This window comes from Arachis ipaensis, chromosome B7 (genome assembly GCF_059453495.1).
Source record: "Arachis ipaensis isolate K30076 ecotype BB chromosome B7, ASM5945349v1, whole genome shotgun sequence".
NCBI lineage: Eukaryota > Viridiplantae > Streptophyta > Magnoliopsida > Fabales > Fabaceae > Arachis > Arachis ipaensis.
The window spans coordinates 64,916,159-64,988,247 of record NC_142442.1 but is presented as its reverse complement, the minus strand read 5'-3'; the positions used below and the strand labels follow the sequence as shown (position 1 = coordinate 64,988,247).

General features: G+C 34.9%; 6 protein-coding genes and 1 non-coding gene across 17 annotated transcripts in view; 4 read left to right on the top strand and 3 right to left on the bottom strand.

Annotated features, from left to right (window-relative positions):
* Positions 1–821: 821 nt before the first annotated feature.
* On the top strand, positions 822–929 carry LOC148552837 (small nucleolar RNA R71). Its single transcript, XR_015892981.1, has one exon. It is a non-coding gene; the product is annotated as a small nucleolar RNA R71 (small nucleolar RNA).
* Positions 930–26,088: 25,159 nt separating this feature from the next.
* LOC148552836 (putative F-box protein At5g55150) lies at positions 26,089–26,904 on the top strand. The gene has a single exon (XM_088494733.1). The coding sequence runs from the start codon at positions 26,089–26,091 to the stop codon at positions 26,902–26,904; it is 816 nt and encodes a 271-aa protein (XP_088350859.1).
* Positions 26,905–32,697: 5,793 nt separating this feature from the next.
* Positions 32,698–41,218, bottom strand: LOC107609348 (uncharacterized). Of its 10 annotated transcripts, none has more exons than XM_016311277.3 (10): positions 41,091–41,218; positions 40,230–40,329; positions 39,858–39,952; positions 35,159–35,858; positions 34,785–35,023; positions 34,494–34,697; positions 34,312–34,404; positions 34,118–34,222; positions 33,621–34,022; positions 32,698–32,917 (listed from the first exon to the last, which is right to left on the bottom strand). In XM_016311277.3, the coding sequence occupies exons 4-10, from the start codon at positions 35,589–35,591 to the stop codon at positions 32,900–32,902; spliced, it is 1,494 nt and encodes a 497-aa protein (XP_016166763.1). In that variant the 5' UTR covers positions 35,592–35,858; positions 39,858–39,952; positions 40,230–40,329; positions 41,091–41,218; the 3' UTR covers positions 32,698–32,899. The 10 variants fall into 10 exon arrangements, with proteins under 10 accessions (XP_016166763.1, XP_016166766.1, XP_088350013.1 ...); XM_016311280.3 differs by having other exon boundaries at positions 32,698–32,914; XM_088493887.1 differs by having other exon boundaries at positions 32,698–32,914; positions 39,858–39,934.
* Positions 36,272–43,591, bottom strand: LOC107607310 (uncharacterized). Its single transcript, XM_088494732.1, has 5 exons — positions 43,433–43,591; positions 43,298–43,350; positions 43,066–43,182; positions 37,615–39,715; positions 36,272–37,127 (listed from the first exon to the last, which is right to left on the bottom strand). Exons 1-5 carry the CDS (start codon positions 43,589–43,591, stop codon positions 36,417–36,419), a joined length of 3,141 nt encoding a protein of 1,046 aa, XP_088350858.1. The 3' UTR covers positions 36,272–36,416.
* A 96-nt stretch (positions 43,592–43,687) lies between these two features.
* Positions 43,688–44,992, bottom strand: LOC107607311 (uncharacterized). The gene is made up of 3 exons (XM_016309278.1): positions 44,424–44,992; positions 43,979–44,276; positions 43,688–43,915 (listed from the first exon to the last, which is right to left on the bottom strand). The coding sequence occupies exons 1-3, from the start codon at positions 44,990–44,992 to the stop codon at positions 43,688–43,690; spliced, it is 1,095 nt and encodes a 364-aa protein (XP_016164764.1).
* Positions 44,993–57,691: 12,699 nt separating this feature from the next.
* On the top strand, positions 57,692–58,314 carry LOC107607312 (uncharacterized). The gene is made up of 2 exons (XM_016309279.1): positions 57,692–57,785; positions 57,920–58,314. Exons 1-2 carry the CDS (start codon positions 57,692–57,694, stop codon positions 58,312–58,314), a joined length of 489 nt encoding a protein of 162 aa, XP_016164765.1.
* Positions 58,315–69,822: 11,508 nt separating this feature from the next.
* Positions 69,823–72,089, top strand: part of LOC107609344 (filament-like plant protein) — a 6,178-nt gene continuing 3,911 nt past the window's right edge. Inside the window, exons 1-2 of one of the 2 annotated variants that reach the window (XM_016311271.3) lie at positions 69,823–70,551; positions 70,881–71,030. In XM_016311271.3, coding sequence (XP_016166757.1) covers positions 70,938–71,030 — 93 coding nt within the window. In that variant the 5' untranslated portion in view covers positions 69,823–70,551; positions 70,881–70,937. The remainder of the gene's footprint in view (positions 70,552–70,880; positions 71,031–72,089) is intronic. The other variant, XM_088494131.1, reaches the window with a different exon arrangement.

Below are 72,089 nucleotides of genomic sequence, written 5' to 3'. Positions count from 1 at the left end.
CAGGAGGTCTTCCTCACTAGGATTCACATCCTCCTCCTCCTCCTCTTTGGGTTCGGCCACACCAAGCAAGGTAATGGCCTTACACTCTCTTTTGGGATTCTCTTCTTTATTGCTTGGGAGAGTACTAGGAGGGGTTTCAGTGACTCTTTTACTCAGCTGGCCCACTTGTGCCTCCAAATTTCTAATGGAAGACCTTGTTTCATTCATGAAACTTAAAGTGGCCTTAGATAGATCAGAGACTATATTTGCTAAGCTAGATGAATTCTGCTCAAAATTCTCTGTCTGTTGCTGAGTGGATGATGGAAAAGATTTGCTATTGCTAAACCTGTTTCTTCCACCATTATTAAAGCCTTGTTGAGGCTTTTGTTGATCCTTCCATGAGAAATTTGGATGATTTTTCCATGAGGGATTATAGGTGTTCCCATAAAGTTCCCCCATGTAATTCACCTCTGCTATTGCAGGGTTCTCAGGATCATAAGCTTCTTCTTCAGAAGATGCCTCTTGAGTATTGTTGGAAGCAGCTTGCAATCCATTCAGACTCTGAGAAATCATATTGACTTGCTGAGTCAATATTTTATTCTAAGCCAATATGGCATTCAGAGTATCAATTCAAGAACTCCCTTCCTCTGAGGTGTCCCATTACTCACAGAATTCCTTTCAGAAGTGTACATGAACTGGTTGTTTGCAACCATGTCAATGAGTTCCTAAGCTTCTGCAGGCATTTTCTTTAGGTGAATGGATCCACCTGCAGAATGATCCAATGACATCTTTGATAATTCAGACAGACCATCATACAATATATCCAAGATGGTCCATTCTGAAAGCATGTCAGAAGGACACTTTTTGGTCAGTTGCTTGTATCTCTCCCAAGCTTCATAGAGGAATTCACCTTCTTTCTGTTTGAAGGTTTGAACATCCACTCTAAGCTTGCTAAGCTTTTGAGGAGGAAAGAACTTGGCTAAAAAAGGCGTGACCAGCTTATCCCAAGTGTTCAGGCTATCTTTAGGTTGAGAGTCCAACCATATTCTAGCTCTGTCCCTTACAGCAAACGGGAAAAGCATAAGCCTGTAGACCTCGGGATCAACCCCATTGGTCTTAACAGTCTCACAGATTTGCAGAATTCAGTTAAAAACTGAAAAGGATCTTCTGATAGAAGTCCATGAAACTTGCAATTCTGTTGCATCAGAGAAACTAATTGAGGCTTTAGCTTAAAATTGTTTGCTCCAATGGCAGGGATTGAGATGCTTCTTCCATGTAAATTGGAATTTGGTGCAGTAAAGTCACCAAGCATCTTCCTTGCATTGTTATTATTTTTGGCCATATCTCCTTCTTTTTCGAAAATTTCTGTCAGATTTTCTCTAGAGAATTAGCTTCCCTTAGCTTCCTCTTCAGAGTCCTCTCAGGTTCAGGATCGGCTTCAACAAGAATGTTCTTATCTTTGTTCCTACTCATATGAAAAAGAAGAAAACAGAAAAGAAAAGGAATCCTCTATGTCATAGACTCACAGTATAGAGATTCCTTTATGTGAGTAGAAGAAGAAAAGAAATTCGAACGCAGAAAGAGGGAGAGGGTTCGAATTTTTAAGAAGAAGAGAAGTGCTAGTAGATAAATAAATAATTAGGAGGAGGTGAGAGAGAAGAATTTTCGAAAATAATTGAAAAGAAAAGAAAAATATTTTTGTTTTTATTTTGAATTTTGGTTAGAATTCGAAAATTTTAAAAAGAAAATTGAAGTTAAATTAAATTAAAATTTAAAACAATTAGTTAATTAAAAAGGAATTTTGAAAAAGAGGAAGGTGATTTTCGAAAATTAGAGAGAGAAAATTAGTTAGGTGGTTTTGAAAAAATATAAGAATCAAACAAAAAGATAGGATTAGTTTGAAAAAGATTTGAAAATCAATTTTAAAAGGATAAGCGGTTAGAAAAGATTTTGAAATTGATTTTAAAAAAGATGTGATTGACATTTATTTTAAAAAAAAAAGATTTGAAAAAGAAATTTAAAAAGATTTGATTTTGAAAATTAAAGTTGATTACTTGACTAACAAGAAACAAAAAGATATGATTTTAAAATTTCAAGATTGGACCTTTCTTACTAGGCAAGTAACAAACTTAAAATTTTTGAATCAATCACATTAATTGTTAGCATTAATTTTGAAAATATGAAATAGAAATAAGAAAAAGATTTTGAAAATAAATTTTGAAATTTTCGAAATTATGAAAGAAAAAAAATAAAAAAAATTTGATTTTTGAAAAAGATTTGAAAAAGATAGAATTTTTAAATTGAAAATTTGATTTGACTCATAAGAAACAACTAGATTTTTAAAAATTTTTGAAAAAGTCAACTCAAATATTCGAATTTTATGAGAAGAAAAAGGGAAAGATTTTTTTTTTTGAATTTTTAATGAAGAAAGAGAAAAATAACCAAAAGACTCAAAACATGAAAATTATGAATCAAAACACATGATGCATGCAAGAACACTTTGAATGTCAAGATGAACACCAAGAAATTATTTTTGAAAATTTTTAAGAAAAGAAAAACATGCAAGACACCAAACTTAGAAATTTTCAAACTTTAGACACTAACAAATTGAAAATGCATATGAAAAACAAGATAAGACATAAAACATAAAAATGCAAAGATCAAACAAAGAAAATCATCAAGAACAACTTGAAGATTATGAGAACACCATGCATGAGTTTTCAAAAATTTTAATGAAATTAAAAAGATGCAATTGACACCAAACTTAAAAATTGACACAAGACTCAAACAAGAAACATCAAATATTTTTGGTTTTATGATTTTATTATTTTTTTTGGATTTTTCAAAAATTAATTGGAAAAAGAAAATTAAGGATTTCAAAATTTTTAATGAGAATTCCAGGAATCATTCAATGTTAGTCTAAAGCTCCGGTCCAGGAATTAGACATGGCTCACTAGCCAGCCAAGCTTTCAGTGAAATCTCCGGTCCAAAACACTAGACATGGCCAATGGCCAGCCAAGCTTTAGCATACAAATCAGGCATACAACAGCTGATACGATGGGAGTCCAAGGACTCTTGCCATGATAAGTGGAAGCCTCAGTCCAAAAATTTAGACATGGCTTGACAGCCAGCCAGGCTTCAACAGATCATAAAGAAACTCTAGAATTCATTCTTAAAAATTTTGAAGACCATAGAATAATTTATTTTTATTAAATATGAGCAACAAGATAAACTGTCAGTTGTCCAAACTCGAACAATCCCCAGCAACGGCGCCAAAAACTTGGTATGCAAAATCGTGATCATTCATTCCTTGGTAACGGCGCTGAAAACTTAATACGCACGTTCATACTCTTAGTTCTTTGTCACAACTTCGCACAACTAACCAGCAAGTGCACTGGATCGTCCAAGTAATAAACCTTACGTGAGTAAGGGTCGATCCCACGGAGATTGTCGGCTTGAAGCAAGCTATGGTCACCTTGTAAGTCTCAGTCAGGCGGATTCAAATGGTTATAGAGTTTTAATAATTAAAATATAATTAAAACATAAAATAAAGATAGAGATACTTATGTAATTCATTGGTGAGAATTTCAGATAAGCGTATGGAGACGCTTTTGTTCCTTCTGAACCTCTGCTTTCCTACTGTCTTCATCCAATCCTTCATATTCCTTTCCATGGCAAGCTTTATGTAGGACATCACCGTTGTCAATGGCTACTTCCCGTCCTCTCAGTGAAAATGGTCCAAAATGCACTGTCACCGCACGGCAAATCATCTATCGGTTCTCGATCATACTGGAATAGGATTCAGTAATCCTTTTGCGTCTATCACTACGCCCAGCACTCACGAGTTTGAAGCTCATCACAGCCATCCCTTTCCAGATCCTACTCAGAATACCACAGACAAGGTTTAGACTTTCCGGATCTCAAGAATGGCCGCCAATAATTCTAGCCTATACCACGAAGACTCTGATCGTAGATTAGGAGGCTAAGAGATACACATTCAAGCTTGTTTACATGTAGAACAGAAGTGTTTGTCAGGCACGCATTCATAAGTGAGATTGATGATGAGTGTCACATAATCATCACATTTATCATGTTCTTGTGTGCGAATGAATATCTTAGAGAAAAAATAGGCTTGAATTGAATAGAAAAACAATAGTACTTTGCATTAATTCATGAGGAACAGCAGAACTCCACACCTTAATCTATGGTGTGTAAAAACTCTACCGTTGAAAATACATAAGTGATGAAGGTTCAGGCATGGTCGAATGGCCAGCCTCCATAAAGGTCTAAGATAGCATAAGACTGATCAAAGATATAAATACAATAGTTAAAAGTCCTATTTATACTAAACTAATTACTAGGGTTTACAGAAATGAGTAAATGATGCAGAGATCCACTTCCGGGCCCACTTGGAGTGTGCTTAGGCTGAGCATTGAAGCTTTCACGTGTAGAGGTCTTCCTTGGAGTTAAACGCCAATTTGTAACCTGTTTCTGGCGTTTAACTCTGCTTTTGCAACCTGTTTCTGGCGTTTAACTCCAGAATAGGGCAGAAAGCTGGCGTTGAACGCCAGTTTGCATCGTCTAAACTCGGGCAAAGTATGGACTATTATATATTGCTGAAACGCCCTGGATGTCTACTTTCCAATGCAATTGAGAGCGCGCCATTTGGACTCTTGTAGCTCTAGAAAATCCACTTTGAGTACAGGGAGGTCAGAATCCAACAGCATCTGCAGTCCTTCTTCAGCCTCTGAATCATATTTTTGCTCATGTCCCTCAATTTCAGCCCGAAAATACCTGAAATCACAGAAAAACACACAAACTCATAGTAAAGTCCAGAAATATAATTTTTATTTAAAAACTAATAAAAATATATTAAAAACTAACTCAATCATGCTAAAAACTATGTAAAAATAATGCCAAAAATTGTATAAATTATCTGCTCATCACATCATCAGTGCGGGTAGGAATCGCTTCCACCCATTTAGAAATGTAATCTACAGCTAACAATATATAAAAATAACCATTAGAATTTAGAAATGGACCCATGAAGTCAATGCCCCAAATATAAAAAATTTCACAGAAAAGTGATAAACCACTATTTCATGGTTTATCTTGTGCTCAATTGAGTAGATTTTATCAACTCTTTACCCACTTATTCATACTATTTGCATGGTTTTATATTTGCTTTCCTAATTATGTGCTTTGATTAAAAACATGGTTCTTTGGCCTTAAGTTCCCTATGTTTAAACCTCTCTTATTACCATTAGATGCCTTGATATGTGTGTTAAGTTTTTTCAGAGATTATAGGGCAGGAATGGCTCAGAGGATGGAAAGGAAGCATGCAAAAGTGGAAGGAATACAAGAAGTTGGAGAAATTGCTAAGATGTCCAGCCTGACCTCTTCGCACTCAAACAGCTATAACTTTAGCTATAGAAGTCCAAACGACGCGGTTCCAGTGTTTAATGTGTTATATGCTTGCATATGATTGAGGCCATTGTTTGATTTTAGCTCACTTATCCCAAATAAGCCTACTCTTTAAATCACCCTTGTCAGCCACTTTGAGCCTATTAATCCCATTTGTTCTGTTTTATAACCACATTACTAGTCTTAAGCAGAAAAACAAATTAAAAATCCCAAGTTGAATCCTTGGTTAGCTTAAGATAGATATTGTGTATAATTTAAGTATGGAGAATTTTATGGGAACATAGGATGATAAAATAAATAAAAAAAGGGGGGGAATTAAATTGAATAAGTTATTTGAAAATTTAGGAAGCATGCTCATGTGAAATCAAAATAATTAAATTACCATGTGCATTGAAAAAAAAATATTAAGTAATTAAATAAGGGGATACAAAAAAAAGGGAAAAAAAGAAAAGAGAAAGAAAAATAATATTACCCCAAATGCAAAATAAAAAGAATCAATGCACATGGGACAAAATTCAAAAAAATAAGTTTGATACATGAGCATGTAATATAAAAGTGGGAAAATTTTGGGTAGCTAGGTAAAGTATTTTAAATTTATATAAAGTATGTATATGTTAGGTGAGATCTTAGACTAATCAAGGATTCACGTTATAAAGCTCACTTGGCCATACATATACCCTCACCCTTACCTTAGCCCCATTACAACCTTGAAAAGACCTCATGATGTTTGTATTGGTACATTAAATTTTTGTTGATTGGTTAGATGAAGAACAAAGTTTAGAAAGCATGACTAGAGAAGAGTAGAGTGAATAACCCTATACACTTGAGAGATTAGAGTGATATACACTATCAATAAGGGTTCAGTGCTTAATTCTATCTTCCCTGCTTTCATGAGCTATCTTCTTACAAGTTTACTTGCTTTTTACTGTATGATTTGAATTAGTGAAATTTGAATTACTTTTGTCTTGAAGAACTTATTTACTCTTAACCAAGTAAGTAAAATCATTTAGCATGTAGTTGCATTCATAGGTTGCATTTCATGCATTTCACCATTCCTCTTCACCTTTATAGCTTCTCTTGAGCTTAGCATGAGGACATGCTAATATTTAAGTGTGGGGAGATTGATAAACCACTATTTTATGGTTTATCTTGTGCTCAATTGAGTAGATTTTATCAACTCTTTACCCACTTATTCATACTATTTGCATGGTTTTACATTTGCCTTCCTAATTATGTGCTTTGATTAAAAACATGCTTCTTTAGCCTTAAGTTCCCTATGTTTAAACCTCTCTTATTACCATTAGATGCCTTGATATGTGTGTTAAGTGTTTTCAGAGATTATAGGGCAGGAATGGCTCAGAGGATGGAAAGGAAGCATGCAAAAGTGGAAGGAATACAAGAAGTTAGAGAAATTGCTAAGCTGTCCAACCTGACCTCTTCGTACTCAAATGGCTATAACTTTACCTACAAAGGTCCAAACGACGCGGTTCTAGTTGCGTTGAAAAGCTAACGTCCGGGGCTTCGATTTTATATATAATATGTCATAGTTTCTCTGACGCTAGGTGACGCGATCGCGTGCTCCATGTGGACACGTCGCAGTGACGGAAATTCAGCATGTTTGAATTCGCAACCAGTGAATTCTGGGTTGTTTCTGACCCAGTTTTCGGCCCAGAAAACACAGATTAGAGGTTATAAAGTGGGAGAATGCATCCATTCAAAAACAAGCTTTCACATTCACAATTTTAGGAGTAGATGTAGTTTTTAGAGAGAGAGGTTCTCTCCTCTCTCTTAGGATTAGGATTTAGGACTTCTCTTAGTTTTAGGAGTGACTCTCAATCCCAGGTTCAATGTTTCTTTTATCTCTTTTCTCAATTTTAATGTATGAATGTCTATGTCAGATTTAAGTTCTTTTGTGAATGCAATTCGAGGTATTTTCAGATTTAATTTTGCTTTGCTTCATTTATAAATACTTTTAATTTAATTTAGATATTTTCTTCCTTTTGGCTTGGGTCAAGTGGTTGGTAACACTTGAGTTATCAAACTCAGCAAGTGATTGAAATTGGCAGATTCTGATTGAACTAGGATTGCTCTAAAGCTAGTCTCTCCACAGGAGTTGAGTAGGACTTGAGAATCAAGCTAATCAGTCCACTTGATTTACCTTCATAGTTAGAGGTTAACAAAGTAGGATTAATACCCAATTCTCTTCACACCTGATAAGGATAACTAGGATAGGAATTCCACTTTCTCATACCTTGCCAAAAGTTTATTTTACAGTTATTTATTTATTTTACTTGTCATTCAACTAACTTTTTACCTTAATCCAAAACCCCAAATTTATAACTCATAACCAATAATAAGAACACCTCCCTGCAATTCCTTGAGAAGACGACCCGAGGTTTGAATACTTTGGGTATCAATTTATTTAGGGGTTTGTTACTTGTGACAACCACAACGTTTGTAAGAAAGGTTGATTGCTTGGTTTAGTAACCATACTTACAACGAGAGTTTATTATAACTTCTAAAACCATCAATCTTCAGTTCTTCAAAAAGCATAATCTGTTGAGATATCTCATCCCTCTTGGATATATTACCAAACCTTTGCCATGGGGAACAAGATTTACAAAATTTAGCAGCATCTTTAAAAAGAGTAGGCCACCAGAATCCACAGTCTAAAATTTTTCTAGCTGTTCTTTGAGAGCCAAAATGTCCTCCACTCTCAGATGAGTGGCATGCCTCTAAAATGGACTGAAATTCTGATTGAGGCACATACCGTCTAATTACCTTATCAGTGCCACATCTCCATAAATATGGGCCATCCCATATATAATATTTGGACTCGCTTTTCAGCTTGTCTCTTTGATGCTTAGTAAAGTTTGGAGAAAAAGTGCGGCTAACTAGATAATTAGCTACAGGCGCATACCAAGGGACTACTTCAGATACTGCTTGCAGGTTATTAAATGGGAAATTATCATTTATAGTAGTGGAGGTATCCTTAATGTGCTCAAGGCGACTCAAGTGGTCTGCCACTAGATTCTGGTTACCACTCCTGTCCTTAATTTCTAAATCAAATTCTTGTAGTAGCAGTATCCAACGTATAAGCCTTGGTTTGGACTCCTTTTTAGCTAATAAATACTTTAGAGCTGCGTGGTCTGAGTACACTACTACTTTAGCACCAAGTAAATAGGCTCGAAATTTATCCAGAGCAAAAACAATAGCTAGAAGTTCTTTCTCAGTAGTAGTGTAATTAGACTGAGCAGTGTCTAAAGTCTTAGACGCATAAGCAATTACAAAAGGATCCTTACCTTCACGCTGAGCCAGCGCTGCTCCTACTGCATGGTTGGAAGCATTGCACATGATTTCAAATGGCTGGCTCCAGTATGGTCCTCTCACAATTGGAGCTTGAGTCAGTGCAGTCTTTAGCTTATCAAACGCTTGTTTGCAATCCTTACTGAACTCAAACTCAATATCTTTCTGCAGTAGTCTGGATAAGGGTAGTGCTACCTTACTGAAGTCCTGAATGAATCTCCGGTAAAAACCTGCATGGCCAAGGAATGAACGGACTTCCCTCACAGAGGAGGGATAAGGTAAACTAGAAATAACATCCACCTTTGCTGGATCTACAGAAATGCCGGTGTTAGACACAACATGTCCTAGTACAATCCCTTGTTTTACCATAAAGTGACATTTTTCAAAATTCAATACAAGGTTTGTACTGACACATCTATCTAATACTCTAGATAAACTATCCAAGCAAAGGCTAAATAAATCACCATAAACACTAAAATCATCCATAAAAACCTCCATACAGTCCTCAATAAGGTCAGAGAAAAGACTCATTATGCACTTTTAGAAAGTAGCTGGTGCATTGCACAAGCCAAAGGACATTCTCTTTTAAGCATAAGTGCCAAAAGGACATGTAAAAGTAGTCTTTTCCTGATCTTCAGGAGCTATATGGATTTGAAAATAGCCTGTATAACCATCTAAAAAACAATAATGGGATTTACCTGACAGGCGATCAAGCATCTGATCAATGAATGGCAAGGGGTAATGATCCTTGCGAGTGGCTTGGTTGAGACGCCTATAGTCAATGCAAACTCTCCATGAATTCTGCACTCTAGTTGTCAGAATCTCTCCATGCTCATTTCTTACTGTTGTGATTCCAGACTTCTTGGGCACCACTTGTACTGGACTGACCCATTCGCTATCTGAGATGGGGTAAATGATATCTGCTTCAAGTAGCCTGGTCACTTCTTTCTTGACAACTTTTAAGATGGTGGGATTCAATCTTCTCTGAGGTTGACGGACGGGCTTTTCTCCTTCTTCTAGGAATATTCTGTGCTCACAAACTTGAGGGATGGAGCCTACTATGCCTACTATATCCGCCAGGCTCCATCCAATTGCTTTCTTGTGTTTCCTTAGCACAATGAGTACCTGTTCTTCTTGTTGGGAAGTGAGTTCCCTTGCAATGATAACTGAAAACTTCTGCTTGTCCTCAAGGTAAGCATACTTGAGGTGTGGAGGGAGGGGCTTTAATTCCAATTTCTGCTCATGGCCAGGCTCTGGATCATCCGAAGCTGGTGATAATGGTAAACTGCCCTCATTGTCCTCTGAAAATGTCCTCACACTTGGACCTTGTTCTGTGTACTTCTCTTCTAATTCTTCCTGGTGGACTTCAGCTACGATTTCATCTATGATGTCACACTGGGAGATAGAATAATCATCCGGAGGGTGCTTCATAGCTTCATTTAAACTGAATTTCACCATTCTGCCATCTATTTCAAAAGAATAAGTTCCTGAAAATGCGTCCAGCTTGAACTTTGAAGTCTTCAGGAATGGTCTTCCAAGCAGGATTGATGATGGCCTTCCTGAGTCATTAGGGGGCATCTCCAGAATGTAGAAGTCAATGGAAAATGTGAGCCCCTTAATGCTCACTAATACATCTTCGGCAATTCCAACCACTGTAATAATGCTTTTATCTGCTAACACAAAACGAGATGCCGACCTTTTTAAGGGAGGGAGCCTCAAAATATCATATATAGACAAAGGCATTATACTAACACATGCTCCTAAATCACACATGCAGTCAGAAAATATCACACCACCAATAGTATAATTAACCATACATGGACCTGGATCACTACACTTTTCAGGTATACCCCCATTAAAGTAGATATAGAACTACCTAAAGGAATAGTTTCTAATTCATTAATTTTGTCTTTATGTACGCACAAGTCTTTTAGAAACTTTGCGTATTTAGGTACCTGCTAAATAACATCAAAAAGGAGAACAGTTACCTCAACCTTTTTGAATATTTCTACCATTTTGGGATGAAGTTCCATCTGCTTCCTGGGCTTCCTTGCAATTTGTGGAAACGGAATAGAGAGGGCGTTTTCTGCAGGGTCTGCATCCTTTGGCGCTTCCTTCTGTGGTTGAGCTTCTTCTTCTTCACCCATATCTTGTACGTCCTCTTCTTCTTCAGCATTCTCTACTTCCACCACCTCTTCAGTTGAGGCGTATTCTGATGGGATTGGCTCCTCATGATTCCTCTCTTGCAGTGTGGTTCCGGACCTTAGTGTGATGGCATTGATGCCACCCTTTGGATTGGGTAAGGGTTGAGATGGAATCCCACTGGAGCTTGCATGTTGAGTGTTTGAAGTATTGGGTGATGCCAGCTGAGAGATGAGAGCTTGTATAGCGAATGCTAGGCCATTAAGCGAACTTTCCATGTTCCTTTGTCCTTGTGCAATGGATTGAAGCGCTTCGTCACTCAAAGAGAAATTAGATTGAGTGATCTGCAGAACTTATTGTTGGTTGTGCTGTGCTCCTTGGGATTGCCTCAGGTGAGGTGCTCTGTAAGGCTGGTTCTGGTTCTGCTGCCTGTTGTTGTTATTATTCTACTTTTGATATCCTTGATTGTCTCTACCTCCTCTGTTATTGTTGTCCCTCCAACTCTGGTTAGAATTATCTCTCCAACCTTGGTTGAAATTGTCTTGCCATCCATGGTTGTAGCTGCCACCTTGATTGTATCCTTGGTTGGGGCGGTCATAGAAGTTATGAGTGGCTGCCACGGTGTTGTCTTCCTGCTGGAGCTGTGGACATTCATCAGTGTAATGGCTATAATCAGCACAAATCCCGCACACTCTCTGTGGGACTAACTGTTGGCTTTGCTACGCTTGTTGTTGATTCAACTGCATCTGCTTCAGTAAGTTGGTCATTTCACATATACTCTGAGTCAGAGTAGTAGTTTCCTTGCTAGAAGATTCCTCTGCAATAGCTTTTGACTGGCCTTGTTTCTGCCTGTGATTCCTAGTATATTTAGCTAAGCGCTGATCAATTGCCATGCCTCATCAGTGGTCTTGTACTTTTTCATAGACCCATTGCTAGCACTTTCCAAAGTGGTCTTATCTTGGAGCCTCATGCCCTGTGTGACGTAGCCGAGCAACACTATCTTGTCAATCATATGGTGGGGACATGCTTCTAGAAGGTTGTTGAAACGCTCCCAGTATTCGTAGAGAGTCTCGGACTCGTCCTGGACAATCATGGAAATGTCTTTCCTCAGTTTATCAGTAACTTCAGCTGGAAAGAATTTTTCCAAAAATTCTCTTCTAAGCGTATCCCAGTCAGAAACAGTTGCTGCGGGTTGAGTGTAGTACCACTCTCTGGCCTTTCCCTCAAGAGAGAACGGGAAAGCTTTTAACAAATAGAATTTTCATCTGCACCATCACGCCTGACAGTAGAACAGGCTGCTTGGAAGTCCCTAAGGTGCTTGATAGGCTCTTGAGCAGGTAAGCCATGAAACTTAGGCATCAAGTTGAGCAGTGCAGTCTTTATTTCAAAATCTGTAGCCACTGCTGGGTGATGCGCTTGAAACGGTTGCATTGTAAAATCAGGGGCTCCAGCCTCCTGGATAGTAACTCTTCTAGGTGCTGCCATATCACCTGCACGTAAATCAACTGAATCAGTAGAAAGGGAGCTTGTTTCTTCCTTACGTGACGTTTCAGATTCGCCCTCGGGGAGGACTAACCTACGCCGAGCTTGCCTTATACGTGAAATAGTTCTTTCGATCTCAGGATCAAATACTAGCAAGCTTGGATCAGGAAGTGAACGCGTCATTTAACGAAAGAAACATGCAGCTCATTGTAGAAAAATAAAATAAAATGCAAATAAATAAATTCCAATCAATAACTTAGCACTCTATTGCAACTCTCCGGCAACGGTGCCAAAAATTGACGTGGCGGAAATTGGTGAGTTAAGAAATTATTATAAGAGATGCGTTGCAAGTATAACTCTTAACCAACCAAAAATCCGCTTATCAATTTAGAAGGGTTGTCACAAAATTTGAATTAAAATACTGGGAGTATGAATCCCAGGTCGTCTCCCAACGAGTTGCAGAAAGGTGTGTTATTTTATTAATCAGATGTTTTCCAAAAGAGTTAGAGTTTGATAGACAGGAAATTAAATCAGAGAATTTATGTAATTTAAATAAAAACCTTGACTGGGAGTAGATTAGTTGGAAGCCCTATCCTTGATGGAGTTCTCTCAAGATAAAAGTGATAATTGAAGGTTGTTCTACTTAGTTATCCTTTACTAGGTAGAGGAAAGTCAAGCGAGTTGGAAGGCAATTTCTATTCACAAGTCCTAATCCTCTCCCTTGGGAAGGACTAGTGTCAGTGACTAGAGGGCGATCCAACAATAAACCTAATTACAATTTTTCTCTTGAGCATTCCAACTCAAGGTTCTCCCTTCAATCATCTCCCAATCAAGTTATGAAACTACTCGCTCATTATGAATGTAAATTTCACAAAATAAGAAAGAGAAATAAAGAGAGACATGATAAATAATAATCCAAAAGGTCAATTGAAAATAAAAATAGTTCTTGTATTAATAAATTCTAAAAATAATCCAATAGTAATTCTGAACAGAGTAAGGATATGAAAGAGTAAGTGACAAGTAAGGAAAAACAAACTAGAATGATGAAGTCTTGGTGGAGGTAATAACTCTTCTCAATATCCCAATCCAAAAGCAATAAAAACAAAATCCTAAGAACTATGAATGTGTAGAGAGGAAACCTAGAGGAGGAGTAAAATCAGATCTAAAACTAAAATTATGCGGAATGAAATGTTGTTCTTGGTCTCTGCATGTTTCCTGGCTCTAATCTGCTTTTCTGGGCCGAAAACTGGGTCAAAACAGGGCCCAAAATTGCCCCCAGTAAATTCTGCAGATCGCGCACATCACGCGATCGCGTCATCCAGGCATTCGCGTCATCCAGTGTTTTGCCTTGCCACGCGTGCGCGTCGTCCACGCATTCGCGTCACTTGTGCAGTTTCCAATCCATGCGTTCACGTCAGGCATGCTAGCGCATCACTGCAATTTCCTCTATTACGCGCAGTCGCGTGAGCCATGCATCCGCGTCACTTCTCGCTGGTCATCTCCTCCATTTCTTGTGTTCCTTCCATTTTTGCAAGCCCCCTTTCCAATCTCCAAGTCATTCATGCCCTATAAAGCCTGAAACACTTAACACACAGATCACGGCATCGAATGGAATAAAAGAGAATTAAAATACATAATTAAAAGTCTCTAGGAAGCAGTTTTCAACCATGGAGTAATTTTGGGAAGGAATTGTAAATACATGCTAAATTAATGAATAAGTGGGTAAAGATTCAATAAAACCACACAATTAAACACAATATAAACCATAAAATAATGGTTTATCAGTGTACAATGGCATAAAAGATTAAAATCTAAAAACTCTTAAAATAAATCTCTAAAAGTAGTTTTTATACTAAACTAGTAGCCTAGGGATAAAGAAAATGAGTAACTAAGTGCAGATAGTGCAGAAATCCACTTTCGGGACCCACTTGGTGTGTGCTTGGGCTGAGCATTGAATCTTTTTCATGCTTAAGCTTTTTCTGGAGTTAAACGCCAGCTTTGGTGCCAGTTTGGGAGTTTAACTCCAATTCTGGTGCCAGTTTGGGCGTTTTACGCCAAGATGTTTTAGGTTATCTTTGAACGTCAGTTTGGGCCATCAAATATCGGGCAAAGTATGAACTATTATATATTTCTGGAAAGCTCAGGATGTCTACTTTCCAACGCAATTGAGAGCGCACCAATTGAGCTTCTGTAGCTCCAGAAAATCCACTTCGAATGTAGGGAGGTCAGAATCCAATAGCATCTGCAGTCCTTTTTCAGCCTCTGAATCAGATTTTTGCTCAGGTCCCTTAATTTCAGTCAAAAAATACCTGAAATCACAGAAAAACACACAAACTCATAGTAAAGTCCAGAAATGTGATTTTTGAACAAAAACTAATAAAAATATAATAAAAAGTAACTAAAACATACTAAAAATTATGTAAAAACAATACCAAAAAGGATATAAATTATCCGCTCATCACCTATCTACATATTGGCCGCTTCTCGAAGAAGATAACTCTTCTTCCTCCGGATCTTCCTCCTCAGACTCCTCCGGAACCACAGCCCCACCAAACGAACTGCTGCTTCCATTCTTGCCAACCAAAAGAGGTCCATTGGCATAAAAAAAACTTTTAATTAATTATACTTTAGTCCCTCAACTTTTATTTAATTACACTTTTATCCTTACAGTTTTACCTAATTATTTTTTTATCCCTATGTATTTTTTAAATTTTATTTTATCCTTGCATATTTTCATAAATCTCATTTACCCTGAAAATCGGCTGGACCATTTTATCCCTAAACTTTTTTGTTAATTTTCAAAATACCCTAAGCTTTAAATTACCGTTAACCCTAATTTTTTACTAAACTATCATTATATTCTTGATGTTAAATTATCATACTACCTCTGTATGGAAAAACCGAAACCATGCTTGTGTTTTAACATGGATTCTTCCTTGATTTTTAACTTATTTTCAAGCTTTTCGGTAATCACTTTTTATCATCTTTTAACTCTAATTTTCAATCATTATAATCACATCAAAAATGTAATAAACAAGTTTAAAATCAAGCCTCTTGGAAGCTCCAAAACCAGCAGCCATGATACTTCTGAGAATACTTGATTTTCAAGCTTGTTTTCAACATAAGAATATCATCAAACAATCATTGATTCACTCAATTTCAATTACCAAACATCCATTCAACATTCAAGCATCAAGAACACAATTAATTCATAATTAATTATCCAAATCTTACCTCTTTTCGTTAGCTCAAAATCAGTCCTCTCTTCAATGTTTCCTAGCTCACTTTTTTGCCTAGTTTAATCAAAGTTAACTTTTAATCCAACAAAACTCAAGAAGGCCTAACCTTCATCATGGAATAAAGGACTTTCTCACCTTTCTCAAGCTGAAAATGACGGTTTCTTACTCCTTAAAGCTTTTAGATAAGAGTTCCTAAGCAAGAACATCAAAAATATCAAATTTCTCCATTGCTAGCCATTTCCAAAACTTCAAGGAAGGTAAACAACTAAAATACTTCATCTTACTTTATAAACTCTGGTATAAAAGTGAAAAAGAGGAAGAGAAAATACTTTATTGGTTCAGAATTTTGATTGTAGTTTGAAAGTGAAAGGCCGGACTTGGAAGCTTGGAAGCTGTGGAAGTTTGCTTGCTTTTCTCTCTCAAAACTCGAACAAACAAGAAGAGAATGGAAGGTGGAGGTGGCTAGTTCTTGGCTGTCTGTGGGAGTTATAAGGTAATTCATAAAAAATTAAATGTTAAAGTTTCGTTAGAAAGATAATGACTAAATCTAGATATATTAGATCACAAGTAATTACACTAGTAGAGTAAATATATGAGCTACTAGTATAAATGATAGTAGTAACTTGATTATCACAACTATAAAAGATCTATGATATATTAGCATCGCTAAATTCAACGGAGAATGTCAGCATTAGTCCAGCCGATTTTAGGCCTGGTTATTATATTATTAAACTTATCTCAAATTTAACTAAAGCTGGTAAAATAATAATACAATAACATTATTATATTATTATTTTTCTCTCGAAATTCGGGTCTAGCTCGTCGAAACGAGCTTAATTGTGATTCTCGGAATTTTGAAATTTCTAACCGAAGTGGCCCGAAAACTCAATTTTTCGCTGCATTGGGTGCTGTTGACGTAGCGAGGTGATTTCTTGTGCAGTAAAGGTGCCTGATTCATTGAACTTTTGAAAAAATTATGTTTCTTCAGAAAAAAGTTTTGTTTCACCGAAAACTAGACTATTACAAGATGTACATGTAAAACTGGTTTACTCTAACAGTGCATCAAAATTAAAATATGTTGTGTCCATGATGTATCTGCATGTCTCGTGTCTGGTCAGTGTCCATGTTTCATAGGTCTAAAGTTTTCGTTAAATACAATCACTTTTTCTCCCAAAATAAAAATATTTATTATATAACATAAAAAATCATGATACCGCTAAAGCATTTTATCATGTGTTTCATAACAATACCTACTAACTATACGAGCATCTTCGCAAATTATAAATTTAGTTTTCACTAACAATATTGCTTGAGGGGAATTGGGTTAGATCTTAAATAGTGGAATCATCAATTACATTTAGTGTATTTTGAATCTTAATGTACCTCATTCTTCTATTATGAAAAAGTAAAAATGCAATGTTATTTGAAATGTTATTGAATCATAAACAAAACCAAAACCTATTTTTATGATACAAAATTGTTATAACTTTATCAAATATATATTTTTTCCGCTTAGATATATTGTAAAGGCCAACATGTTTGAGACTATTTGTTTTAACTTATCACTCTCAAAGTTTAGTTCTCCCTTAACAATTCTTTTAGCCATCAAAAAACTATCAACTTCAATTGCTAAGGGTATAAGAGAATATACTCTTTTAGTATTTTATTATAGGATTATAAGATTTCATCCATATCAAATAAAATACAATTACTTAATCTCATCATCCGACATATTTAACTCTGCACATAATACATAATAGTGTTAAAATTCAATCAACTTAAAATGATCAATAATTAAGAAATTTTTATTATTTATAGTTAGTAAAACTCATCTTTTATGTTTGATATTATTTTTCAGATACAAAATATTATTTGAGAGCTCATACCAATAGCCATTCCAGGTATTTTAATTTTGAGATATTGAAAGTTAGTAGAATGACAACCTTTTAACATATGATCTTGTGGCCTTATGAGCATACTTCACTAATCGCATCTATGAATTTTTTATCATTTTGTAACAATCTAAGAGTGAAACATGTATCCTTATAAATATAAACATGGATTATAACTCTTATTGTCTTTATGACTCCAATATTCAATATTTTCTTTGACTATTCAAGAAAAACTGTTGGTGATCTTTATCATTTCTTAAAAAAATATTAGTTAAAAATCCCATTTTTAAGACACTATTGTAACACGGATTTGGATCCTCTAAAGTTTGAATTTCACTTTAGAGAATAAAGTGTCATCTCTCACCATTGATTTCATAGGTGGGACCAATAATAAACAAGGTTCTGAAAATCGAACCGGTCATCGAACCGCTCTAGCTACTGGTTCACTGGTTCATAGGTTCAACCGATTTGACCGTGGTTGAACCGAAAAAACCGTTTTATAATAAAATAATAAATAAAATATAAATAAACACATGAAAATATAATTATAGTCTAATGTAAACTTTAAAATATCATTCAAATTAAAAGAACTACATAAACCAGAATGTTATAATCTCATTCAAATACAAATTCAAAAGTCAAAAAACAAAACAACCAATCAAACATAACATAGCAACATCAAAATGATCCAAGTTTGTCATCAATAATCAAAATCCTCCATAACTTGCTGCAGATTTGTGAAGATTCACATATTCGTTTTTCTTGTTAAATTCCAGTAACATAATTAATGACTCACCTTAAGATATCGCTTCCGTGCTTCATCCACTCCATACAGTTGAGCTTCACAGAGAAAGCAGCATATGGACTCTTCGGTATCATTCGAATTTTGTGCAACATCTAGCCGAAACTGCTCAGCTCCTTCTTCAAATCTATGACAAAATGGGAATCCAATTCAGTCCCCCTTTTTACAGATTCATAAGCAATACATTATAAATATGCAATTCCATGTGAATAGTAATTAAACTCAAATAAATAACAGAAGAGTGTAGAGTGAGTACCTATCAAGGTAGTAAAGGGAGAGGCCCCTTTGCCAAAGATCTGGTAACAAACACAATGAGCACAACCAAATTTCATTTAACTTGAACTCAATTTACAATCATTCCAATCCAAAGTGTTGATATAACGCTTTTTTTTTTCAAAATGCTTATAAACATACACGCCTTTTGACGAGGGTCCAACTCAATTGCCCTGTCAAACTCCACCAGAGACCCTGAAACATCACCCTTCGCAATTTCACAGGCATCAAGTCATATATTCCTTCAACAAAGTGTTCAACTTCACTTACCAATATGCCAAAAGTGTTTATGAATGCTAGCATGAAAACAGAGTTATCCTAATTTTCAATCCAAAACCATAACTTGAGGTTGATAGTAAACAAAGCAAAATCAAAGAGCTACTCAATCAAAGAGTTCACAGTCACAGTTTAGCAGTTCATCATGCAACAATTATTCAATGATTCAATCAAACAATCATAAGTTCATAACTAAAACATATCAGTTCATAACAGTTTCATATCAGTTCATACTTTCATCAGATTTCAGTTTCACAGTTTCATCAGAGTTCACAGAGTTCACAACTTCACATATCAGTTCATAACAGTTTCAAAGACTCAGAGTTCAGTTCATCAGAATCAGTATCAGATTTCATCACAAAATCATGTTCATAACTAAATTAAAAATCACCTGGAAATGAGGAAATCTATTGCTTTCTCTCAGAGCTCGAAGGACTTCACCGCTTCAACGCTTCAACCGAACTCTATTGCTTTCTCCCAGAGGCAGAGCTCGACGGACGGACGGAGGTGACTGGTCGAAGTGGCTGAGGGCGCGACGGAGCTGAGTGCGCGACGGAGCTGAGGGCGCGACGGAGCTGAGGGCGCGACGGTGCTGACTGCGCGAGGTATCTGACGGCGCGACGGACCCAACGGCGCCATGGAGCTGACGGCGCGATGGTGCTGACGGCGTGACGGTGCTGAAGGCGCGACGGAGGTGAGTGCGTTCAGGGCTTCAGGCGTTCTCTATGTGGTGGCCTGGTGGGTGTTGTTCTGCTTCTGTGGGACGCTGGAGTGCTGGAGCCTGGACGAAAGTGCAAACTGCGAAGGGGAAAAGGGAATTAGGTTTTCCAAAACGCGCAAAACGGCAGCGTTTGCTGCAAGGCTAAAAAACCGGCCGGGTCCCGGTTCGGTTCGACCCACTGGTAACCGGCCGGTTCGTCGATTCAACTCAGGTTTTCAAATTCTGCGGTTTTCCTTATTATCCGAACCGCTTCAGCTTCCGAGTCACGGTTTGACCGGTTCGACCGGCCAGTTCGAACCGGTTTTCAAAACATTGATAATAAATATGAAAGAAACTATTTAAGGATAGAAAATCACACTTTACTCTCTAAAGTGAAATTCAAACTTTAGAGGATCTAAATCCATTGTAACACCCTAACTATCAAAAGTCACACTTCCGGCTGTGCCACTCTAATAGTTCGGGTATTACAACGACTTTTAAAATATTTAGTGCTAAAATATGAGCTTGTTTAAAATAGAAAAACCGAATATTCAAAACATACATCCATACGTTACAATACAGATTACAATACTTACAAAAGATAAACTTTACATATCAAAACTCCTATCCCTCTTGGAAAAATTGCTAGAAATAAAGGCGAAGGAAAAACAAAAACTAAGATATTACAAAATAATGTCGAATAAACAGAAAATGAATATAACTCTTCTGAAGCTTCGTCGCTCATATCTTGAAAAGGGAAAAACCTGTAGGGGAGTGAGAACATCGTCCTCGAAAGGGTTCTCACTATAGGGTTACAGAATTGCTATAATAAGATACGAAAATAAAACCATTTTTAAAGTACAGTAATTAATAACCACCTTATGCTTCTTTTCAAAACCAAAGATTTAATATTCGAAATCCGAAATCCTTTTTAAAAGGGAAAGCTATTAATTTCTCAGAAATCCAAAAGCTTTTTTTTTAAAAAAAGTTTTTCCTAGATAGCATGAATGACCAAACTGTTCCAAGCATAGGTTCATTAAGTCTATGCTAAACCAATTTAGTTTTTCATACTTTCTAAACCAAAAACACAAATCATTCACAGCCTTCGGCCCATCAAGTAATCAATCACGGCCATAGCTCAAACAACTCAATCAACAATCAATCTACCACAAATCAACCAATTTTCAGTCACAAACATAAATAGGAATGTTCAAGCACAATCAAGCAGTTACATCAAGTAGAGCAATTAGCAATTAAACATAATTATTCACACAAGCAAACCAAGTACAATATGCCCACCCAAACAATGCCACATAGATGCATATGATAAATGTTTGTCCTATGGCTGATGAGTCTCATCTGTCGGTTATCAAGCCAACCCGACAAGTCCGGTTTGCTAAACCCTTAGACTGTCCCCCGACGCGCATCCCATGAGTCTATGCATAGCTTTTTCTCATATATGTATCAAATTGCTCAATGGGGGTTCCATTCCCGAGAATTTATAAGTGCCCGGTCACCCTTACGTCGTAGGGTCAACAAAGTATCGAGTCTCAACCTGGAACACGTGGTGACAAGCCACGGTACTTTACCCAGAAAAACTCGTATCTCAGATAAAAGAAGTGCAAAAGCCACATATTCATTTATTCATCATCATTTCCGCACTTCATTAACAATTCATATCAAATCAATCATTCTTCAAGCCATAAGTCACTTTTTTTTTTCTTTAAAACCATAAAAAAAATCATCTCTATTTCAAAATTCAGAATCCTCATATCTCGATTGTTCCATGTTCATAATCCACTTTTCTTTAAAATCGATTCTCTTTGAAAAGACACAAATCTTTCGCTTTTTAAATTATCCGTTAAACTATTTTAAAACAGAGTTGTCAATTAATAACCTTGGCAAAGACTCAAGACTCTAGGGAAGAATAGCCTACATTATTTCTTAAATTCTTTAGAAATCCACAAAAATCATAGTTACTTAATTTGAAGTCAATAGAGATAGAGACTTAAAACAAAACCAAAACATGTTTAAAATACTAAGTTCCAAATCAATTCCATTTCATTCTTAAATCGGTAACCTTCTCAAATGCCCGGAATTGTTTAATCTTGCTAAATCAAAATTTAAAGAGTATTTTAAAAGCAAAACTAACTTAATTAATCAAAGTTCAATTTCTTTTAAAATCCACTAAAAACTCTTCCAAAAGTACTCCTTTAATCAAACTTCAAAACATAGATTCTTTCATATTTAAATCAATCTTAACATAAACCTCTCGTAAACAGATTAAACTCGAAACATCTATTTCTTAATAAATTAGAAACCAAGCAGTGAAACATCTCAAATTCATTCTTTTTCTAAATCACATTTTAAAATAGAATCTAAATTTTCATGAAAATTCAGCAGCATCTCTCCTAAAACTTGGACTTTGCCACCCTTTCGAGTCCCAACCAAACCATTCCTCATCCCCTTTCCAATGGGTTCAATGACCAAATCAGTTTCCAATAAAACCAAATTCAAACTTTCAAATATTAAAAATCATTTCAAATCAAAACAATCAGAAACCTCCATCTAATTAACAAAATCAGTTATTATTTTAATTCAGCAGACAACCATATTCATCCAAGACAAATCAGACAATGCAGAAGACTTACATAATCACTAGAAATACATTTAGCAAGTCATATCTATTTATAACAATTCCAATTTAAAACAAATTAGTTTTTATAAAAAGTCCCTACCTCGACTCATCGAAGCCATAACCCAAAACGCGTTAACGAAACCTTTTAGCTCAACCCGAAACCAACAGCAACCGCAAACTCAGTCCCTAATCACGTTCGCAGCACTCACAGCAATTTAAAAGCGATATGCAACGCTCAGAACACGACCCTGCGTTACCGGAACCTCAGAATTTATAACCAAACATAACAGAATACTAACGTAAGGATTTTTCGAAACATAAACACTTACTGTAAAAGAAACCAGAGCAGTAGCGATCTCTGAACTGTTTTGGCGGCAGCCCCGGCAGCCACCTCAAGCAGCAGCGGCGACCAGACTTTGGCGACGACAATTGAAACTAACATGCAACGACAAAAAAGCTTCCCGAATCTCAAGAGAAGCAAAACCCAAAACTTAAAACCTTACCGGCAGTGCTTTTTCCGGCGACGGCAGCGGGTTTCGAGCGGCAGAAGCTCGGTCACGGCGGCGCAGCTCCCAGCAGTAGCGGTGACGAAGCACGCGACGGCGGCGGTAGCTTCGCGCTGCACGGCGGCGCCTCCCCATTCCCTCCACCGCGAGATCTCTTTCTCTCGCTTTCTGCTCCAAAGACGGTGACGATTTGCGAACGGGAAGACGTCGGCGAGGTCTTCATGACGGCGACACAACTAGGCGGTGGCTGGGCTTGTCAGCGACGACGACTCCACACGCGATGAAGACAGCGACGGTGGCGCGACGGCTGTGCCTCCTTCTCCTCGCGCGGTTCTATTTCTTGATGGCGGTTCTACAGCGGACCAACGGCGATGGCGGCTGTGGGGTGGCGCGGATAGCTCCTCCCCCGGCGCTCTCTTCCTCTCTCTCGGATCCCCCTCTCCGTCGCAACCCCCACTCGCTTTCCTTTCTCTTTCTCTGTTCCATGAAGCTGCGTGGGTTTGGGAAACAAAAAGGATTTTGGTGGCTGCGGGAAGTAAAGGCAACAGCTAGGTTTCATTTGGTAAGGGAAAAATTGGTTTAATTAGGGTTAGGTTTTGTGCATTGAATTGGGAATTTTGGGTTTAATTTGAGTAAAATAATTTTAATAAAATTGGAGTATAGAGTATTAATTAAAAAATTAATATAATTTTTAAAATTATTTTAAAATATTATTTATGGTATAAAAATACTAATTAATTCTTAATAAATTTTTTTAATTAAAAATATATGGTAATATAATTAATTTTCTTTATCTTTAAACTTAAAGTATTAAATGATATAAATATAAATTATCTAAAATCAAATCATATAAAATTTTTATTATTTCATAACTATCAACTTTATAATTTAAATATAGAAAATTATTCAATAATTATAAAATTAGATAAAATTCTAATTTCAATAGCCAAACCTCATTATTTTTAAATTTTTAGAACTTTAAATCAAAAATAGAAAAATAATGCATAAGTATAGAATTTGAATAAAAATTTTTCATTTATTTCAAATCTAATTAATTGCTTTTAATTATTTTCAATAAAAATAATTTATAAAATTAAAACTATAAATAAATATATAATTTGAGATTAGTTTAAAATAAGACTTTTAAAAAGTCTTGGGTCTTACAATAATAATTTTATAATTTGTATAACACTAAATTATAGTAGCTAAAAATAATCTAAATATTTTTTTAGTATCAACAAACTAAATAAAATAGATACAGAGTACATATTATTAAGATTTTAAATTTAAATTATTAAATATTAAAAATAATTTTAAATATAAACTCGTCACTACTTTTAAGTACATGGTCAATCTTAACTTTTAATTATAAAATATTTTCTTTTCAAACAAACTTGACATAAGTCAATTGTTAAGTATGAGGATATGACCTATCATTTGACCCAAAAACATAAATTTGTGATATTATCTTTTCAACAATACTCTCTTAATGTAAACTATGAATTGATGATTCTTCAAACGAAAATCAAAGTCTAGTCACAGGTGGTTCTTCTTTTTAGATGTTATAAAGTCAAATAAATATCATATTATATCACATGCTAAAAATGTATCTACAATTGAAATAATACCTAATTTTATTAACAACTTGAATTTTTTTTAATGAATCTCCATTATTGTATATAGTAATTGTTAAACAATTGTTATCTTTGTGTATAGTTTAATAGTTTAGTTTTAAATAACTCATATAAGTTTGAAATTGCGTATTTAACTCTCATTACCTTATTTCATTTTAATAAAATAAAATTATTTTTGTAATATTTATTTTATAAATTTATTACTATTAATATATTGATCATCTTTTTTTTATGAATAGAGTAAAGTATTATTTTTGTCCCCAACGTTTGGGGTAAGTCTTATTTGTGTCCCTAACGTTTAAACCGTCCTATTTGTATCCTTAACGTTTATAAAAGTGATTCAATGTTATCTTACTATCAATTATACTAATAAATTAGATTATATTTTTCAATTATTCTTATTTGGATGTATTCATTCTCAATTAGGTCTTACTTGAATGTGTTTGATTTTAATATTATACCCACTATTTGTGTTTAGATTTAATTATGTCCCTAGAAAAGTGAATTATGTAAATGTTGTAGGAATTAGTTTCAACATTTGATGAGCTATTTTTCAGAGTAGATCATCGATTTTATCCCAGATATTTGTATTCTAACTTCAAGAAGAGATTTTTAAAACTCAAACTAAAGCGCTCATGATGTGTAATTGACGGCAGGATAACATTGAATCACTTTTACAAACGTTAGGGATACAAATAGGACGATTTAAACGTTAGGGACACAAATAGAATTTACCCCAAACGTTGGGGACAAAAACGATACTTTACTCTTATGAATAAGTAGTCGATAAAAATTTAAAGTACTTGTTATTCACCATATATACACTAATAGTGATTCATTATAGAATACTTATGGGTAAGTATTCAATATATATTTATTTTCACTGATTATTCTTATTAATTTATGATCTTATTAGAAGTGAAGCAATAACTAACATTATTTTTTACCTTTATTAGTTAATTAAGAAAAGTTAGAAATAATGTTAAACACTAAAATTAGTTAGATAATTATTTTAATTTTTATTTATGTTTCTATTAGAGTTAATAATCAAGTGAAATGACGAATTTTTAAAAATCTTTAAAATTCATGTGAAACTATTTTATCAATTGCAACACGTTTTTAAATTAAGAAATAAATAATTATCATACTCTATAGTATTTATCATGGTTATAGACTCAAAAAAAATATTGAAAAGGCCGTTGAAAAATTAATATATATTGAAAAAATTTATTTAGAGAAAAAAGATACGTGACTGACCACTTTAATTAATATATATGATCTTTTGGTAACAAAGTGTAGTTTCACCTTTGAAATATGAAAATCGTAAAGAAATTATAATTACTATTAAACTACTCTTCCACCTTAGCGCATATAATAAGGATTGGTTATTCATTGTGGGAGGGGATTGAAAAAAAACATGGTATCAGAGCCATGGTATTTAAATATCTACCAAAATAAAATGTTAAAAATCGATCAAAGATATTTAAATACTATATATAATCAGCTCAAAGTTTAGGGTTAGCCTCATTCTTTTCTTTTTATGTTTGAATTTCCTCTTGTGACTTATATGGCCGAAATTGATCGATGGTCGAACCTTCATCCTGATCTTCTGTATCAAATCACAGAGCATCTGTATTCCTACCATGATTACATTCAACTTCGATTGATTTGTAAGGAATAGAACTCTAAACTTTCAAGCATTCCAAATAAAAGAAATCCGTAGCTGTTGTTACCTGGCATTACTCACGACTCTTCTTTGAGCCATATTCTTGAAAAGGAGCAGATCTACCACGTTATGTTGCCCGATTTTGATATTAAAGACAACTTAATTTATGGTTGTGGCTATGGATGGTTGATTACTGTTGTGATATCCGAGAGAGCAATACGAATGTTGAATCCTTTTGCTAAATCTCATCTTGACCTTCCTCCAATTTCAACTTTTTCAGATGTGGTTCGTTATCACCCTAACTGGCACGGGGATGAATATGTTCTTATGGAACTTAGTGACGGTTGGATATATACTATTGACGCCATTAGTTTTCATAAGTATGAGATTTGGAAGATTGTGATATCCTCCCCTCCTGACAATGACGATTTTATGGCAGTGGCTATATATGAAGAGTGCAGCAAGTTGGCCGTTTGTAAGCTGAATGACAGGAGATGGACACATATTCCAATAGAAAAGATATCGCCATTCTTTCAAGATATCATATTTTTCCAAGACAAGATATACGCTGTAGACTTTAATCTGTATGAGTTTGATAAGAAGGTCATTATGGACGAATTAGGGAAGAACCCCCCGCCTCAATTCGTGCCGCTACTGTCCTCCATTGGAGGAATATGTGAAGTCCCGCCTCCTGCCAAATTGGTCATGTACTATAATTACAGCATGAACAAGTATGTGATTGGTTGTGTTGAAGGCAATTTGTTAATGATAGTTAAACATGATTCTTGGGTTATGAAAATGCTACACGTCTGCAATAAATTTGATGTGTTCAAGTTGAACAAGAATTCAAAGGAATGGTCAAGAATGTATAGTTTAGAGGATTATGCAGTAATGATTGGATATAATTTCTCTGTTCAAATGTTTCCTCACAATTCCCCATATTGAAAGGCAAATCATATATACTACATAGACAACCAAGTGGAGTTGCACACTTCTGGCCCAGCCTGCAAGATATGGGCATCTTAAACTTGGAAGATATAAAGACCAATAGAATACATAAATTCAGTTATAATTTTAGTCTTTATTATTTTATTTTATCTTATCTTTAGTTGTTCTTATTTTTCTTAGACCAATGCTCTATATATATTTAGTTTACCTTCATAACACAATATATGATTCAATTCAATTCAATCAATCAAGAAATATAAAGTATAATATTATTCCTCTATTCTTTTCTTACTCTTTCACAATTTTATCATGGTATCAGAGTCTTGGTATCCTCCTTGAAGAGGATACATAAACTATCATCTTTCCGGTGAAAAATTACCCTACTTCTTTTTCAACCTCCTCCCACGATGAATAATCAATCTTTTAATTTAGCTCAGAATCCAACCAATCTCTAATACGTCCATCCAAGTAAAAATCCAGCATCAGTCTTGGTTACACCTGTTCTAACAGGAAACAACTATCATTCATGAAATAGTTACTATGGCCTGTCTGCGCCTTCTTCCGGGAGTTGCGTCTGCATGTTGTTTCAGCAGTCATGTCTGCATTCTGTTTCAGCAGTTCAATCTGCATCTGTTTTAGCAGTTCCATCTGCACTCTTATTGCGCTCCACGCGCCCTCTTTTTTTTATCGCGCTCTACGCGCCCTTTGAAGACCACTCTTATTGCGCCATACGCGCCCTCTCATAAAATTGTGAAAGAATAAGAAAAGAAGAGAGGAAGAATATTATACTTTGTATTTCTTGATTGATTGAGTTAAATTGTTTTGAATTGTGAAAGTAAAACTAAATATATATAGAGTATTGGTCTAAGAAAGATAAAAGCAAATAAAGATAAGATAAAAACAACTAAAGATAAGATAAGATAAAATAATAAAGACTAAAATTGTAACTGAATTTATGTATTCTGTTGGGCTGAATTTGTGGGCCACGAGACTTCTTTATTGTTATCATGCGCTAAGGTGGGAGAGTAGTCTAATACGCCCCCACAAGCTGGTGGATGGAAGATGTCAATAATCCACAGTTTGGATAAGTTTCGATGAAATTGTTGAGGAAGATGCGTCTGACGTGGTGACGCAGAGGGAGATACGTGCGGCGAAACTACAGCTGTCGACGGCAAAAATATAAAAGGAGATGTTGTACTTGAGCAGCGATCTTAAAAAAAAAAAGCGCGTAGAGCACAATAAGAGTGGTCTTCAAAGAGCGCGTAGAGTGCGATAAAAAAAGAGGGCGCGTGGAGCGCAATAAGAGTGCAGATGGAACTGCTAAAATAGATGCAGATTGAACTGCTGAAATAGAATGCAGACATGACTGCTAAAACAGAATGCAGACAAAACTCCCAGAAGAAGGTGCAGATAAAACTGCCAGAAGAAGGCGCAAACAGGCCATAGTAACTATTCCATGAATGATAATTATTTCCTGTTAGAATAGGTGTAACCAAAACTGATATTGGATTTTTTACTTGGATGGACGTAATAGAGATTGGTTGGATTCTGAGCTAAATTAAAAGATTGATTATTCATCGTGGGAAGAGGTTGAAAAAGAAGTAGGGTAATTTTTCACCGGAAAGATGATAGCTTATGTATCCTCTTCAAGGAGGATACCAAGGCTCTGATACCATGATAAAATTGTAAAAGAATAAGAAAAGAAGAGAGGAAGAATATTATACTTTGTATTTCTTAATTGATTGAATTGAGTTGTTTTGAATTGTGAAGGTAAAACTAAATATATATAAAGTATAGGCCTAAGAAAGATAAACATAAATAAAGATAAGATAAGAACAATTAAAGATAAGTTAAGATAAAATAATAAAGAATAAAATTATTACTGAATTTATGTATTCTGTTGGGCTGAATTTGTGGGTCACGAGATTTATTTATTGTTGTCATACATTAAGGTGGAAGAATAGTTTAATAATTAGAAAGAGATTTAAGATTATATATAAAAAAATAAAATTAAATAAAATATAGTCTTGAGATTACATTAAAATACAAAAAGGATATACTGTGGTATATGGAATTAGAAAGTCATGTAATTAAATTAAACTTTTCAATGTAATTGATATAAATTAAATAAATAAATAAATAATGTGAGCAAATAAAGCTTTACATCTATATTACATAGTAAAATTTTGATTCTAATGAATTTTAGTAAACAAATTCTTATTATAATATATGAAAAAATATTTACTCAATGCTCGATAAGATATGACACTAAAAATAGATAAAAATTTTAATAGAATTCTATATATATATTACTCTATGAAAATATAATTTAAATAATAATATAGAGATTTTTTTTTATTTTTTTATTTTATTTTTTAATCAAAATTTGAATTTTAATAACCTAGCGCAACTTCCACTATTTCATTATGCAAAATTAAAATAGAGATAGAGTTGTGTTCTTTAAAAAAGTTTTGATTTTGAGAAGATATTTTATATATTATTTAAATATTTTGAAATTATGAAAAAGTAAAAAGGTTAAAACTTGATTAACCAACTTTTGATTTTATTATTATTATTATTATTATTATTATTATTATTATTATTATTATTATTATTATTATTATTCACGCAAAATAACTATCACACATCGACTGTTTCAACCAAATATCATTAATTCATTATTCTGTGCTCTAAATCCAGAATTTTTGTATCCTACTAAGTTATTGACGAAATTGTTATAATCTTAGTGTTAAACGTAAGATAAGAAATTATATAATTATTTTTCTTTATTCAATTATTTTGAATATATCAAAACTCAATAAGTAATAAATTAATTCATATTTTAAATTTTAATTGAGTATAAAAATAAGTCATTTGAAAAACATTGCAAAGTTATCAATTATATTATTTAATGCATTCTATTTCCCAATTCAAATAAAAGCAATAATGTCAAGTATGACTTGCTTACTTGCTTGAGAATATATTTTTAGGATATCAAACAAACTCGCTGTTATTATATCGATTGGTATTAGTTTTAGAATTAACTTTCTTGTTTTATTTATAATTAATTTAAATTGGACATCATAATTAGGTTCAGTTTGGGTAAACAGCTTAATTAAACTACTTTTAAAAAAATAGTTTAAATAATAAATGATTATATTAAAAATAATTTATAAATAAGTTATTTTTAATTTGATTTTCTAGTTCTAAAAGTACTTATTTTAAGAGAAAAATGATAAAAAAAATTTTATTATGAGAGAAGTCATTTTTTTTTAACTTTTCTATAAGCTCATAAATAGTTTCTTAGAAAACTGCAACTTGATTTTGAAAATTGTACCATACATTAATATTACTACTTTTTATAAGTTAAAAACTCAAAAAAATTACTTTTAAAACTTTCCAAACGAGTCGTTAAAAGATTCTAATATTTGATTAGAATTTCTAGACATACTCGTGAATAATTTTTAAATTTAAAAAACAATATAATTGTTCGGGTAATTTAAATAAATAAAATGAATAAGAGAAAGTATTACGCAAATACGACATTATGAAAAATCAGACGCAAATGCAACAAACTCAATTATATGTAATTTGCGACACCCTAACGCGGAACCTGAATACACGTAATCCGCTACACCCTGTCGTGGATTACGTTGAGAAGCTGAAACACATAAACCGCTACACCCTGTAGCGGTTTATGAACAGATGGGCCCAAAGCATATTCCGCGAGACCGTGTAGCGGATTACGAAGGAGTTGACTTTTTTTTTAATGAAAAAAGCTCTACACCACTGGTGGAGCAAACAGAAATAAAAATAGAAGTACAACTAAAAATAAAAACATCACTAACAACCCCACGAGTTAAAGCAACCCCTAGTCATCTTTGGCATTGCCATCAACAACCAAGAGTATTACCACCAATCCACTCGTCAGATAGCACAAAGGGCCTGTTAATGATTTCCACTACACCTGAGCCTTGATTATGGAACACTCTATCATTCCTCTCAAGCCAAATTGCCCAAATTACAGCAAAGAAACCAATCAACCACTGCTTCCTCTCATACTTTCTTTGTGAAGCAGCCATCCAGCTTTCAAAGTGTTGCTTCAGTGTACCTGGAAACGGACCATTCTCTACCCAGAGCGAATAGCCAAGCACTCCACACCTGCCAAGTGAGCTCACAACCTAGAAAGAGATTTAAAGCAGACTCCACAGACTTACAACACAAAGCACACATATTATCAAGCTGGTCTATGACACCTAATCTGCACAATCTTTCCTTAGTATTCACCCTTTCAATCAAAACAAACCAAGAAAATAATTCGACCCTTGGCGGAACGAAACCCCTCCAAATAGCACTTGTGAAACTATAGCTTGTTATTTCCTCCGGGATTACTGCTTCCTGCATCACCTGTACAAAGGAATTAGTAGAATAAACACCACTTCTATCAAATTTCCAAACCACCCGATCCTCTCTCTCAGTTGTTAGCTTAACTGAACGTAAGATGACGTGAAGTTAGTTCAAAAGTTCTAACTCCCATTGAAACAACTCCCGGCTCCACTGGAAGCTCCATATCCACTCTAACCCATCCCAAAATCCACAGTCCCCTATAAAAGATCCTTTAAGGTTTGAGACCGAGAAAAGTCTTGGAAACAGTTCTTTCAAGACGCCACCAGTTATCCAAGCATCCTCCCAAAACCGGACTGTTCTGCCGTTCCCTACATCCATTGATAAGCCGCTAATCATCTTTTCCCTGACTTGTGGCTCTCTGATTTGAAGCTGACTAATATCCTTCCACGGGCCCCCTCTCAGGGGAATAGGTTGACCCCGCAGCATCTCAGAAGGATTCAAGTTATTACAAGAATACACTACTTTTTTCCATAAGGGGCATTCCTCTTTCGAAAATCGCCACCACCATTTAAACAGAAGAGCTGTATTCCGAACCACTGTATCGCCTACTCCCAACCCACACTACAAAAAAAAGATCTATGGTCACGGTGAAAAACTGTGACCATAGCTAGTGAAAAGGGTGACCATAGGTCTATGGTCACGGTTTTTGACCTATGGTCACGGTTTTTTCGCCGTGGCCTATTCTCTCGTGGCAATAGACCTATGGTCACGGTTTTTTTATCTATGGTCACGGTTGTAATGTTCAAATTTTGGCACTTTAGGCCACGTTTTTTTACCGTGACCGTAGCCTTATCTATGGTCACAGTTTTGGCCGTGACCATAGCCTTATCTATGGTCACGGTTTTGGCTGTGACCATAGCCTCTATGGTCACTCCACCTAAAACCGTGACCATAGCCATATCTATGGTCACTGTTTTGACCGTGACCATAGCCTTATATATGGTCACGGTTTTGGCTGTGACCATAGCCTCTATGGTCACTCCACCTAAAACCGTGACCATAGCCATATCTATGGTCACTATTTTGACCGTGACCATAGCCTCTATGGTCACCCCTTCCCAAAATCGTGACCATAGCCTTATCTATGGTCACAGTTTTGGCCGTGACCATAGCCTCTATGGTCACCCCACCTGAAAACCGTGACCATAGCCCCTATGGTCACCCTTCTTGAAACCGTGACCATAGCCTTATCTATGGTCACGGTAACCTTATCTATAGTCACTGTTTTCACCGTGGCCATAGCTTATTTATGGTCACCACTCCTTAAAACCGTGGCCATAACTTATCTATGGTAACCTGTTTTATTTTATGAATTTTTTTAAAGCATAATCACATTCCAAAATGATGATAATCACAAAATAAATCTAAGAATGAGAAATTCAATAAATGTAAATCATAAAAGTTTCATTAAAAAGTAGATATTCATTACAACACTAATCAAAATAAGGTGTAATTTATCCATTACATGTATTATCGAATAAAGTCTCTTATCAAAATGTAAAGAACACATCAAAATAATACATTTAGATAACCAAAATTATTATAAGACCCATCCCATCTTATATTTGTATAGAACATATTTTCTTCACATCATATCCTCCTGCTAGCAAAAGAAATAAAGAAGTTAGAACAGAACAAAAATATTTTTGATGATGCATGCAGTGCAGTTGAGTAATGAATATGGAGCACAAGTTAAGTAAGTCAATCAAAATGAAATTTTCAACCACTAAATAACAAGGAGTATTTGCATGTGGTTTTGAGCCATTTGGTAATGTTTATATGTTTTTAATCTATCTTTGAGTGGAACTTCAACTCCCTTGTTAAAGTCGCTTAAAACTTAAAAAAATCCAGCACAAAGAAACAACCACAACCAAAATAGAAGTTTAAAAAACAAGGTAATACCGAAATACTATTATTAGCTTCCAACCCATAAAACAAATCAAGTAATCAACACCAGCGAAACAGAAAAACCAGATTGAGTGTGAAATCAATAGACAAAGTAAATTTTAAAATAATAATAATAATGATGATTGCTATATATTATTGAGTACTAATTCAATGCTGATTGCTACCCCTTCATTTTCATGTATTATTATTGCTTTATCTATTTTTCTATACCTTCTGAAGAGAAACAATGGTAGGTTATGCATCTTACTTCGTAATTAGTTTCTTACCCTTCTATTCAATACGTACTCATGGAGCCAATTAGCCAATAAAATTAACAATAAAATTAACATCAACAGCAATCAGACACTATTTAGCAATCAGCCACTATTAATTTAACTACTAATTTTGACAATACTTACTTCCATATCTTTTGACACATGATTCGATCCCAATGAAGGAGGAATGCTTCGCCTCGCATCATTTGGTGCACTACTTGCATCAGGCGGAGATTGTTGGGCAGCTTCTATCATTACTTGCACTTGTTCCGCACTCATACCAGGATTAACTTGTTGCAACACCATTTTGATCAAGCTTGTTAAACCATCCAACTTGGAAGTCAAATTATTTTGATTTTTCTCCATAGTTGAAACCACTTCAGCATGTTGTTGTTGCATTTGTCGGATTTGCTTATCCTTTTTAAGAGAGGATTTTGTGACTGATCGACCATAGAAACGAACTCTACCATGTTTCTCCTTTCCAAAAACCGTTTGAAGCGCTTCATCATCACTGTATCCAGCTTGCTTCAAATTTTGAAGATGATCCTATTACACAGAAGGAAAATTGAAATAAGTTCATGTGCGCATATGCTGAAAAATAAAAAATGATTTACACATTTCTACGAAACTAATCAACTCACAATCGTCTCTTGTGTTCCCGAATCAGTCTCTCCTTTCTTGTTAGTACGAGTTACAACAAACATCTCAGACTGTGATGGATCTTCATTGCCCTCTTTTTTTGCACGCTACAAAGAAACCATCAATATTACTCGAAGTCAACACAGATGACATGAAAGATGCAAAGATACTTAAATGCGAAGCACAAATATAATACCAATTCAGCGCGTACTAATTCAAAACTAACTGGACCCATTCGATGATTCCATTTTTGTTTGGATCTGTTTTCACGATTTTTGTCAGAAATAACCTACATATTGTTGCAATGTAAAAATACATAAAGTTAGTTAAATACACGATACCATTAATAAAGCCAAGAAAGTTGTGAAAATAACTTACTTTGATGATATCAAGACTCCAAAATTGAACTAATTTTCTAAAATGCAGTTCAGGTACGGTAATTGGACGATTTTTCATCATCTCTCTAAATGAGTTGTACGGTGTATAGTGATATTTTTTTATGCGTTTCTTAAATTGCTTCCATGACTCTCCAATGGTGTCTATCACCCAAGGCTCAGCATCACTTGGAATTTTATATTTAGACTATGAATAAACAGTGAATTATGTTATTTTACCATACAATGCTATGCCTAATTGTAAACAATTTAGAAAGGAGAATGGTCTAGTTACCTTTGCATAATCCAACATTGAAGTTTTAGTCTCACTTGACACAGCTTGCCAACTAGTATATAATAACGTGACCAAATTAGAGTTTCTTGCAAGTGTACCTAAGAATCGACTAAACAATTGAACCTGTGTCTTTGTTGGGCCTATAGGTCTGCCGTTGCACCATGTTAACTCTATCTGTGTCTCCATAGCATGAATATGCTTGAGTTGGGTGGGACCACGAACTTTTTTCTTTTTGGTACCTATTTCCAATGTCATTACTAGAGAATATTAACAAAAATACTAATAAAGTAAATAAAAAAGTAATCAACTAAATACAAGAGTTAGGTTGATGTCTTTCACTATTTGCTATTGAAAAAAAAGGATAAAGGCATTACCGAGTTGACTGTCACTACTATCACCAACACTTGGATTGTGATCATCATAATCATATTCATATTCTTTATCATTTTCATCCAACGATATCCCATATTTTTCGAAGAATTCATCCAAAGTCATAGCTGGGATAAGAGACTCAATCTTATGTTCTTCTTCGTTGGCATCTTCTTCATTCGATTTCATCATCAGCATCTTCTTATTGGTTAGCTTCTTGCTTTGACCATCAGCATCATTGGTATTCATCTTGGTTTTATTATCTTCCACCTTTGATTTCTTCATTGGCACCTTCTTCCTAGACGGCTTCTTCCCACTTTGACCCTCAATTTCATTGGCTTTCATCTTAACTAGATGATTTTCTTCATTGCAGTTCTTTGTTGGCATCTTGATTTGATCCTCACGGTCTTTCATGTTTGTTATCTTCTTGGTTTCCATTTTGCTTTGACCTTCATCATCAACTCTTGTCAGATTCTTTTTGGCATCTTGCCCTTTTTCATTGTCTCATGTTTACTACTATCCCCACATGCAGCTAAAACATGTTCCCTTTTGATTTGAAATTATTTTAGCAACGCGTAAGCACTCGTGAATTGTATTTTTCCTAAATTTTTTACTGGACTCCTCATCTTCAAGGGACTTCTTTGTGACTCTATTTGTGATAAGGTCCTTAACCTTTTTATTTTGGAATTTCCTTCATTGTTCATCCTGTATAAAAGAAAGTCAAATAAAGCATTGAAACTAATAAAGAAATGGGCATATGCATAAGTCATATGGTAGCCACATATTTTAAGAGGGCTATGGCCCATTACTGTCATCAATTTTTGTAAAAATAAATCATATAGCAGCCACATATAAAGCATCATGAACAAATAAAGCATCAACATAATTCAATTGCATGAAGAGAAAAAAATAAAGCATCAAAACTAATAAAGAAATGGGCATATGCATAATCATATGGCAGCCACATAATAAAGTAAACAAACATTGAGATTTCATGAACAAATAAAGCATGAACAAATAAAGCTTGATGGACAAATAAATCATATGGCAGCCACATATTTTAAGAGGGCTATGGCCCACTACTGTCATCAATTTTTGTACAAATAAATCATATGCCAGCCATATATAAAGCATCATGAACAAATAAAGCATCATGGACAATTTTTGTACAACCTCTATTTCAGCTTCACTGTCAAAATCATCATACTCTATTTTTTTGTGGTTAGGTTTGATCTTGTTCGGTGTCACATCAACAATAGTGGGTCACACACCCTGTCTAACCAAGTCTACCTCGCCAATATCACTCAAGGGTATCGGACTATTCGCCGATTCATATGGCTCTCTTATATTTGGGTCAAACTGTAATTGGACACCAATGTTAAACAAGTCTCTTGAAACCGTTTTCATCACATAATGCTTCTGGAGAATATATGGATCTTTCACATAAAAGCACTGGTGTGCTTGGCTTGCCAACACAAATGGTTCGGCTTGGTAACATCTTTTGTTGAAATGAACGTATGTCAGACCATAATCATCTTCCTCAGCCATAAACCACTCACACTTAAATAACACAACTTTAAATTGGCTATAATAGTCTAACTCGATAATATCCATGATTCTACCATAATATCTTATATTGGCCTTGATTGGTTTTTTGTCCTTGACACTTGCAAAGCTTGTAGTTTCAGCTACCACAGTGACATCACTGTTTTGCGTTTTTCGCATCACTTCTCGCCGCTTAGTATAAAATCTGTACCCATTGACGACATAAGCAGAAAATGATTTTGCAACTTTATTTGGACCCTTAGACAACTGCCGTATCCAACTGGGAACATCATCCTTCATGGCACGTCTTGTAAACCAGTCTATAAAGTCTTCATTCTGATCTTTAACAACGTTCCACTTTCGCTTCCGCTTGTCTTGCTTTTGTTGGTCACCATGTTCTCTACAAGGGATGTATATTATTATGTAATACTACCAAAATTAGTCTAAGGAATAGAACTAATGAGAAGTGCAAATTTACCTCATGTAAGGCTCCACGTTAATGCAATTGTTCAATACATATGCATTAGCTTGAAGGAGTGACTTCTCGTCCAAAATAATTAGTTGCCCTTTTTTTCCACCCAATGGACTTCCCTTGTTTATGAACAAGTTTGAATCAGGCTCTTTGGTTGAAGTGCCTTCGTCATTATTCCGAGATACTCTATTGAATCTTGTTTTCACTCCCTCATGCAAATATCTTGAACAAAAAGTTAATAACCCTCCGTAATTGATCCTTCTGGACGACTTCTGTTACGTACATACCCTTTTAGTGTGCACATGTATCTCTCAATCGGATACATCCATCGAAATTGGACGGGACCACCTAACCTTAATTCATTAGCTAAATGAATAGGCAAATGAACCATTATATCAAAAAAGGTAGGGGGAAAATCCTCTCCAATTGGCACAAAGTCTCTACAATCTCTGACTCCAAACCATTAATCTCTTCTAAAGAGATTTTCTTTTGACATAGCCGACGAAAAAAGGAACACAAGCGAACTAGAGGAATAGCAACATGATCTGGAAGAATGCTCTTGATTGGTATTTGCAACAGGTAATGCAACATGAAGTGAGCATCATGAGTCTTGTAACCGTAAAGCTTTCTCTCTTCTTGTTGTACACAACGAGAAATGTTTGAAGCACTTCCATTAGGCAATTTTGTTTTCTTCAAAACACCGCAAAAAATGGATTTCTCGCCTTTGGTCATGGAGAAGCATGCTTTAGCAAGTTTAGTTCTTTTGCCATCCTTCGTATTTATTGGGTGAAGATTCTTTCGAATGCCCATCTCCTTAAGATCATAACGAGCCTTTGCATGATCCTTTGTCTTTCCAGGAATATCCAATAAGGTACCAATTATACTGTCGACTATATTTTTTTCAATATGCATTACATCAAGATTGTGCCTGAGCATACAATGCTGCCAATATGGTAACTCAAAAAATATCGATCTTTTTTTCCATTGGCCATTACTTTTGCTTTGCGTCTTCCCAAGGGCATTATCTACTGACTTTAGCATATCTAGAACCTCTTCACCTGTTAACATTCGTGGTGGACCCCTGAATTCTATTTTTCCATTAAAAGATCTCTTGTTAGACCTCCATGCATGATCAACTGGCAAAAATCTCCTATGGTCCATGTAAACTGTCTTTTGGCTATGTTTCAAGTAACAAAAAGAAGTATCATGGTTACAACAAGGGCAAGCTAGCTTCCCTTTCGTACTCCAACCGGACAACATCGCATACGCAGAAAAATCATTGATTGTCCAAAGAAGTGCAGCATGCATTTGAAAAGTTTCTCCCTTAAAAGAATCATATGTATCTACCCCTAACACCCATAGCTCGCTCAGCTCTTCGATCAATGGTTGCAAAAAAATATCAATATTATTTTCTGGTGAACAAGTTCCAGGTATGAGTAAAGAGAGCATGCAGTATTCTGACTTCATGGACATCCAAGGGGAGAAATTGTACACCATTAAGACAACTGGCCATGTGCTATGTGACACGTTCATAGTTCGAAAAGGATTAAAACCATCACTTGCCAAACCAAGCCTTAAGTTGCGAAGTTCTTTTGAAAAGTTTGGGTACCGAGTGTCCAAGTTCTTCCATACTTGGCCATCAGCAGGGTGCCTTATGCAACCGTCTTTCAAACGCTGCTCATCATGCCACCTCAACGCCTCTGCTGTGTTTGGGCACATAAAAAGCCTTTTAAGCCTTGGTATTAAAGGAAAGTATCTTAAGGTCTTCGCAGCAACCTTATGAACTTTATTTGGAAGCGCAAAGTCATCTTCGTTGCCATCCATAGTAGGAGTCTGATTATATCGAGACTCTCCACAGATATGGCAAACTGAGTCATTTATGTACTCATTTCGATACAGCATGCAGTCATTAGGACATGCATCAATCTTTTCATAGTCAAGACCCAAGTCTTTAACCATATTCTTAGCTTTATTAAAAGAAGTGGGAATGTTCAAATCAGGTATAGCTTCTTTTAATAACTCCAAGAGGGAGGTAAAAGATGTGTTACTCCAACCATGCAGACACTTCAAGTGGTAAAGACGAATGATAAACGATAGTCTCGAAAATCCAGTAGTACAATTTGGATATAATTCTAGACCTGCTTCATCTACCAGCTTATAAAATCTCTTCGCATCTTCATTCAACCCGTTGTTCCCCTCTTCAAGATTTGTCATATTTCTGAATGCATCACGCAGCAACCCGTCAATATCATCAACGCCCCCTCGATCATCCATGTCACTATCTACAACTGTTGGTATTACTGATTCCCCATGATTAATCCATCGTTTATAACCTTCGACAAACCCATAGCAAATAAGATGCTCATGTACGTCTTCTCGTTCATGCCAATAAGTGTTTCCACACTTTGCACACGGATATTGGATTTCTTTTCCAACCGGTTTTCCAATTAAGAAGGCAAACTCTAAAAAATTATTTACACCAACTATGTACTCGTTCTCAAATCTTGGTAAATCCATCCAATCTTTTGACAAAATATGATTAAACCTAAGAATGCAAATATTTGAACTTACTAAACATGATCTAATAGGTCAATTATAGTGACAATCTAGCTACCATATATCCGCTTACTACCCTAGTTAAATGTGCTATCAAATTATTATATATGGCAATTACGAGATAAACTTACTGCTTAGTTCCTTCATTTTGAGATGCCATTTGAAGTTGTTATAAATGGTGCTGCAGCAACTACTCAACTTCTGTTGCCTTTACCAGTACGAAAAACTTATCATGTACACAAAACAAAGTCAAAATAATCAAGTTCAGAAAGGGAATACCAAATAATGCCCAATTTTAAGTTCCTATATTAATGTACATTTTTTTGCACTTATTAAGTTAACTTTTTTTATTAACATGGGTTCGCATCTAAAATAGGCAGAATAATTCCCATTAGTGTCCCATGATCTTGATATATACATAATATAGAGTAGCAGTGCTAAGTGCTAAGTGCTAACTAATAATGCAGTGTAATAATGGGGAATAAGGTTGAGCTTTAAATTACCAAGTCAATGTTGCAAAACTGACGAGCTCAAAGGGACAGATTAGACTTCAGAAACCAAAAACATCGTCACTTTGTGGAGGTAAAGACTCATGAAATAGACCTGTGAACAAGAATTTTCTATACATGATTTAAAAATTTTTCTATACAACAGCATAACAAATAATCACCCGTAAAACTATTGAATGTGTGCAATTTTCCACAATGTAAGGATTAGTTTGATCATTGGGGTTAGCATCAGAAACATTAACTCTCATTTTGCTCCATTGCAAGATTAATTTACTAAAACAACCAACATTGAAGAGGAATTAATAAATCAATTCTAGATGAAGAATCTAAAATGCTGTCAGAGTTCACTTATATATCCTCAATTAAATCTGAAATGAAAAATCTGAAAAAGAAAATAAATCTCAATTGAAAAAATATATATATAACCTCGTCAATAATAATAATTGGTACTCAAAGATTAAAGTAGTGTAAACCTAAATGATCAAGGATAGTTCTCAATCTAAACTCAGTTAAATACAAGATTTGTAATTATTATTTTTTAAAATTGGTGCAAAAAAATTAAATAGAGAAACTAGCTCATTTTTTCGTTGTTATTCAAAACCTATCGCAAAACACAGAGCAAGGAGAAGCACAACAAACCACATCGAAAATCTTAGCAAATCAAAACTAGAAAAAGCTTAAAACGTAACCTTCGTTATCCTAACAATAAAATAGAAAATTTCATGTTCTCCCGCAATCGCCTCAAGAACTCAGCTTCATTCACAACCAAAACTCACCAATAGCAGCACATTAACCATAATCAGAATCTTGAATATGAATAATTTAAAACGAATAAGGTATAAAAGTAGCAATTACCAGTTAGGGTTGCAGAAATCGGTCTTGCAGAAAAATAAGGATCCGCGTGATTCCATCGCCGTCTACTTAGGGTTTGTTCTATGCGAATGAATGGTAAATTAAAACGTCATACGTGTAGCTACTAAACCCAACTTCTTTTATTAAGCAACACATCAGGTTTGTTATATTATCCGTTTTAATTATTAGATGGGTAAAAATTTAAATGTATACTGTATAGTTAATTTTAAAAATATTAGAAAGATAAAAAATCTAAAATCTAAAAAATTATTTTTAAAATAACGTCTTAGTTGTGTAAGTTTTTAAAATAACCCCTAAAATTCAATGATCAATGCGTGTGCGCAATTCTTTACAATCATTTTAGTAAGTTTTATATCATTTTTTAATTTAAAATTATTAATAGTATTCAACCTAATTTTATATTTATAAAATTATTATTAGCTAATTTTTAATTATTAAAATTTTTTAATTTTAAAAAAATATTTAAAATAATAAAAAATACATAAAATTCTTAACTAATTAAAACTCAAATGATTAAAACTATGATCATAGACCCCTTTAGGTCACCCCCAAAACTGTGACGATAAACCCTCTTAGGCCACCCTTCCGAAAAATTGTGACCATAGATCCTTTTTGGTCACTGTAAAAAATCGTGACCATAGACACCTTTAGGTCACTCCAAAACCGTGACCATAGATCCTTTTAGGCCACCCTTCCAAAAAATCGTAACCATAGCCCCTTTTTGGTCACTGAAAAAAAACCGTGACCTTGCTCCCTTTAGGCCACCCCCCAAAACCGTGACCATAGACTCTTTTAGGCCACTCCCAAAACCGTGACCATAGACCCCTTTAGGTCACCCCGAAAACCGTGACCATAGCTCCTTTTTTGTCACTGTAAAAAACCGTGACCATAGACCCCTTTAGGTCACCCCCAAAACCGTGACCATAGACTCTTTTAGGCCACCCCCAAAACCGTGACCATAGACCCCTTTAGGTCACCCCCCAAAACCGTGACCATAGACCCTTTTAGGTCACCCTTTTTAAAAAACCGTGACCATAGCTCTTTTTTGGTCACTGTAAAAAACCATGACCATAGACCCCTTTAGGTCACCCCCAAAACCGTGACCATAGACCCTTTTAGGCTACCCCCAAAACCGTGACCATAGACCCTTTTAGGCCACCCCCCAAAACCGTGACCATAGACCCTTTTAGGTCACCCTTTTTTGAAAAACCGTGACCATAGACCCTTTTTGGTCACTGTAAAAAACCGTGACCACAGATCCATTTAGGTCACCCCTCAAAACCATGACCATAGACCCTTTTAGGCCACCCTTTTTTAGAAAACCGTGACCATAGGTACTCTATGGTCACCCTTTCTAAAAAAACCGTGACCATAGCCTTTTTTTTGGTCACCCTAAAAAACCGTGACCATAGAGGGTCTATGGTCACAGTTTTTTACCGTGACCAAAAAAACCGTGGCCATAGACCCAAAATGTTGTAGTGCCACCCGCCTTTTTAGGAGCCATCACTACCTTCCATCTCACTAGTGGCATCCCGACCCTCCCATCCTCTTTACTCCATAAGAACTGCCTTTGTAAGGAGATCAACTTCTCTGCTACTGCCTTTGGCATCTTATACAAACTGAGATAGTATATAGGCAGGCTATTAAGGACAGATTTAATGAGTATCAGCTTACCCGCTTTATTTAGGCTTTTTGCTTGCCATAGACTCAGCTTTGCTTCCACCTTATCAATCACTGGTTTCCACGTCTTAACTAGCCTCGGATTTGCTCCCAAAGAGATCCCAAGGTACTGACAGGGAGTGCTTGCTCCTTACATCCCAGTAAGAGACACATCTTACGCGTCCACTGCTGTTCACAATTAACTGGAATGAAGCTGGACTTATCAAAGTTAATATTCAAACCAAACATCAGCTCGACGCAACGCAGTAGGCGCTTGTAATTCCTTATGGTCTCTTACTCCGGAGGGTAGAAAAGTATAGTATCATCCGCAAACTGTAAGTTTGACAACTCGATGTTATCGCGACCAACCAACAGCGGCGATATGCGCCCATTCCTCACCACCTCCCCGATCATTCTATGAAGCACATCGACAACCAGGACAAACAGAAATGGTGTTGTAGACCCCTTTCCATTTTGAAAGGTTTAGCGGGAGATCCATTTATAAGAACTGACATAGATGCAGAACATACACACTCTTGAATCCACCCCCGCCACCGATGTCCAAAGCCCATCTTCTGCAGCACTATATCCACAAAGCTCTATTTGACCTTATCATAAGTCTTTTGAAAATCCAGTTTAATTATCGCTGAGCTCCGTTTTCTTGCCTTTAGCCAGTGCACTGTTTCACAAGCTATCAAAGCCCCATTGTGAATTTTCCTGCCATGCACAAATACACTCTGAGTCTCGCCCACTAGACCTGGCATCACTTTCCGCATCCTCGGAACCAACACCTTAGATATGACCTTATAGACACAACCCACCATACTAATCGGCCGAAGGTCTTTTATCTCTGTAGCTCCAACAAATTTCGGAGTCAGCGCCACCCACGTGACATTCGAACCCGTAGGTTACACAGCTGATTAGAAGAACCCCATCACTGCTTCCATGAACTTCCTCCCAACTTCTTCCCAGCACTTCTTTATAAAATTCATGTTATACCCATCGCTTCCTGGTGCTTTTGCTGACTCACAATCCCACACTGCAGCCTTTATTTCTTCAGCACTCGGCATCAACTCCAGCTCTGTTGCCTCCTCCTCAGTTATTTGCCGTACCAGACCTTCCCAAAATCCTATATTTGGTGATGGCTCCTGAGGATACAACTCCTTATAGAAATCAACTATTGCAACCTTAATCCGAGACTATTGCCGCACTAATCGTCCATGGATCCTTAAGGCATCGATCCGATTGTTCCTCCTATGAGCCAATGCTAGATTGTGGAAGTATCTAGTGTTTTTATCCATCTCCTTAGCATGCTTGGACCGTGACATCTGCTTCCAATGTACTTCCTTCCTGATATACCATTTTTTACAGAAGCTTACTAGTGCCTTTTTTCTCGCTTCCGAAGTTCCATCACACACTCCATTGCTCACCAAGTCATCCACTTTCCTGATCTCCTCTTCAAACTTATTAATCCTCATATCCACATCTCCAAAATGCTCTCTATGCCATCTGCCCAACGGACCCGTCAAAGCCTTTAAATTGTCCAAGAATCGAACTTCCCCTAGGCTCCTTCACTCCTCTCTCACCATCCTCAAAAACCCATCATGAGTAAACCATGAATCCAGACTCCGAAAGGGTCGCGGTCCCCCTCCCAACCTTGTGACATTTATAATCAGAGGACAATGGTCTGACAATCCTCTTGGACCTCCTCTTAATCTTGTTTCAGGAAACTCTTCTAACCACTCCAAACTAACCAGTACTCTATCAATACGACTACATGACTGGCCTCTGAACCAAGTGAACCTACAATCAGTTAAACTTAGGTCTACTAGCTCCATATCGTGAATCCAAGCTTTAAACTCTGTTGCAGACCTCGGCAACGAAATAGCCCCTTGCATCTCTTCCACCTGAACAATCTCATTGAAATCCCCCATAAAACAGAAAGGAACTTGACATAAACCAGCCAAAAAGCTCAACTCTTCCCATACAACAAGCTTGTCCTCCCTAACATGCTCACCATATACTATACAGAACGCACACCGAAAATTATTCTTTAACAGCATTCCATCCACACATAACCACCTAGCCCCTTTATAACAGTTGCTTAATTTAAACACCGTTGCATCCCACATCAACAACAGGCCTCCCGACGCTCCTTCCGCTTCCACAAACTCCCACCCTACTACATCATTACCCCACAGTTGTACTACATCGAATTTAGTCATCATCTCTTTTTTTGTCTCTATCAAGCCTAGGATATACACATTGAATTTTTTTCGAAATTTTTTTACCATACTCAACTTACCAATCCCCGCCAACCTCCGAACATTCCATGATGCAAAACTCATTTTAAAAAATTGGTACACACCTTTTTCTTAATTTTCGGGCGACTTCATTGAACTTTCTCTTTGTGTTTAGCCTGCTTCTTCTTCAGTGCTATTTTCTCATTTTGTGCCTGTAATATTGCCATGATATCCCCTTCCTCATTGTATAACATAGCTCCAGATTCCACAGCTAAGTCCCAATTCTTTTGCTTTTCTTGCATTTTCTCTGTTCTTTTGATAGCAGATGTTTCAGAGCCAGCATCACTGTCAATCTCAAATTGTTCATCCAAACCAGCTACCGCTCCCCCAATTCCCGACTGCTCCAACTGACCACGTGCTCCAACTGTAGCTGGGTTGCTATCCAAGTTACCCTGGGTCATAAATTTTTGGCCTTGGCACCAATCATCGCAGCGTGCGTCCGCATTCACGCCCGAATCAACAGCCCAATCACGTCGTCACTTGTCATCAACCTTATCAGTTTCAACAACCCCAGAACAGCCGCCTCTATGACTGCCGACCACCCTCCTACCGTCGACCTGGCGCGAAACCACCACACCCAATTCCCCGGTCGCCTGACTCAAGCCCAAGTTGTAACACCCTAATTAGTCTAAGCCTTACCTCGCGTCGTAAAGCCAAGGTCAATCAGAGATTACGACAGTTCTAAACTCATACATATATATAGAAAGAATAGTATAATCTAGAAGTCCGATGAAAGATATAGCTCAAAAACAGAATTTCGAAGCACAAACGTACTAACGGAGCTACTAGCTTAAGGCATAAGAAACAGAGAAGATATAACAAAAGATAAGTATATAATATCATAGGGAACTAGTCACGACTCGCGGAGTTTAAGCGGCTAGCCATATACTAATATACAAAACCATACAGTGAAAACAGCTTATACAAGTTTTGTTCTCTCAAATACATGCCTCTAGGCAAAACAAAATACAAAAGGAGAGATGTATAAACAAAATAAACCAAAAATAACTCCAAAATGATCCAATATTCTCCGCTCCTGTCACCAACCAAAGCAACTCACCGAGGTGGGTTGCGACCTGCATCTGAAAAACACAACAACAATATGGTATGAGAACCGGCGGTTCTCAGTATGATAACAGTTCCCAGTGATATAGGATATAAGACCCCGGGACGCCAAAGGCAATCCTAAGCTTCATATCAATCACAAGATTCAACTTAAAGTATTCTAAAACATTTAAGCATAATATACCAACTTGACTTAAATAAACCAGGTTATCTATCTTTAGGGATTTCTATTCTAACCAAACGCCGCTGTCCCACAGCCTTCACCAACCGATCCTCCATGCGATCCCATCGCCATCGCCTTCCGAACCTCCTCAATCCCAGCAGAAAACACAGATAATGTTCAAAGCAAGTAAAGCACAAGTAGTAGCATATATGGCAAATAATTCAGATAGCAAGTAATCATGTTATTCAATTAGGCAAACCATTACAAGTAGACAAAGCATACAAGCAGATAGGAAATGCATATTATGAATGCCTGCCCTACTGGCTGTGATATCACATTGTCGGTTCAACTGCCAACCCGACACATCTCCATGGAGACGTTGCCCTTCGGATTTCTCATCTGGGGACCCCGAGATATAGTGCCCGGATCACTGTCCAGGTACCGGCGCCTGCTCGCCCTATAGATCCGAAGGGATGCGAGCGGGATATTCTTGCCTCAGACCTCACATCTCAACGTAAGCGGGATTAACCACCGTCCTTACGCCGCCGCCGCTACATCGACAGGCGGGATTAACCACCGTCCCTGCCAGGCGCATGGCGTCTCAAAATATCATGTAAAAATATTATTTCAATGGTTTTCAAAAGTATTTTCAGCATACATAGATCCATCACTTCAATCCGAGTCCCCGACTCATCTCAACCACTGTCCCTTTATAACTCAGTTTCCAAATACCAAAAGCCTATCATTCCTCATCTCATATACCAATCATCCTTCACCTAACGTCAAACCATTCTCAGCACACCAGAAACCTAGGCCTCCATTTTCTAATTTACCTTAAAATCATGTACTAGAGCCCTTAATTTATATCCCATGTTCTAATACTCAAAACTAGGCCCAAACGTCTTAAAATGTTGTTATAGAAGTTTACAACCTTGTTGAAAAGGTAAAATAGTTGAAAACAAATAAATTTTTGAGGAATAGGACGTGTGCACCCGCACATATCAGAAGTAATGAAATTCTGCAACTTTGGAAAATTTCAGATTTTTAACACCAACTTTAAATGATCATAACTTCCTCTACCAAATTCCAATTTTTTACAAACTTTATATCGATTCGAACAGTTTTCAATAAGCTTTAATGCTAAACTAATTTCAATAGATTTTGAAAACCAAGGCATAAGTTATGATTAGACAAAGTTCACCAAAAGTCAACTTTTACCAAGACTCACAAGAATCTCAATTTACCAACTTTCATAACCCAATCCAACCAAAACCACATCAATTCTATCACATATCAGAATTTACCATTTTCCATATCCAATTTACCACTCCACCATATATAATCATCAATTCTCACTATCAAATACATAATAATACCCTTACTAACCATCATCATTATTAATTTCAACATCAAACTCCAACATCATACTATCAACATCAACATAACCATTTATCAACAATCCCAACACTCACCTTCAATTACCAAAAATATCAATATTTATCATCCATTATCAACCACATCAACAAATCCTCATCAACAACAATAAATCATACATCTCTCATCAACCTGTATAATCATTAAATTCCAACAACATCATTATTCATCATCAATCATTAAATACCAACAACCTCATCAACAACACTAATCATCAATATTCATTAACACCAATAATTCTCCATAATTATCCTTAATCACAATATTCCAAGGATACCAACAATTAACATCAATTTACACATAATCATTCATACACCAACAACATTCAATCCTATCTTAGGGTCAACTAGCCTAAGTGTCCATGAATATTATATACTACATAGAGGAAACTGAAACCATACCTTGGCCGACTCCCTTTATGCACCCAAACTCAAAATGAGCACCAACAAGCTTCCAACCACAATCCAAGCTTTCAAATCCACTCCAACAAGCACAAATAAGTTCCAAAAGCTCCCAAAGCCACAATAATCAAACTATATACATATAAATCACCACAAATCAACCTAGGGTTCAACATAAGCATAATCTCACAAGGGTTTAAGAGATTTTACCTTTTTCAACAGATTTGATAACACAAATCCAAAGCTAAGCAAGGATTAGAGCAAACCTAAACATCCAAAATCACAAAAATTCATTTAACCCAAAACTCTAATAAAACCTGAAATTTTGAAGAGAGAAACTGGGAAGATTTCGTGATTACCTTGAGGGTTTCTTGGGTGGGTTTTGTAGAGCTCTTCACAAGGAACGCGTAGCTGCAAAGAGTGCGGCGATCGGAGCTCCGTAGCTCAAGATATGAGCTTGGAAAGTTTGAAGTGAATAGTAACAATGGTGAAAAGCTCTCACCTCTCTCCTCACTTCAGCTGCTGTTGTGTTTAGGTTATGAGGGTGAAAGTGGCTGAAATGTATTCATTTAAGTGTATTTATATGTTGGGCTTGGGCCCAACTTGGGCCCGATCCAACCCGTTAGCGTTTTTAGCCCGTTTGGCCTAACTTCGGGCCAAATCTTTAAAATTAAAGCCCGGTTTTCCATTTCTAATGTTTTTCTAAGGTTTTTTGACGGTTTTCACTTTTCTCGTACGGTACCAGGCAGACTTGAACCGGTTCAACCGGTTTAACTGCTGGTTCGTGATTTTTCACGGTTTTTCGTAGAAAGCACATTTTCTGACTCAGAAAGACTCACTGAGTCCAAAAATCACCTTTAAATCCCCAAATTCTCTCTCTAACTTTTTGGAATCTAATTTGGGCAATTAATCACTTAATTAACCGGTTGATTAGTTGCGGTTCTTACACAAGTTGCCGTTCAGATCTGGAGTGGTACCACCGAGTTCTCCCTCCCGACCCTCCCTTCCAGTCATCGCTACCAGTAACGCCGTTCGTCTGTCAGCAGAGATCCCGTCCTCCGTCTCCCGAATCGACCTTCCATCGCTTCCAGAGGTAAGACTCGGCCGACCCCCTTCTTCCCCGTATAGCACTGCATGACCCGGCAACCGTCCTCCCTCCGCTTCAGCTGAATCAGTCCCCCCTCGCATCGGTACTCGTCCCGACCGGCCAGGCTTCTTCGCCTGCTTGTGATGGCTACGCCGCCTTGGAAGAACTCACCGCCGGCAGTCCTCTTCTCCTCAAGCACACCAGCACCCGGTGCGACCCGACAGAACCCCTCCTCCACAATGTAGTTAGCCTGGCCTATCTCCTACATCCCATCACTCTCATCAAGTGGGCTACAGATCTTTAGGCCCAAGTGCACCTCCTTAGCCTTAGTTAGCAAAGTTTGGGCTTTAGATCTATTAGGAATAAAAGAATTTTGACTTGGACCCACCCACCTCCTAACACTAGTGATATCTACTCCAGCCTCTGTACCGTGAGCCAAATCCCAGGATAAAGTTCTCTCCGAATCATCATCCGCATCATGAGCTAGGTACCCCGTAAATCCAACTTTCGTCAAATTAAGATCATACTCCTTAACTTTAGTCCTTGCCATTTTCAAATTCAAAAGTTCGTTACTCCACTCATTCAAATCTTCCGAAGAAATTACTACACTACCCATTATTTGCTCCGCCTCCCTTACCAGTAACGTCATCAACTCCGCCGCTGCATCCCAGGTCTGCCGCCGCTCCTGACTAAAATTTCCCGCAACAGGATTCGCCCGTCCTACATTAGCACAACCTCCTCCAATTACAGAGCTCTGGTTACCTCCCATCCCACCCTTCATCGCATATTCCAATGAAGCAGAAGCCCCACTTTCCATCTCTGAGACAAAGACGTCAAACAACTCCGTGCCTACAGAAATGCGGACCCTTTCATGAATAACTTCAAACTTACACGTATCAATCAACACCCAACCAACACTAAACGATGAGCATGAGATTGTCACAGGATCACAGACCACCACATCTACCCACTGTTTGCCAATCAAGCGGAACGTAGCTTCGGACCACACATGAATCGAAACTCTGATACACTGAATCCAGAGTCGTCTCCTATCACACCGATCAACCTCACTCCATCTACCAACACGATAGAAGAACTTCAAAAGCCCATTCATGTTAAATGTGAGCGCCTCGTCTGTGTTGCGAGTACTGTCAAAGATTAACAAGGCTTTGTAAGCCCCCAACTCACAAACCTTCACTACATGAGGCCCTTCCGATCAAGCTATCTCGTTCAACAAACGAAAATCAATAGTTTTCAAAGTACTCCCAACAATACTTCGGTGCAGCCAATCCAAATTATTTTCCGCCATTGTAACCTGTATGACCCTTACACCCGGTCCCTCTCTATCAATCGGCCAACACCTTCTCTGGGGGTCATTCTCATGTTCCATGCGTTCCTTACCATTCAAGTGATCATTGGTTTGAGCAGGATGTAACCCGCAATCAGTCACCATTTCTACCACCGGACTCGCATTCTTCTCATGAACATTCCCCCGATCAGCCATCCTAGTGTCTATATCTATCCTTAACCCATCACTATCCAATATCGTCTTCCCCTTCGAGACATTTCTCCTGAACCTGGCCTCGCCGATGAAGAGCTCCTTTCCCCTTAAGCACATACGATTCATCTCTGAAATAGCCTTCAAGGCTCCACCCTTAGTCATATAACGGATGAACGCAAACAAGTACACCACCCCGTGTCTCAGCTTCCTGGAAAGGTAAATGTCATTGATTCTCCCCGTCTATGAGAACAATCTAAACAATTCCTTCTTTGATATGTCTCCTGGTAACTGGTCAACAAATATGGTGAAAGAGTCCTGTGCCAAACGAAGAAACGCTTCTCGGTTCTAAACCCTTGGATCCGTACCTAGATGTCGGTCATGCCTAGCCCTACCATGCCCGGTGTTTCCCCACCACTCTCTCTGTCGCTCACTCATTTGATTACTTTTTGTTATATGTTATTCAGGATAACCTACGAAGGAGTTGACTTATTATATAAACCACGATACCCTACAGCGATTTCTTCACAATGTGGCTGCTTGGAAAATGCCTATGTGTGTGTTTGGCAAACGCGTTGTAGAAAAGAGAAGTGATTCCACCTCTGAACACACGTTCACGTGAAGCTAAAATTTGTCGCTTCTGCGTTCATGTTCATGATGGCTGGTTACTGTTGGGAAATTAGATGAGAAATTTAGTTCATATAATATATGTTGTTGGTGTTATGAAATTTTTTTTCTATTCTTTTATATACTCTATTTTTGTTTTGTACAAAAAAATTTATTTTTTATTCGATTTTTTAAAATTTGTAATTGTAATTATTATATAATAAAAAATAGTATTATACAAAAAATGATAACAAAAAATAATAAAAAATTATTAAACATAAAAAATTGTAAATAATAAAAAAAGTTAATATGAACAAAGAAATAATAAAAATTAAAAAAAATAATAATATACATGAAAAATCATAAGTGAAATAATATAAAAATTATTTATCATATAAATAAAATAAATACAATAAAAGATAAAAATATGAAAGAGAGTACCATAAATTTTATAATGTCAAGTAAAAAGAAAATATTCTATAATTTTTTTAGTATTATCAATACTTTGTAATTTAATATTATTTAAACTATAAATTTTTATTATTGATGATTCTATTGTTACTTATAATTAGTTTTTTATTTTTTTATACTTTTTGATAGGATCATAATTCATATTATGCAAAATTTTGATAATAAACGTATTATATAATAATTACAATTACAAATTTTATAAACCCGAAAAAAATAATTTTTTTTATACAAAACAAAAATAGAGTACATCAAATAAGGAATAGAAAAAAAATTCATATAGATAAAAAAGAATAAAAATTCTATAAAGCCAACCACATATATCATATAAACAAAAAAAATATAAAAATTAAAATATGAACGAGAATACTAAAATAATAAAGAAAATAAAAATATTCACCTTGTTAGTGATTGAAACAAATTTAAAAGATTTTGATGAAAAAAAAACATTGGAACCAAAAAAATTTCTCATCTAATTTCCCAACAGTAACCAGCCATCATGAACATGAACGCAGAAACGACAAATTTTAGCTTCACGTGAAGGTGTGTTCAGAGGTGGAATCACTTCTCTTTTCTCCAATGCGTTTGCCAAACATACACATAGGCATTTTCCAAGTAGCCACATTGTGAAGAAACTGTTGTAGAGCGGTTTACATAGTAAGCCAACTCCTTCATAATCCGCTACAGGGTGTAGCAGTTTATGTGTTTCACCTCCTCAACGTAATCCGCGACAGGGTGTAGCGGATTACGTGTATTCAGGTTCTGCGTTAGCTGTCGCGGATTACATATAATTGAGTTTGTTGCATTTTTGCCTGATTTTTTAGAATGTTGTATTTGCGAAACACTTTATCTCATTCATTTTATTTATGTAAATTGCCCTAATTATTCTATTACATAGTTTATAGTAGATTATTTTAATTTGAAATAGAGACAATAAAAAATTAACTAATATTATAAAGGCTAATGATTAAATTAGTCCTTAAAAAATAAATTATTCGTTAAAATTGTTTCTGAATAATATTTTTAATCAAATTAATCGCTAAAAATTTAAGATTAATCGTGTTTGTCCTTCTATTAATATAGTAACAGTTTCCGTTAACAATTAAAACGTTTAATTAAATGATAGACCACTCCCCAAAAAAGACATCGCTCTAATTCATAAGAGAAGAATGGTCACAAAACCACCCATGACCATCACTGAACTTTATAGTTTCAGAAGGGCATAAAGGGTTGATCATTTTCCAACTTCAAATAGAAAACACGTTTAAAAAGTTTTCAAATTTTCCGAGCTTTCCTTTTCTTTGATTTTGGCTTAGAGTATTTTGGTACTTGTATCTACTGATGAGTGGGATCATTGCATTTTTGAATTAATCCATTTAATTCGTATTTTAAATATTTTTATTTTTCTCAATTTTAAAATTTTTATTTTTAATTCTTTTCACTCATAATTAATTTATTATTTAACTGAGTTTTACACAAATTAAATAAAAAATTATAAAAATATTAATTTATGTATAAGTAGAGATCAGCAAAAAAATGTATAATATATTTAAAAAAATTTGAAATTTAACTTTTTTATATGCAAAAAAAATCAAAATAAAGTCCATCAATACTCTTACATCTATAAGGCTAACAAAAATATATAGATAACATATTTGATATTCTTTTTATTCTACTATAACGCTTAAAATCAATATTCTCATAAATAACCGATATAGAACGAAAATAAGATTTAGTTGCATAAAAATACTTTATATAATTAAAAACTAAGAATTTAAGAATAAAAATTGAGATTAAATCATATTTTATAGACAATTCATTAGCAATCACATTCTCATTACATTGTTCTATCACATATGAAAAATAATCCAGCAACTTAGTCCACTTTGTATGCCTTTTGTTCAAGATCCTCTATTGTTGCATAATGATAAAATTTGACTTTATTTGCATTTTTTTGTTTAGTCTAATAGAAAAGTGTCTCATAGAAACTTCAGGATCCTTTTTAACATTAGCGTTAGTCATCAAATTCAACAACTCCTTATGATACTTCATTACAGATTTTGATCCTTGTTTCAACTTATGAACTTTTTTAAGAAACTCCTTATGCTATAATAATGGCGTAAACTGGATCCTTAAGATTTTCTTTATCTTCTCCCAGTTATAAATTGGACTTTTTTCATACCTTCTTCTAGATTTTCCTAACTCATTCTACCATATACGAGCATTGTTGAAAAATTTAGCTTCTACCACTTTAACTTTCTTTTTCTCTGATAGGATGTGACATGTAAAAATCAACTCTACTTTCTTTTTCCATTCGAAATATGTTTCAGCATCATTCTTTTCTTTAAAATTTGGAATTTGAATCTTGAAAATATTTTTCGCATATGAAATTCTATTATCATCACTATCATAATTCTCAAGCCTCATTGTGTTCTGATTTGGAAACTTGAAAAAGGATAAAAAGGACCTTACAACGCTCTTCTCGCGTATGCTGTTCGAATTAGTACACTCGTGTTTGCACTTAATTTGTAGTTTTTTCCTCTTTTGAGCTCACCACTCTTGTCTTTTTTTATTTTTGGATTACTTTAATAAGTTGCACTTCAAAAATTAAAGAATTGAGACACCAAACTAAGATAATTTGAATGATAGAGACTTTTAATTGGACAAAAAAAATAAAGTACGTGACAAAGGAAAGAAAAGAATAAAGCTGTGTTTATTTCTGAAAACAGGATAAGACAAGACACTAAGAATAAGACACAAAGAATAAGGACACAAATTTTGGTATTCTTGTATTATGTTCGGTGATAAATTAGAACAAATTATGAAAATCTATTTTATTCTCATTTTTTATTCAAAAAATTTGAGAAGAAAAATATAATAATAAAAAATATAATTATAAAAAATTAACAAAAATAATGAAAAAAATAAAAAATAAGTTGTGTCTTTTATTAATATCTCTATGACTTTTATGTCAGGATAGACATAAAATATACAAATTTAGTCTTTCTGGATATAATGTCTCTCATCTGTCAAATATAATTTTGTGTCTCTATCTCAGTGTCTCATTTCTATAAACAAATGTAACCTAAGAGAGATAAAGGTTGCTGAAATTGTTTTAATCCCAATTAAAATACAAAGTAAATTGACACAATATTAAAATGTAGATTCTGAAAAAAAAAAAGAGAATTTTGAATCACAAGTGCCAAATTAATATGAAATAGATCTAGAATATGGATTCTAAAATGTTAAAAGCAATAACCTTGTAATTTAAAAACATCTCTTCTTCTTTCGTTCTTTTTTTTTTTTTTTGAATTTATATTTTTTTTTTCAAATTCTCCTTTTTTTTATGTTTAATTTTTTTTTAAATTTTTTATTTTTTTTAATGTGACTCTAAACAAAATTTGGAGAAACAAAAGATAAAACAAAGAGACTAAATAAAAATTCTAAAACGTATAGATAAATAAGAATTTACATATAACCTATAACTGATATCAAATAATAAGAAAATACGGACGGAGTTGAAAGAATAAAAAAATACACAGCAAAAACATAAAAAGATAGGTAAGAAAATAGAATAGATATAAAAAGGAAATTTTTCTACTAGACCTTTAAAAAAACTTGTTCTTAGCAACTTATGTCACTAAGAGAAATTCCCTACTAAACCTTTAAAGAACTTATCATTGACAACTTAGATCAAAGGGTGAGAATTGAAAGAAACTTACACAAATAATTACTTTAGGTTGAATCCTTCAATGAGTATAAATAGGCACCTAAGCTAAACATAAAGCAACTAAAAATTTTTATTCATCAAAATTTAATTAGAATGAGTCACAAAGAGTGTTTAAATAAGCACCTAAGCTCAACCTAAAGATGAGTCAAATCTTTTTAAATACCTAATTTGAATTTAAATCTCCTAAAGATAAAATAACTAATTTAAATCATATTTGATCTTATTAGAATATATCAGATTTGATTTAAATTTAAAATATCTAAAAATACTACTAAACAAATCAAAACCAAATCAAATATTTAACAAATCAGATTAAAATAGAAACTACATAAATTCAAAAATAATTGCTAATTTGTGTCTTTCATTGGACTTGAAAAATACTATTGGATCTTTTACTGTGCTAACTTAGTTCAATGGACTTTATGAGTATCGTCATTTTTAGTACCATTGTTTTTTAGATGAACTTTTGATCTCCTTAAAGTTCAAGACCGGTATGGTATAATTTTTTCAATTTTCAATTTTTTGAACATGATAAAATTATCATTCTACCTCTTAGCTCTAACATGCCAAATATACTCTTTTGAGCAGTGTCAGAATAAATGTCCAATTATACTTAAAAAAAAAAGTCTCTATTAGTACAGGAAGCTTTTATGAGTCGAATTAAATTGAGTTTAAATAGATTTAAATTTCAATCCGATCTACTTTAACGATCTAAACTCTAAACTTTATTCTAAATTGATCCAAAATAAATCATGTTAAATCAAGTTGATCTGATACATAATTAGTATATACAATTTTATAAATTTTATATAACAAATTAATAAAATCTCATCTTTAAAAATTAAATTTAGTAAATATTATATAACATTTATATCAAAATAAGTTACTTTAAAGTAAAAACAACATTATACAATATAAAAGATGTTATTAACGTAAAATATAATTTTAGACCATATTGGTTTGGTAAAACTTTTTGGAGAGGTGCTTGTGCTTTTTTGTGTTTGGTAAATTAAAAAGTCTAAGTGGTTGTGTTTGTAGCTTTTAAAAGTTAGGGATATTTTTGAAAGCACATAATAAGGAGCTTTTTAAAGTTGGATTGTACTTTTTAAAATTTAAAAGTCTAATATAACCTCATATGTTAACTAATTTTTAAATTTAATACTTACATTTATGTCTATTATAGTATTTTTAAATTTTAAAAATTATTTTACCAAATGCAATTATTATTGCTTGTGTTTATTGAAAGCTATTTTTAATTTGATTTACCAAACATAAATATTATAACTTTTATAAAGCTATTTAAAAGTTAACTTTTATAAGTTACTTTTAAAAAATAAAAACTTTACCAAACTAAACCTGGTCTATTCGAAGTCTGTTTGAAGTACAAACTCAATCCAAGAACGCAACAACATAATAATCGGCAAAGCCAACTTAAATAAATATACTTCGAATTTGGATTTTAGGCCGACCGAAATCTTAAACACTCTTAATTACTATGATGGAATAAAATTTTATTACCTCTATCCTTATAGTTTTAAAGCGGGTAAGCTGGTACTTATCAAGTCGGTCTTGAATAGCCTCCCCATTTATTATCTGAGTCTGTACAAGATGCCAAAAGCAGTGGCAGACAAGATTATTGCATTACAAAAGAATTTTATGTGGTGCAAGGAGGACGATAACTCTGGTATACTTTTGGTTAAGTGGGAGTTGGTCCAGGCTCCAAAGAAAGCGGGGGGATTGGGGGTTGGTGATGCAGTGCTGAGGAATACAGAGCTCCTGTTTAAGTGGTGGTGGCAATTTTCTAAGGAGGAGTGCCCGCTGTGGAAGAGGATTGTTTGCTCATGCAACAAATTGAACCCGGATGTAATGCTTCCAACTTAGTCTTTAACAGGAGTAGGTGGGCCTTGGAAGGACATTTTTCAGCTAAATATCAAGGAACCACGGATTTGTGATAAAGTGGTTAGTGGCCTGGCAATGGAAGTTGGAAATGGGAAGAAAATCCGGTTTTGGGAGGATAACTGGGTTTTGGATGGTGCTCTGAAAGTGAGTTTTCCAAGACTTTTCTCTGTTTCGAGCCAACAAGGTTGTTTAATTGGGGACTGCAGATTTTGGAATGGGCTAGAGTGGATATGAAATTTTCAATGGAGGAGAGAACTGTTTCAATGGGAGATGGAACTTCTCCATCAACTCCATGAGAGATTAAGGCCAGTGAAGCTGTCAGCTGAGCGCGAGGACATTGTGATGTGGAAGTTTGACAATAAAGGTATTTTTTCTACGAAGTCCATTATACAGGTCATACAATCGGAAACGTTGTCGGAGGAGATCACGAGCTATAACTTCACAAGTACACTTTGGAAAGGTTTTGTACCTCTGAGCTTTTTGGGTGGTTTGTGCTAGTTGGTAGAGTTAACACCAAGGAAAGGCTGGCTAGACTAGGAGTCCACATTCAGAGTGATAGCGCTTGTGTGCTGTGTACTAAGGAAACTGAATCGGCTGAGCATTTATTTCTTCGGTGTGAGGTAACATGGCAGGTGTGGTGTCATTGGGTGCTGTCGTTTCGTCGGGAGTGGGTAATTCCTGGAACCATTAAAGATCTGTTTGAGAGTTGGCGTGGCATGCACAATAGACAACAAAGGCAGAAGGTGTGGATGACAGCGTTCTTTGCAGTGATTTGGAACATTTGGTTGGAACGTAATGCACGGATCTTCAATAATACAAGGGCAAGCATTGAGGGAATTCAAACCAAGACGGTGTTGAGCTACACAGAGTGGTGTGGGTGGAATCCGTTGTGAGTCCTGTTGCCAATCCTAGCCTGTAAGAAACGTGTTGTGTGTTCTGGGTGTTGCATTGTATAATTATTTTCCTTTCTATGTATGCTCCACTTTAATGTGTTGAGCTTGCTTTATTTCAAAAAAAAAAAAATAACTTTTTATAAAAAAAAAAGTAAATTATTAAGTAATTAATATATGAATTTAATTTTCATATACGGTTAGAATAAATGAGTTTTACATAAATAATCAATTATATATTATCACATTAGTAAAAACAAATAATTTTTATATTTAGTACTTAAAGAGTTATCTAAACACGTAAATATGATTAAATGATTTTATAAAACTCAAATACTATCAATGCATTAAATTAAACTCTTAACATATTAACTACGTTAAATTAGGAGTAAACCACCAAACATATTCTTGAATTATCAAATGATCGAGAGAAAATTTTTTTAAATTTGTTAATAAAAAATACTCTCAAAATATTTTTAAAATATGATAAAATTAATAAGGTTTAATTATTTTATTGGTCCTTATAGTTTTACGAAATTTTTAATTAAGTCCTTATAATTTTTTTCCTTTTAATTTGGTCCCTGTACCAAATTATTTTTCAATTAGGTCACTCTTAATATTAATTAATTTAATTGTATAGGGACTCAAGTAAAAAAAATAGTGCAAGGACCCAAATAACAAAAAAAAAAAAGTTTAGGGACTCAATTAAAAAAAAATTGGTGCAAAGACTCAATTAAAAAGAAAAAAAATATATAAAGACCTAATTAAAAATTTGGCAAAACTATAGGACCAACAGAATAATTAAACCAACTAATAAAAAATAAATATATTTATAAATGACAAATAAATTTTATATTTGGACAACGAATAATCTCTACATACAAGCGATTAGCGCTTACAAGTCTTACAAGTTCTTTACCCTCAAACGCGCGCGTCTTGTGGCATGTATGTTTCACGTGCCTGCTTAACAGACTTTTAAATAATTAACGCGCGAATATATAACTTCCTTTTTTCAAAGAATTTCGTTTCCTTTTTCAAATTTCTTGCATTCTTTGTTTGATCTCGTTCGTGCGTTTTTCTCTGCCTTTTCATTCCTTGTTTGCGTCCGTTTCTCACTGGTTTCTCATTCGTCATTTATGTGTGTTTCTCTCTCTGTTTTCTTACTTCGTTTTTCTCGATTTTTATGGTTTCTGAAATTAAGCTTTGAAATCGTTTTGAAGATAATGGGTGATTCAACTTCAGATTGTCAGCTGAACCAGGGCGAAGTGGATTTTGAATTCGAATCGAATGAAGTTCCTGAGGTGTGATTTAGTTCCAGTTAATTATTGAATATGAATTTGATGCAGTTAGTCCTTTATGATTGTCTAGCTAAATAATGCGTGAATATTGACTGTGAAATTAATGCGTGAACATTGACTGTGAATTGAATCTAATGTACTAGTTTTGATTAATTTGTGCATTTTATACCAGACGTTTCGGTGTAGATCAGAACTATTTGGGTATATTTTAGGAAAGTTTGGGTGTATTTACAATTTATGCCTTTTCTTATTATTTTAGTTGAGTTGTTGTCGTTGGGTGTAGATCAGGAATATTTGGGTGTATTTTATTTGAATTGTTATTTTTTTATGACGTGTAGAAACTGTATAGTATATCCTTATTTTTAACATGGTGCATTTTGCAGCCCCTCTGTGATGTTGATGACCACTTTGTTCCCAAGGTTGGAATGACTTTTAATACCCTTGAAGATGTTGTAAAATTTTACAAGGACTATGCGAAGGCTGCAGATTTTTCTACAAGAGTTCAAAGCACAAATAAGAAAGAAAACAAAATTAAGAATCAATTGATTACATATAACAGATAGGAAAATGGAAATCTAAAATATTTCCGACTGAGAAGACAAATTCCACAGCTGGTTTAAATTGTCCTGCAAGAATTTATATACACATATTGAAGGATGTTGGTGCTTGAATCATTTCGAAGGTCGTGTTCTATCATTCACATCCTTGCTGTCCAACTCAAGCAGAGTTGCTCAAACAGCACAGGGAACTAAGCATGTCCGTTCGTCGTACAATAGAGAATAACGAGAAAGCCGGTATCAGATCAAGTAAAACTTACCAATCATTCATTGCGGCAGCCGGGGGTCACCGCGAGTTAAATTTTATCGAAAAAAACGTGAGGAATTACATCACGAGAGAAGTGCAGAATGTTTCGGAACAAGAAGATACAAAAGAATTCGGAAAATACTTATTAAGAATGAAAGAGAAGAATCAGAATTTCTTTTTTGAGCTCGAACTCGAGGACGATCAGTCGATTAAGCTTGCTTTTTGGGCGGACCCAAGGAGCAGAGCTATTTTTGAGTATTTCGGAGATGTTATTTCATTCGACACCACCTACAATACAAACAGGTAACATGCTGTTCTGGTTTATGATGCTGAATTAATGTTGTTTTATGAATTTGCTGCAGAAGTGTAAATTGGAGGTTTTTGGGTGTATAGAATCATTATTTGGTGTATTTTGTTGATTTTAATTCTGTTTTGTCGCAATCTATTTCAGGTATAATCTGGTTTGTGGTTCTTTTGTCGGGGTGAATCACCACGGTCAGTCAACACTTCTTAGATGTGCTTTGATGAAAAACGAAGATATTGAATCATTCAAATGGTTATTTCAATGTTGGCTTCGTTGCATGGGAGGAAATGCTCCGAAAGGGATACTCACCGATCAATGCGCGTCAATGAAAAGGGCTATAGAGGCTTGTATGCCTACAACAATTCACCGTTAGTGTATTTGGCACATCACAAAACAGATTCCAAGAAAATTAAACGACTACAAGGGACACGCAGAAATTGAACAAGAAATAAGTCAAGTTGTTTGGAACTCTCATAGCAAAGAATCATTTGATAGGAATTGGAATGATTTTCTGTTGAAGTATGGTCTTGTGGACAACAAGTGGCTTTCAGATAATGATGCTTAAAATCTGCAGCAGAGGTGTAAATTGCATGTTTTTGGGGGTAATATATTCTGATTTGAGTGTATTATGCAGATCTTTACGAAGACCGTCATATATGGGTTTCAATTTATCTGGATCACCACTTCTTGGTCGGGATGAGAAGCACACAAAGGAGCGAGAGCATGCATTTATTTTTTTAACAAGTTCATTATCCGGAACATCTCACTTATCCAAATTTGTCAAACAATACGATAATTGCCTCGGAAGCAGGGAACAAACAGAGAGAGAATCCGATGCTACAGATTTTCACACCATCATACCATGTGCAACAAAATCCTCCATAGAAGCTCAGTTTCAACATGTGTACACTCACCAAAAGTTTAGAGAAGTCCAAGCACAATTCAGAGGGAAGGAAAATTGCATCACAAGATTAACAAACTCTGCTCTAGGCTATTTAGTATACGAAGTTGGAGAACAAGTTTTCAGCTCAATATTCAACAAGTTTATGGTTACTTACGACTCAGTAGCAGCCCAAGTGAAATGCCAGTGCTTATTATTCGAGTCAAGAGGGATATTGTGTCGTCACGCCCTAAGCGTGTTAAGCTTTGAACGAGTAACCCAAGTGTCACCGAGATATATATTGGAACGATGGAGCAAGAAGGTAAAGAGGCGACACACACACATCAAGAGCAGCCATGACGAGCCACTGTTGGAGCCAAGAAGCAAGAAGTTTGATGAATTGGTGTTTCGTTTGCAAAATATATGCGAATTTACATCAGAATCCGAGGAGCTAACTGTCATTCTGCACCGTGCCTACGATAACGTCATGGTTGAGATGGAAAAATTGAAAGTCAAAAGAAAGGGGACATGTTCGTTATCTCACGAAGATGCCAACTTGGAATCCGTTAATGAGCTTCAAAGCCCTCCAAGGGTTCAAACAAGAGGACATCCAAAAAATAGGCTAGGTTCAAAGTTGGACAAACAGATTACAAATGCCTTAAAGAAGAAGAAAACAAAAGCTCTAAACAAGGTAAAAGTCATGTTCTTTAAATAGGTGGTGATTGAGTTTAATTTTCTTGTTAATATTTTTGCTAATATGTGAGCTTATTATTTCCAGTTAAACCTTTTTGATGTTGCATCAGTGGTGCAACCAAATTCCAGCCAATATCACAGACATGTTATGAATTATCAGTTCAGAGAACCAGCAGCAGGGGATAGCTTTTTGGGTGTATAGTAACAGGATAGGGGTGTAATGCTCAGTTTTTTTGGTGTATTTCTGAATTTTCTTATGTTTGACATTTTACATTTATATTTTTCAGATTCTGCTGTTTAATGTTAGAAATTATCGTTTTGTTAATTTTTTAATCGTTTAAGGGTTAGGGTTTAGGGTTAGGGTTTAGGGTTTAGGGTTTAAGGTTTGGAGTTTTAGGGTTTTAGGATTTTGGGTTTTAGGGTTTAGGGTTTAGGTTTTAGGATCCAGCATCAGGGGATAGAATTTTGGGTGTATAGTGGAATTATTTGGGTGAAAATTCAATTTTTTGGGTGTAAAAACTATTCTGTTAATATTTTTTGAGATGCTGCTGTTTACGTTAGAAATTAGTGTTTTGTTTAGGATTTAGGGTTTAGGATTTAGGGTTTAGGGTTTTAGGGTTTTAGGGTTTAGGGTTTAGGTATTAGGATTTTAGGGTTTATGGATTATGGTTTAGGGGTTTAGGGGTTTAGGGTTTTAGGGTTTAGAGTTTAGGGTTTAGAGTTTAGAGTTTTAGGATTTAGGGTTTTAGGGTTTAGAGTTTAGAGTTTTAGGGTTTAGATTTTTAGGGTTCCAGCATCAGGAGATAGAATTTTGGGTGTATATTAAAATTATTTGGGTGTAAAATTCAACTTTTTGGGTGTATAGTAGTAGGTTTGGGTTGTTTTCCTTCATTTTTTAGAACCTGTAATATAGAGCTTTTAAATACAGCAGAGACAATTTAATTATGGAAAAAAAATTATAATAACACTGGATTATATTCGCAAAATTTTACAATAAGTGTTCAAACTATTTCAACAATACATAACACTTAGATTAACCTCTGTCAACATCATAAGAATCTATCTGACAATATGGACTCAACAATAGTGAGGATAGCTTGGACAATCTTACTGCATCACTTCCCCTAATGGCTTCAACTTTGTCTTGATTCATTTCATGGAATAGAATCCGGGAAGCAAATTCTACTCTAAAGTGGTCCACCTCCTCCTACAGTTTGAAAGAATATTCTTTTTAATCAACTATGTTAATTTACTAAAGTAATAGAGAGTTATATAGTTTTAAACACAATTACCTGAGTCCAATTGTCCCATTCATACTTCCCCCTTTTAACATTTTCAGGCTGAATTATTTCAAGCCAATTGATTACATAAATGGCACAATCATAGCTGAAAAACAAAAAATAAATTAGCAAATTAATATAGGAAAGATTAATTTTCAGAGTGAAAGATTTATACCTTATTTTTTGGCTTGAGATGTTAATGTATGGTGGTTCAATTTCATTATCCTTTTTCCTGAGAGGTGCCCTCCAGCATATACCCTCATTCTTGAAATTACATACCCCTAAAAACAAAAAACAAAGCAAAATATAAGAATAAATTTAATAAAGAAATACACCTGAAGGAGCACAAACATACACCTTATATTAAACAGAAATACACCCAAATATTAAAATACAAAACATAGAAACAACTTACAATGAATTTATTTAGCTTCATTCTAGCTTCGGAGGGACATGTCTTGTGATACAGGTCAAGTATATAAAATTTTCTCTTTCTTGCATCAGCCACCCATATCCACCAATGCTCTGAATAGCAGACAGGTGCAAAAATCTGAAGCATGTCCACATTGAACAGTGCTTAAGTTTAATTGGCACATAAGCAAAGAATTGTGATAAGAAGCTTTAGAAATGAAAACTTACATATGGATGTGATGCTAATTTTTTGAGGTCCAAGAAGGGTATAAACATTGGTAGTCTTTAACCATAAATGGCTTTTTAGTTTTAGGCTGTAAGAATTCCTCATCTGGATGATTTTCAATGGCCATGTTCTGCAACATTTGTGAAACACCAAATGAAATATTTAGTACACCCAATAGATTACAGAAATTCAACCAAACGATTACAGAAATACACCTAAATAATTACAGAAATATACCAAAACGATTACAGAAATACACCCAAACGATACCAGAAATAAACCCAAAGGATTTAAGAAATACACCCAAATTTCGTTGAAGTACACCTTACCACAATATCAAGGGGGAGACAGTATATTTCTTCTTGAAATCTTTTAATGTTTTGTTAGTTAAGGATGAGACACATGGCAGAAACAATCTAGAAAAAAAATCCCAAATCAATTTACATCAATCAACATTGCAGTTACATTTTATGATAAAATCATTAATGTTATTCCAATATTACCTTAGCTTCTATATGTGTAGCAGCTTTCAGAGATGCAAAGTGAAAGTTTGATAAAATGTATCGATCTTGGGCTTTGAGTGTACACACAGAGTCATACTCATTAGTGCTTCCATCTCCATATGTCTTCACACGTGTGGCTCAGACGTAGCATTTCTCTTTCATTTCAGCCGACATCTCGTTGCTCTTCACAGGAATTTCAAACTTTTCAAAAAATTTTTCGCCACTCTGCTTTTCAATCTGTGGTCTTTTACCTTCTGTCTTCACCCCACTGTTTGTAATTTTTTCCACTAGTTCCTCTAATTGTTCGATTAGTTTTGGTGTTTCAAGACTTTTTGCCCTCTGCCCCTCTTGCGTCGCTGCTTCTTCTTGGCTTGAATCAGTCAAGTCAAGGCTGAATAATGGCATCGGACCTTCTTTAGGTATGTACGATGCTATCCGGGCCATCATCATCAGTGCAGCAGTATTTTTGGGGCTGGATTACTGCGTGTTGACATATAACGTACTATAAGAATAAGAATAGATGAATGATATTGAAAACCAAATTTTATTGTGCTGAACTTACATTTTAGATGGAGCTGGTGGAACCGTGGGTGTGCTTTCATCAGGTTTCGGGGGTTGTGGAGTGCTGCAGGGTTAGATAAAAGAAATCATGTTATAAAAAAAAACCAGTTACAGATCAATTGTGAAGATATACACCCAAATAAGGACAATATACACCCCAATAATAACCAAATACACCCAATACCATTTCTTACGTTTCTGTTCTTTCTTCACTAATTTTCTCTCCTGGAGACTTTGCGGGGGATGGTTCAATTGCTGGCACAGGGGTTGTCTGGGATGGCCGGACATAAACTTGAATCGGAACTCTAAACAAGACAAAAATAAAAAGTTAAGAAAGCTCGTGAAAATTCATGATCATAAGGTTGAAATATACTTGTAAAACTCACATTGAAAGCGCTTCAGTTTGTGACTGTGTCTCCACCGACACAACCATCATGTTTTGTTCAGCTGGATCATTGGCTGATTTTTCTACCAGACTCAACCTGAGATACACCCAAATAAAGTCAAAATACACCTAAAACATTGAAAAGAAACACAGCCTTTGTTTTTTGAGAACTTACGTAGTTGCAGTTTTTGCTTTTTTTTTTCTGCCTGTTTTTTCTTGAATAAAACATTAAAGAGCTTTTTTTTTTCTAAAAAAAATATATGTAGAATTAGAAGCAGAAGGTAAAAAAAGATAAAAGCAACCAGTATTAGAAAGAGAAATTACATGCTATCCGCCGGTTTGTTTATGCTACTTTGATCTATTTGTCCTTAAGACAAAGGATCTTTCTCACTTCCTAAGTTCACCTCCTGTATTCTAAGCATAGAATAAATATCATTCAGTAAAGATACCATATAGTTAAATCAGGATAACAAGATTTTATCAAATAAAGGTTCTTACGTTTCGGATGAGTCATAGTGACCTTCTGTCGATGGCAGCAGAGCTCCCTTCTTCCTGGGAAACAAAAAACAATGATCAGCAACCAAAACACCTTAAAATTCCTACTATACACCCAAATATAACAAACTCCTGTGCAGTAGCTTTTTCATTGGTTTTCTTCTTTTTTGATTTTCTTAAGAATTCTTGTAATACTTCAGTTTCAAGTTCAGATCTGACTGTAAATGCATAAAAGAACATGTTAACAAATATAATTTTGATGATAAACGGTAATATAGCTTTACAAAGTATCTTACCCATCATAGGATTGAGTTTGTTCAGCAGACGAATCCTCAACAACTTGCTTTCTCTTTTTGGATTGCGCCCTGGAAAAAAAGTATGAATCAAAAAAATAAATAAAATTGATGATAAAATACTATCCAAAGCAGTGCTTACTTTTTGGGTGTTCTCTGAATTTTTTCTTTGTTTTTTATTTTTTTATTGGTGATGTTTCTTCACTTTTGAAAGTTAATAAGAAACACTCTGTTAATACATGAAGTTTTGAAAATAAATGGAAAAGAAAGCGATGATAATTTTAGAATATTACTCATCATTTGATTCAGTTTCTGAATTGGAATCCTCCTGAATCTTCTTCCTTTTTTTGGATTCCATTCTGGAAGGCAAACAATCATTAGTAAAAACACCCTAAAGTGACAAAATACACCCTAAAAGTGACAAAATACACCAAATATATTACTTACTTTTTGGCCGTTCTGGTGGGTTGTTTCCTTTTTGGTTCCTCTGAGTCTTCTTCAGTCTCAGACTCAGAGGAAGAATAGACTTCAGTTTCAGATATATCACTCTCAAATGATGATGAACTTGCCTTGGTTTTTTTTGTTTTTCTTTCTTTTCTTTTTTCTTCATTTGTTTCAACTTATTTTTTGTTTCTGCTTTCTTTACGATCCCCTGAAACAGTAGAAATGTTAGTTTACAGCATCTACATAAATAAAATACACCCAAATCAGAGAAGATATTTTGTTCATTTACCATATGTCCATCTATTTCTGCCCTCATCCTTGCAACCAACTGTTCTCTATTCTAGTTGCTAACCCAAGGCAGTGTAGGTTTTTCTTCTCATTTCTTGTCTTTATTTTTTGCCAGATGAAAATAGATTATCATCAAGGCAAAGAGGTAGCCGTCAATTGATTTCTTCTTTTTCAGACGGAAATTAGTTATGCCTTTGATGATGAAATTCAGCACATGGGGTCTCCAGTTGCCCTTGGTTATTTTGTCCATCTTAAAAATTAGAGCTAGGTGCACAGGAGAGATTTTGTTTATTGTTGTGGGCAACAAAAATGCCATCTGAATATAGAGGATGAAAATCCTCTTGAACATCAGGCGATCTTGTTCATTTTCAACACCAATACTCATCATCTCATCAGTCAAATTCTTTAGAGTCTTCCCCTGGAATCTTCTAAAAATCTATTTGTTCTCTTAAGAAAGTTCCTTATAACTCACTTTCTCAGGAAATAGATCTCCTACAAAAGAGAAAATAATTTATACAGCAAATCACTTAAAATACGCACAAATATCAGTCATATACACCTAAATATCACTCATATACATCCAAATATCACTCATATACACCTATGTTTGTTTCTTGATTACATGATAGCAGAATAAGATATTACGAAGAATGGAAGTATATAGATTTTCTGTAATCAGTTACTTGATACATTGAGGCCAAAGGCAGCCCCCTATTGTGCTGGGTTTAATTCTAAGGGAATCATAGGTTGTTTCGAGTGTGTTTTTGTCTAAATTAAAGGAGTTAGCCAACTCCTTTAATAGTTTATGATGCACCCTCATCGGCGGGATGTGCATCAGTCCACCAAAACCTAATTTCCGAACAATCGCTTTCTTTGCCTCGCTCATATTTTCAAATTTTTCACTCAACAATCTGGTGGCACACTTAAAGTCTTTGGTTTGCTATAAAAAAAAGCAAAATTAGAGCCATTAAAATAACATATATTTATATTAGAAAAAATTGACTTGTTCTAAGATATATATTTGTGCTTACATTGTATTTTTTTTCCACCTTAGTTCTTGCTTGCCATTTTTACTGCAACGAAAAAGAGATGCTGTCAATAGATAAAAAATACACCCAAAAATCAGAGACATATACCCAAATATTAGTCAGATACACCCAAATATCAGCTACATACACGCAAACCTAGTCTCATAAACATTTTATTTTTTCAATGAAATAAAATTAAATCAGTTCAAAATCATATTCAATTCAACCAAACATGCATAAAATGACACTACAAGGTTAAGCACAATTAGAACAGTACCAGTTAGATTTCAAAACTCCTAATATATATATATATATATATATATATATATATATATATATATATATATATATATATATATATATATATATAATATAAGTCCTATACACCTCTATATTTTTTTGGATTATATAACATTATATGAGTTCAGAAATATATTTAAGTTCAAAATGGCAAAATGCCACTAGAAGCAACAATCACATGCCAAGTCCGACATATACACAAAAAAATCTTCCATATACACCCAAAAATTATTTAGAAGAGGAAGAGTCTTTCATGTAAGTATGCACAAACCTACTTAAAAAACATGTAAACATGTACAAAACATGCACCAAAACAGATCAAAACACACGTTAAAGCATTCACTAGAAGTACGTGAAATAGCGTAAACGAAGAACAGTGTCATCAGAACAGTAATATGAGATCTAAACTAAGAACAGTGAAACAGAGAGAGAAATACTTACGATATAGTGCTTCGATTTCATAAAATAGAAATGTGAAATAACTAGAAGAACAGTAAAACAGTACCTTGAATAATGTTTCTTCGTTCTTTCTAGTGATTTTTTTATGGAAATTTGTATTTTTTCTTCTTGATTTCTTCTACTTTTCGCGAGAAGTTAGAAGGTTTCTTCAGAATCATAGTTTGTTACGAATGTGGCTTGAATCTTGATCGTTTGGGTTTTGATTGAGGAAGAAGAGGAAGAGTCCGTCATAATGAGCGTGTTTTGAAAAAACGCAACGGTTGATTAAGACGCGTGCATTTATGCTGGATTGTAGAGAAGTGTAGTGCACGTGTTTTTTCTTGGACTTGGGCCAACTTGTATAGCTTGTAAGTCAAAAAGGCTTGTATGTGTAGCAGGCCTGATTTGACAAACTACTTGTCATATTATCTAAAATTTTGTGAAAGTATTGAATAACTATTTAAGAAAGTGCACGTAAAAAAGAACACAATTCGATCTCTAGACTTAACTTGATTTCTTAAAAATATTATTAGTTATTTAGAAAAAAATACTAAAAATATCTATTGGCGTAAAATTATAAAATTTAAAAAAAAATTTTTAATTTTTAATTATACTTACAAAAAATTATATTAAAGTCTAATCTCTAAAATATTTTTTTAACTTGATTTTTTGTTGTATTTTAAAATATTTTAACCGTTTTTGGTCGTTATAAAAATACTTTTGTCAATAATTTAAATAATTTGAAAGATTATTAGTGATTTATTTGTCCGTAATTTAACAATTCGAAAAATTATTAGTGATTTACTTTTAAATTATTTAAAAATTTCAAGTTTTAGCCTGTTAAGGTATTCTTATCAAACCCCTTTTAATTAAAAAAAACATGCAAAAGAAACAAAGAAGAAAACTCCCTCTAAATTCCATCCATGTATCTGCTTTCTATTCCACCGTTTTAGAGGCAGCTGCCATTTTGAATGGAATGCTCTACCGTTACTGACAAACTACAGATTTCCTGCTTCCCCATTTAATTATTATTAGAAATTAATTACAATTATTTTATTGTTGTCATTAACTACCTTTGTTTCCTTTGCTTCTACACGCTTAAATAAAATAAATCTCGTCTATTCTCTTCTAGCCTCCATATATTATTTCGTTGAGTTGGCCTCAATCAGAGGTATTTGATTTGACTACCTCTTTTGGCTGGCTTTTCAATTTCATTTTATTTGTTACTCTCTTGTTTTTTCTTCTAGCTGCTATATACTTATGTAGTTGTGGTGTTGTTGTGCTATTTATTTATTTATTTTCAAAAAAAGTCACTGCAGACTTTATTTTTTGGGTAATGTTTGAAGGCTTGAAGCCACTTCAGTTCATAGAGCTGAAATGGCTAGTTCAAGTTAGGGTCTTCTTTTTTTTACCCCTATTCTCTGCATCAGGCTACTGTTTCATTACGTTGGGTTCTGTAAATTTTCTACAAATGGTTCTATTCGGTTTTGAATTTTATAAAATGCTTTGAATGAAAAGAAAAAAGAAGAAGGAGGAGGAGAAACAAATGAAATTGGGGTTTCCATGGTGTTTCAAGAACAGTGGGGGAATCTTGCCCATGATAACGGAGGTACAAGATTTCTTCTTCTTCTTCTTCCTTCTTCTTCCTTGATTTTATTTTATGAAAAATCTAAGGTTCATTTTTATAAAATTTGTGTTTTAAATGTTTTCTTCTTCTTCTTGTTCTTTTTTAATGAAAAACTAAGGTTTATTCTTTCATTCTTATAAAATTTGTGTTTTAAATGTTTTCAAATTAATGAGATTGCTGAATATATTAAGTGTGTTTGTTTCCTTGGTTTGTATAGAAGTCTATGTTCTTTGACAAGCTGGAAAACTTTTCGAGCTCTTGCTTGTTCATATTTATTTCCTCTTCATAATGCCTGCAATTCATGGCTGCAGATAAATTCGCTGCAATTTTCAACCTAACGTTAGATACTTAGATTGTTGGACCCTTTGATGGATAAGAAGAGATGGTTATGGAAACATAACTCTTCCAAGAAGGGTCCTGGCGAAACCGATAGCTCTGGATCAGTATCATCTCATTCTGAGGTTTGTGTTAAGAGTTTGGTTCCTTATTGAAATATTTGCAAGGCCTTTTTGATGTCTCATAAGCTGATTACAATGTTTAGATTCCTATTTGGTTCCTTTCTTGTATGGTAAACTTGAGATTCCTTGCTTGTTACCTTATTGCATGAGTTTAATCATTCCACTTAGTGGAATGCTAACAGAGCTTTTCAGTGGTTGTGCTTTTCTGTCTCTTGTTTTGTGTACCCTCATGTGACAAAAAGTGATTCCTTCAAGAAAGTTTTTGAACTAAAGCCCGGTGGCACAACTAATTGTTCCCTTTAGATTTATGCTTTAAGTGTAGCCATGGGGAAATAAATTAACTCAAGGTGATGATTTTTTGGCTTTCTGTAGTTCTGTTTCTAACTCCCAAGCTCAAAAGATAAAAATTACATATAATTAACCAAATTGATCCATAAGGAATTTCAGATTAGACATTTTGGTCCCCAACAAATTTTTATTCTTTGAAAGTCCTCATGAATTACTTTTGTCGGACAGATTGGTCTTTGTGTCATTTTGAAGAGGGTCTTGAAGTGTATTTTTTGAGGACCTAATTGTCTTATAATAATATTTGTTAGGGACTTATTTGTCTAATATGCATATTGAAAAATTGATTCAAAGCGATTCTGGGACTAACCTATCCAATGAGAGGAATCCTCAAGGTCCTTTAAAAAATCAAAATTTGTTGAAGACTAAAGTGTCCGATCTAAAATTTTCTGGGACCAAATTGGGTGTTTACTTTAAAATTATTTATTGAGTAAAGTAACAATTAGATCCTCGAAGATTTCGACCTAGAACTAATTAGTCCTTGAAGATAAAAAAATTACCAATTAGGTCTTCCACGATAGTAAATGGTGGACATGTATGTCCTTTCGTCAATGGATAGTGCAAAACGAAACAGAGTTGCCCATGTATTTCATTATCTATAGTGGTGCATGTCCTGTTGCTGTCACCTGAGCATGGAAACCATATAGTTTTGGACAGTGAAACATTCATTATCTTTTGAATTTCCATATAACCTTTATCAACTGCTCTTTATTTATC

What these genes read in the sequence shown, in the direction of transcription:
- LOC107609348 (XM_016311277.3), bottom strand. Translation starts at nt 35,591, where the DNA reads ATGGAAACCAAGAAGATAACAAACATGAAAGACCGTGAGGATCAAATC. An exon ending in TAGTAGTGACAGTCAACTCG is followed by an intron (nt 35,024 to 35,158) that starts GTAATGCCTTTA and finishes CATTGGAAATAG; the next exon opens with GTACCAAAAAGAAAAAAGTT. An exon ending in GGAGTCTTGATATCATCAAA is followed by an intron (nt 34,405 to 34,493) that starts GTAAGTTATTTT and finishes AACAATATGTAG; the next exon opens with GTTATTTCTGACAAAAATCG.
- LOC148552836 (XM_088494733.1), top strand. Translation starts at nt 26,089, where the DNA reads ATGTTGCCCGATTTTGATATTAAAGACAACTTAATTTATGGTTGTGGC.
- LOC107607310 (XM_088494732.1), bottom strand. Translation starts at nt 43,591, where the DNA reads ATGGTGGGTTGTGTCTATAAGGTCATATCTAAGGTGTTGGTTCCGAGG. An exon ending in AAACAGTGCACTGGCTAAAG is followed by an intron (nt 43,351 to 43,432) that starts GCAAGAAAACGG and finishes TTGTGGATATAG; the next exon opens with TGCTGCAGAAGATGGGCTTT. An exon ending in ATGGTTTGGAGTCAGAGATT is followed by an intron (nt 37,128 to 37,614) that starts GTAGAGACTTTG and finishes TAATTTTGGTAG; the next exon opens with TATTACATAATAATATACAT.
- LOC107607312 (XM_016309279.1), top strand. Translation starts at nt 57,692, where the DNA reads ATGGAACTTCTCCATCAACTCCATGAGAGATTAAGGCCAGTGAAGCTG. An exon ending in GTGGAAGTTTGACAATAAAG is followed by an intron (nt 57,786 to 57,919) that starts GTATTTTTTCTA and finishes GGTTTGTGCTAG; the next exon opens with TTGGTAGAGTTAACACCAAG.
- LOC107607311 (XM_016309278.1), bottom strand. Translation starts at nt 44,992, where the DNA reads ATGACTAAATTCGATGTAGTACAACTGTGGGGTAATGATGTAGTAGGG. An exon ending in CTGATTATAAATGTCACAAG is followed by an intron (nt 44,277 to 44,423) that starts GTTGGGAGGGGG and finishes TCCGTTGGGCAG; the next exon opens with ATGGCATAGAGAGCATTTTG. An exon ending in TAAGGATCCATGGACGATTA is followed by an intron (nt 43,916 to 43,978) that starts GTGCGGCAATAG and finishes TTGTATCCTCAG; the next exon opens with GAGCCATCACCAAATATAGG.